At 36.2% G+C, this 71,586-nt stretch overlaps 1 protein-coding gene and 2 pseudogenes across 1 annotated transcript; 1 reads left to right on the forward strand and 2 right to left on the reverse strand.

Moving 5' to 3' along the window:
* Positions 1-14,371: 14,371 nt before the first annotated feature.
* On the reverse strand, positions 14,372-19,899 carry LOC109104085 (annotated as a pseudogene).
* A 2,222-nt stretch (positions 19,900-22,121) lies between these two features.
* Positions 22,122-59,541, forward strand: LOC109104084 (stromal interaction molecule 1-like). The gene is given in 13 exon segments (XM_042754905.1): positions 22,122-22,418; positions 23,846-23,976; positions 31,791-31,921; positions 35,610-35,724; positions 38,566-38,677; positions 39,498-39,613; positions 44,035-44,212; positions 50,540-50,717; positions 52,013-52,193; positions 52,617-52,704; positions 53,014-53,243; positions 54,888-54,951; positions 56,966-59,541. Coding segments are annotated over 12 exon segments (2,031 nt in total). The 5' UTR covers positions 22,122-22,418; positions 23,846-23,855; the 3' UTR covers positions 57,483-59,541.
* A 10,690-nt stretch (positions 59,542-70,231) lies between these two features.
* Positions 70,232-71,586, reverse strand: part of LOC122144175 — a 9,935-nt pseudogene continuing 8,580 nt past the window's right edge.

A 71,586-nucleotide genomic window follows, 5' to 3' on the forward strand; every position in this document is an offset into this window, starting at 1 on the left:
ACCTGAGTACAATGAAAATAAATAAATTTTTTTTTGGACAATATTTTTATGCTGCCAATGTGGTGTTGGTGAATTTAGTTTTACACTTTCTCTGTGTAAATGCTAAAAGTGTTTTAGCGTTGAGCACCAGAGTGGTTTACTGATTCAAACAGAATGTGTTTGTTTATAGGACAACAAAATAAGAATTTTTATAATACATTGTATAAGTTTTTTGACAAAAATGTTCCATTTTTGCCAATTCCTCTGAGGTGTTGTTGTGCTAATTGTGTGAAGGGGTTGAAAAACTGGGCCCAAGTTTTCTTTTCTTTTCTAATGCTTTTTACGTTTGTGCTTTCCATCGACTGTAAGATCTCTTTACAGTAGGGCATTTGAAAGTAAACTTCCTACTTAAAGTTTATTGCTGAATTTTACTGGTATCTGCACCCTTTCTATGTTATGCCGCATACTGTCAACAGACATAGACTAGCAAAAGGATTCCTTTTTCCCAAAAGGAGGTTTCTGTAACTGTTTTGAATTGATCTCACTAGAGTTTCCTTCTAGGCAGGAAAACAGTCTGTGGTATCTGACAGTTTGTTGTGTTTCATCTGAGGCCAAAGTTTGAGTCTGACAAATGAGTAAAATGTTTTTGACTAAACTATTTGATTTTGAACTGGAAAGTTTGAAGTTTGCACAAGTTGGTGTGTAGTTTTGAGACTGTGTTTATCGTTGTGAGAAAATACTTACAACATAGTGTTGTTTAAAAATGAAGTAAAGTTTTTACTGAGCTTTATTTACACATTTTGTACATTTTATTCTTGCACTAGGGGAAGTTGTGGCCTAGTGTTTAAAGAGTTTGACTCCTAGTCCTAAGGTTGTGGGTTGAGTCTCAATACCACGGCTGAGGTGCCCTTAAGCAAGGCACCGAACACCCAAACTGCTTCCCCGGCGCCGCAGCATAAAATGGCTGCCTACCTGCTCCGGGGGTGTGTGTGTGTGTGTGTGTTCACTGCTGTGTGTGTGCACTTTGGATGGTTTTAAATGCAGAGCACAAATTCTGAGTATGGGTCACCATTATTGGCTGTATGTCACGTCACTTTTCACTTTAAAATACATGTCTTAATTTCTGTTCAGGAGTCCCTATGACAGTTTAAATTGTGTTGCTTTCAAATAAATGATAAAAAGGCAGTTTGTAAACATTTTATAAAATACATATATCATCTCTGCACCAATTAAATGTTCAACACTTAATTATATTAATTATATGTAATATCTAATTTCATTTATTTGCACTGCAAAGTTTTCCTCAACATCTTGATTTCAGGGCACGTTTGGATTTAGTGTGTGTTACAGGGGTCCATATGATGCTGCTAAAAAGAAAATTATTTTGTGAATTTGGTGTAATGCAATGTGTTTGTGCAGTTAAAGGTTTTAAAAAAAACACATTATTTTTCCATATAATGTACATTATAGTTTCTCCTCTATGCCCCCCCTTTCTGAAACGCCGTCGATTTTTGCAAGGCTCATCACTCTGAAAAGCGAGGTGTGCTCTGATTGGCCAGCTATTCAGTGCATTGTGATTGGCCAAATGCCTCAAGCGTGTTAAGAAATGTTACGCCCCTTAACATACTATGCTGTCTCCCAGGCCAGCAGCACGAGACTCAGTCCAGCTGCTCTGGTTGTGCACATCCCATCATCGGTTCTCTTTTAGCAGTTCAGCCAATGTACTGTAAGGAGTAACTGAATAACTCTGTATATTGGTTTATTTCACGTCAGAGGTAGTGTAAGGCACGATTATAAACTGAATAATTTAAGTAATTTGTGGATTAGTGTTTACTGGAGACGCGAACCGTTTCAAATGATTCAGTTCGATTTAGTTAACTGGTTCGACCGGTTCACTAAGAAAATCCGGTTTAAATAGATTCGTTCGCAATCCGGACATCATTAGACAAGACAAAACCAATAAAACACATTACAAATGAGGCATTTGTTTGCATTTGTAGTGCATTGCATAAACATAAAACCATGTCTTAAACTGTCATCTTACGTGTTGCATTGCATAAACATAAAACCATGTCTGCATTTGTGATCGGAGAAACAACTAACAACAAGCCATACTCTACTGCTCCAAACCTCACGTTTGAATCATCATTACAATTAATTTAAGATTAAAAAAAATTTAACTTAACACAGCTGTAGTCAGAAACCCACACTGTCCTTGCAAAATTGAACTGCCCAACTTTATAGAAACAGCCATTTGTGCCACCGAATGCTTTGCGCTACTATTTTAGGAACATCCTCATCCTCCCAGAAATTGCGCAGCACTCCTCGGATCTTTGGTTAACTGTTCTGGAACAGTGTTTGAATACAACTTAACCACTGAATTTCCTATTTGTGGTCCTCTTTTGGAAGCCAAACCAAGTAGTTTCGCTTTCACACGCAACACACGGAGCAGCGACTCATTACATGGCAGTGGCGGCAAAAGATATACAAAGCGGTACGCCAACATATTTCTTTGCATGAACATTTGGGCGGTGCTATGGAAATCTTCCACAACCCAGTCCCAGTGAGTGGATGGGTAACCGCGTGTATAGAGCGGCAAGGCCATTTTAGGGGGGTGTGGTTGATCGCTTAACTTCTTTAAGAGCAACTATACAATACTTCTGGATCTTCGACAGCACTGATCAGCCTCTATTATGTCCAACTTCTAACACCCTAATCTTCTTTTATGCATCGCGAAGAGCTTGTAACACTCCAAAGAGAAGGAAAATTTAAATCGCTATGCTGAATGACGCCCCTTTTAGAGGCACGCACGCTTTGCCCATTTTTCAGACCTGGGACACTTCTCTGTCTGCAACTTACTACTTCCTGATCATGATGACACACACTCTCAAAGTGGCCAAGACCACTAGATGCAGGTATTGGTACAGGTGCACCAGACGCTGCTTGAAACGGAACCACTCGATCCGTCTCACTAAATTTGTCTGTGGAACGCAGTGAAGCTCCGCTCCACTGCTTCACCGTCATGATTCTGGTCATCGGCATCAAAATTTAACATGTACTGGTCCTTTTCATTAAACTATTTAAAACGGGGAGTAAATGAACCTCAACGACACAAAGAAAAAATGGATAATTAACTACAATTTATTGTAAAGTATATGCATTTAAAAATCTTTATTTTACATAAAAGCGTCTCTCTCAGGAATGTCAATAAACCAACATTTATTTTACATCCATTCACATTCTGCAACACAGTTCATACTTAATCTTTTACCTGATATAAAAACCTAAATATAATTAACTCATCTATGGTTATCAAATGTAAAACCTATACATTTTCCATGTTCTTACCAGCGTCATACATGTGCAGCTTGTGACTGTGCAGTTACAGCGGAAGTGGTCTAAAATTCACATTAGTCCTACTAACCGCCCTCTACAAACACAGAAAGGATTCAATTTAAAGACTTGGAATTCATTCACAAACTGTGTCTCACATTTCCTTTAAAATGACATCTAAACCAGACGAAACCATTCAGAAGGTGCAAAGAATACGGTTTTGGATCTGTGACAAGGCAGTGACTTAACATCATATTTGACACAATCTTCAGAATCATCAAAAACCAAGGCAGTATCTACACCAAAAATGTATTCCTTAAATCAAATGATTAAGTTTCACGTCTTTTCAACAATTTTTTTTTAATATTTGACATGAACGGCTTTCAGTCAAACCATTCACATTGGTCTCAGAAGCTTTAATTTTTCAAGTAACTAGCAAAAGCAGCTCATCGAGATGTACACGATGCATCCGATCCTCTGTTGGAGAACTTCCCTCATTTTATGGACTTGCACACACAATGTTGGTGAGTGGTCGTGACAAATGGCAACGTTTAATATGCAACTCAAACAGCATAGTATATAGAAACAAAATTGCCATAATTTTATACTAATGTATCATTAGCCAGAAAAAAAAATCAGATATAGTTTCTTTTTTTTTTTTTAAAGAGCTCGAAACACGAAATGACAACAAAGAAATAAATTAGTTGTGATTAAGAATCCTCTCCTCTTTGACAAAGATGACTTAGACTGTATTAACTCTTGCAGAGGAGGCCCTATATTTGATGTGCACAGACCAAAAAGAGATCCACACTGCTTGTGTTAATGACATAGTTCCAGTCTGTGAGTGCATAAGGAGAAATCAAGATGAATAAAGCTCCGGGAAACATGTAGAAAAAATCCATACAAACCAACAAAGAACCCACACACAGCGTCCTCAGGATGGCCTTCTCTAATGCTTCTGTGTGTTCAGGCATTTTGATCCGAGGAGAGGCCTGGATTGTGCTTAGCTTTACTAATAGGCATACATCTTACTTCCAAATTATGTTTGTAAACTACAGCAAAAAAAATAAAAATCCAGTTTATCAGTCAAAACTGGCATGCTATTCTAAATATGTTTTATTGGATAAGTTCAATGATAATATTAAACTGTCTTATTTCTGGGAATGCCTTTTTCTAATTGGGTCTCATACCGCTGATAATTATATGCCTACACGGATTTTTTGCATATTGACCTCTCATATGTGGTACTTGTCCCTCGTGTCCACTCCGAGTCATCTTTTCTCTAGCATAACTAGAAAAATAAGTGTAACGATAATAACTAATTTTTTTGTACCAATTTTTGTCCTCAATACCTTTTTACTGTAAGTGAGGATTAAGGTAATAGCTAAGCTGATATGTAATTATTGTAAAATAATCTGTAATCTTGTGTTTGATGACTATTGCCACTGTATTTTTATTTTTCTTTTGTGGTTGTTGTGTGTTGGTGGCCTCTGGCATCCTTTTATATAATCATGTTAGATCGTAACATTTCAGCCTCGATCTTTTATTTGCATGTCATTGCTTTGTCCCCATTCTAGAGCAGTGTCTCATGTAAGCATACCATAATGAAACACCACCTACACCCTGAAGAATCGGAATCAGACAACCCTATGCTGACCTTTTTCCAACGCTCCGGATGCTATCTCGCTTTTAAGCTCAGACTGCTCAAGCGAAAGGTAACAGTAATATGCGACATATTCAATATTCACCTCATGATATGCGGCTGCCTCACACTATGCACTCGCACTTCTAATGAAGCGCCCACCATTCATGCATCTCTGTATTCCATCCTCTCCATCTTCCGTATCCAATGTGGCTTTCCCCCTGCTCTATCGCACTCCACCAGCACGCGCAATCCATAGCTCAGGAACACGCCCTCCTTCCACAATGCCATAGGTGACAGTTGGGTGTGGTTTCCCAGTGAGCATCAGTGCCTGGACATTCAGTACACTCCATGAGACAGGTCTTCTGTGTCACCTGGGAGCTATTGGATCCATGGCAATCCTGAGTCTTCTCTTCAAATTTGAAGCTACAATAGTCAATCTGTCCCAGCCTTGGCTCTGTTCAAGTTGCAGTTGGATTACAGGCAGTTTAGTTGAGTTACAAGGGTCTAGAGTACTCTCTAGGCTGTGGAGGTCATACAAGTTCTCACACAACTTCAATAGACCATCAAATGTCCGGGCCCAGATACTGCAGGATGATTTCTTGCAACCAGGCCTGGGAACGGGTCTGGCCTCAGGCCACAGTGATGTATGTTTCATAATAAAGATGGTGAGGGCAGTGGATGCAGTGATCATGGTCATTGTGGCTATGTAATACTTTCCTTGTAAAAACATAAGAGAAAGTTCAGAAACCTTTTGACTCAATGATATTGCCAATAAAAGATTATATTAAATTTTGACACACATTTATGCGATTTTAAAAGTGAGTGAGTGACACTAAGTATGGTGGCTAAGTTGTGATGTTCCATTTCTCATGGATTTCCCAAACTGCATACTAAGGGTTCAGTGCCTTGCTTAAGGGCACCTCAGTCGTGGTATTGAAGGTGGAATAGAGCGTAGTAGTCATTCACTCCCCCCACTTACAATCACTGCTAGAAAACCGAGATTTAAATTCGCAACCTTTGGGTTTACAACTCTCTAACCATTAGGCCAAAACTTCCCCTTTATCACGTTAATGTTGCATTATATGTAGGCTCAGCTATTTTAGTAGTTACAATAGTCAAGAAAACATAAATCCCATTGGCAAATAGTGAGATGGTTTAAAAAATTAATTGTGCCAAATGGTATGTTTACAAAGACTTTTTAGAGTCTTTTTGTTAGAAGCCAATACTATTCCATTCGGTATTAACTAACCAGAAATGTGGTTATGTATTTAATATTTTATAACAAAATAGCAACTGACATAACGTGAACCTTTAAACTTTGCCATATGAACAACCAGTCAGTATCACACAGATAGCTGCACTATGTAAGCTGTATGATTTTAATTTATTAAAAATAACTGAATCAGAGTCATTAGTACTCCCACAATGTCACAGCAATAACGAGTGTACAACTGATGTATGCTCAAAGGCTAGTTTAACCCTCGGAGTCGATTAACGCGTATACGCGTTTTGGTGTATTTTCTCCTGATAACCCCGAAAAATAGAACTTAATTACACTTTCAGTTTTTGATCGTACAGATAATCACTGTGAAAGTCACGTGCCGAATAAAAAAAAAAGAAAAATTGGTGTCTCACCAGAAGACGGCACCCACAGCTGAATACATATGCTTTCCAGTGCACTCAGTGTCCAAATTCACTCACTCATGTTTATTTACTCATTCAGTATTTACTCGCTCCTTCCAGTGAACTAGGGGTATTAGTGGCCTAATGTGGGGAATAGTGAATGAGGGGTGTAGGGAGCGGTGGTGGACTATTTTTCGGATTTCGGATCTACATAAGAGCAAAACAAAAACGAAAATATTTAGCTTAATATAAAAAAAAAAAAAAAAAAAAAAAAAAAAAACAAAAAAAAAATGCATATGCTCACTATTTATGCTATATAGTTTTTGCTTTAAGGCTGAACTTTATATTAACGCTTTGTATTTACACAAACTTTAATCATATCTACTGTATATGTTTTTCAGCAGTTATGATTCACCTATAAAGGTACATTCTCTGAGGGAGGCATGATCTCGGCTACCAACAGCTGAAACACGGTGAGTGCTACCATCACAGTGACCCCCAGTGACACCTTCTCTCCAGAGTCTGCAGGTAGATAGAAGCCCAGCGGAGCCAAGAAAGAGATCATCACACAGGGAATGAGCAAGTTGAACACATAAAACGAGGCCCTTCTCTTCAGTTTCAGAGTGTACGTCACGTCCGGATAAGGGTCTGCACAGCAGTCGTACAGAATGACATTCCTCTCGGCCGGCATTCCCAGCACCTCCCATTCCACGTTGTCCACCAAGTCTGCGAGATCTGCGCTCTCCATGGCGTTCAGAATGTCAAGCTGGTTGCCGTTGTAGGTCCATGACCCATAGGTCAGACGACACTGCTGGGCGTCAAAGGGGAAAAACGAGACGTCAACTTTACAGGAGCTTTTAGTGATGGCTGGAGCATCCCACATGATCTGGCCATCATGACGGACCACGACGTTAGTGTCCATGGTGCTGGTGAAGTGATCATCAGCGCTACAAGACATAGAATATTCTACAGTAAACGGTAGAGAAATTAGGGTCATTTTACAGTGGCCATAAAAAGTCCACACCCCTGTTAAAATTCCAGCTTTGTAAGCATCATCTAATCAATCCAAGTAAAAAAGATTCAAAATTCAAGTAACAAACAAATAAAAAAGAAGAATAGAAATTTAACCTGGTAGAACAAGTGTACATGTCTCTAAACTAAAGCATTCAGTATTTTGATTAAGAGTTCTATCAACTTAGCCCATCTTGATTAATCAATATTTTCCACTCTTCCTTACAAAAGATTAGCAGATTGATCATATTTCAGGGGGATCTTTTGTATACAGTCCTCTTCAAGTCATTTCACAGGTTTTTTCAATTAAATTTAATTCTGGAATTGGAACTGGTCCATTTTAAAACCTTCTTCTCCTGTTTGAGGTCATTATTGTGCTGAAAAGATGCAGGCCTTCATCTTCAGATATTTCATGAACACCCACAGTTATTATTTTCCCCCAAAGCACAACATCTAACATTTTACACCCTCAAAAAGCTGCTGTTTTAACAGGATTGTGTGGTTTTTGTTTTGTTTTGTTTTTATAGCCACTGTAGAGTCATTAGGTTCCACTAAAATGGCAAAGAAAGTGGTTTGAGAAAGAAATCTAGATTAACATTTGCTTAAAGATTCATTTGATTCAAATCACCGAACTGGTCTGAATGGTTTATTCATTCATTTGTCTAATTGAATCTAACTTAATGACTTTCTGATCTGGTCATAGCAGTCAACAATTCAGTGAAAAAATACTTAAATTTGGATTTGTTAGTGAGTAAATATTGACAGTATTTTTATTTTTGAGTTAACTATTAACTGACATGACAAAAACTATTCTGTTCTTGTCGTTCATTGGATTTAATTGAAATAGATGCCACAATAAAATACTAACATGGACAAATTTATTCAAATGATAGAGTGGTAGTCTGTTTGAGGCCAGGACTAATACAATATTGACTAATATATTCGAATAAGAGTGTACAATATCCTCCATATTCAGTGCAGGGGCAGCTATAGAATTATACTTAAATATCGCTCCATTTGATGTTTTATCATTTTATTTTATTTATTTATTTATTTTTTCAATTTGAAATAAATTAATTGCCTAACAATATTACTTAGAGCCTTAAAAACAGTTGCATATGTTGTCTCTGAACATTCATCATAAATGCTTTAAGTGTTAAGTTTGTGCCTCCATGAGGGGAAAAAAAGAAAGAAAGAGCAAGCAAAAAAAAAGGCAATCTCAATACCAGTCCCTGACCTGTTATATAGGACTATATCAGGTCTCCATACATAACTACCAGGTATACGGAGGGTATCAAGCCCGTCATAGTTATCCTTATTCAAGGTGAGATATTTATCAATCCAGACTTGACGGATCTAATACGCCGTCAGAATCTGGTTACGTCGTCCTGTAAACAGAAGGGTACACAGACTCAGCAATTTATACTGCTTGCCTTAGAGAGAAAATAAAACATCTTTTAGGTGCATGGTTTTAATATACAAGCAAATAAATTCAAATAAAGCTTTTTTTGTTTGGGCCAGTTTACAGAAAGATTCATTTGAATGGCAGGCATCATTAACGACATTCAAAAAATCTTCACTTCAACACTAAACTAGTTAGCCTCCTTAACTCGTCCAAATGGCTATTAAACTTTTTTTTTATTATTATTATTGCATTTTTTCACAAGATATAACAAACCTTTTTTTTATCCAACCATACTCCAAAAAAAAAATCATGTAAAATGCATTTTTTTTAGACACTATTTCTTTCCTTACTGACTTTTCCTAACTTATAACACAGTATTTGCGTTGCTTGCACATCTATCTGTGTTTGTTATCCAACAGAACAACAACATGTTTCTCTACAGTGTCCTCATTGGAGCTCATTTTCTGGTAGGCTGTGGTTTTGTGTATCCTGTGGGAGATACCATGTCAATGATTTGGGGAGAGGGTGATCTGTAGTGTGACGTTCAGAATGTCTTCTGTGTCCTCCACTGGCCTCAGCGCACTTGTGTAGTTTCTAAATAAATCATTGAGCAGTTTCTGGGCATAGATCCCATTGGCCCCCCAGCAAACTGGGAAAAAAATGAAAAAAAGAAACAAACTCTTTTCTTGTTTGAATATTTTTAAAATTGAAAATTTTGTTTCCTGTGATGGTGAAGCGAAATAACTTTTATTCAGCAAGGATGCAAATCTGTCGAAAGGGACAGTAAAAACATTTATATTTTTTTAAAAAACAATGGTTTTTTTCTTTTCAAATTAAAACCTTTTGGAACTTTTATTCATCAATTCAAATCAGTAAATAAATAAAACAAAAATAAGTTGCAAATCAGCACGGTTGTTTCTAACGCTGATAATCATAATAAATGTTTCTTGAGCAGCAAATCATTACATTATCATGTGACAATGAAGACTGGAGTAATGATGCTGAAAATTCAGCTTTTTATATCACAGGAATAAATTATTTTTAATGTGTATTTAAATATAAAACAGTTCTTCTAACTTGTAATATTTTTTCACAAGATTAATGATTTTACTGTATTTTTTTTTTTATAAAATAAATGCAGCCCCTTGATGAACATAAGAGACTTCTTAAAAAAAAACAAAAAAAAAAACATTTAAAATTAGTCTTAATGTGAGTGGCGAGTTATTTGCATTTATTCATTTAACAGATGATGACTTACAAATGTTGGAATATAACAAAGCAAAGACAAGGCAAGATTCATCCTATGGTAAACCAAATCATAACTTTTCAGTTTTATTAAATATTTTAGTTTTAATTATGTGGTTTTCTATTACTGAACAGCAATAGATCAGAGCAACCTGTCAATTAGAGCCACATGACAGCACATGTGTGATGGATAAAAACATGTCCACATGACAGCACATGTATGATGGATAACACACGTCCACATGACAGATGGCTTAATCGGGAGGAGTGGAGGGATGAGATTTTGTGCTAGATTACCCATTTGAAGCTATACAACACAAGAGATTGAGTATATCTACCATTAAGCAGCTGGTCAGTATACCAATATTGAATATTCCCACTGTTATTGTCCATAATATACATATATCTATCTATCTATATTATATATATATATATATATATATATATATATATATATATATATATATATATATATAATAGATAGATACAGTTCATGAAACACACTGACACTTTGTGACAACATACAGAACATAGTGTCTCACTATACAGGGTACCCCAGTGCAGTGCATAAGAGGAAAATTATTATTTAAATAGGTACTGAAAACTATCTATCTGAAATTGAGTGATATAGACACGGGTCTAGACTTTGCCAGATGTACTGCTTTGTCATGTCAGTAAAGCTTTAAAAGAGATTTACAGAAAGGATTATCATGTTGGGACTGACAATGTGATGTCAATACTCAGAAATAGATATATAGATGGAAATCATTGCATAAATGGCAAATAATGCACTTTCACTTCAATGCCACTTTTTACAGTTTGTTATACTTTTGACTAATTAGACTGTTTAAAATGAATATGCTTAGAATGTAAAGAAGGTTTAAGACCTATTACGGTCTAAAAATCAAACAATTGTGAACAGAAACTAATAACAGCACAGTGCCACATTGATATGTAATAAAGAAGAAAGCATTACCTGGCACAAACATCAAGCAGAAGGTAAAAAAGGCAAAATATTGCACATTCTTGGCAGTCATCTCGCAGTTCAGTTTATTGAAGCTCTGCTATGGGGAATTAAATGACAAGTGAATAGATGTTCGATTCATTGAAGATCTAGTCTCTCAACTCCAGAGGACAGCTGCTATATTGAAAAAAGTCAATAAAACACAGAGACACTAAACCTTTTAATCCCTCCAAACAGAGCATGTGTGTAATTCCAGCCTCTGTGCCTCACTCTATCTATTTGACATAGTATTTATGTTTTTGCTGCCATTGAGTTCACATTTATTTCTTATTATTAATATTATTTATTCATAAAAAGGCAGTTCATAAATGTTAAAATAGTACATATTGATTAAAAAAAATAATAATTAACAAAACATATATTTGACTATATATTACTAGTAATATTATGTCCGTCCATCTATTTTTTTTTTTTTTATGGATCTTTTTTATAGCTATGTTATTATAATACAAACTTGTGTTTTAAAAGCAGCTTCACAGAAACAAACTGAAAAATAAGTGATGCAAAATTGTACTATGACATATTTTTGCTGTCAAAATGCTCTTAAGAAGACAAAAGTGTCATTATTTGGCAAATAAATAAATAAATAAATAGATAAAGCTTCAAAACCCTGGCAATAGATTAATAATATATTTAATGCAATTGTCATACAAAAATTGATGAACATAAGCTGACCTCACAGAAATTCACCAATTTCCACATTATTTTGATTGCAAATACTGTTAGGGAAAGGCCTGAATAAAACCAACAGCTCATGTTTAGCAAGTTTAAATGAGGTGCTTTCAATCTTTGTCCACAGGCTGGCAGTATTCACACATAATTTATATATATTTTACATGATCAAAGAAATAGAACTGTATTTGTAAATAGGTTTGCAAACTGGAGCTCATATTTGTATAATTAAATTAATGAGAAAGCAAATGTTAAAACATAATGAAAGCCAGCAAGGTCCAAACGAAAGACAAAGCGTGTTGTTTTAGGGTTTGCCAGAGGCCATAACACTGATTTCACTGTCAAATTCTCTGGCTTGTGGTCAGGATTTAAGTGAATGAACAGCAGTGTTTGCCTCATCATACAACTGCAGCAGTCTCATGTTAGTCTACTTCATTTACTTTCAAATCACACTGAGGCAAATGCAACACCATGCAACTCTGTGAGATGAGACGGATGAGATCAGATCTGGTTCAATGTCTCACTCACCGTAATATTTATTTTTCTAGAGCTTTTCTAAGAGCTAGTTTTTATTTTTTATTCACAACCCTGAGATTCATTTTATTTTATTTTATTTTCCAGCTAAAAAGCGACTAATTCTGTTGTTCTGTTCTCTTGTGACTCCAGACATACAACAAAACCAAGACTGCTGCAAACTGTGCCAGAAATAGCTGAGGATTTGAGGAGGGAACTGAATGTTTCTCATTTCTTCTGCTCTCACTAACAAGAGACTTGAAAATCAATACAAAAGAAAGTACATGAAAGCATGAAAATTGCTTCATAAGCAGCCAAAAACTCATCTCCCCCCAAAAAACTGAACCTGAAACTAATGAGTTTCATGTTTTGTAATCGTGAGGTAAGTGTGTAAAGCACAGATTTGCATAAACGGTTCCTCCTTTTTATTAACGTGTGCAGAAAAGTACAAAGTCAGCATTTTATAGAAAACCTATAATACTGTGACAGTAGTTGTGTGAAACTTATTCACACAGAAGTGGCACAGAATTTCTTTCTTGTGTTCAACAGTACATGATTTTTAATACTATTTGCTGCAGTGAGATTAAATATGCCACTGAACATCATAGTGAAAACAGGCTTTGCTTTACATGCAAAGTCAGACTCTTTTATTCATGCTTTATATCTGCAGATTATTTGGAATATCATGAATTAAACTCATAGTTTAATATACTGTAGTTTGAATCAGTGACAGCTTTGCTTACATTTGTTGGTTATATTTACCTTTGAGTAACAAAGAAAAACACAATTTAATAGTCGGGAGCATTCACAAATAGGACTCAGTGATTTGAAACTTAAAGGGTTAGTTCACCCCAAAATGAAAATTCTGTCATTAATTGCTCACCCTCATGTCATTCAAATCCCGTAAGACCTTCGTTCATCTTCGGAACACAAATTAAGATATTTTTGATGGAATCTGAGGGCTATCTGACCCTCCATAGACAGCAATGCAACTGAAATGTTCCCAGACACAGAAACGTAGCAAGGACATCGGTAAAACAGTTCATGTGACATTAAAATTAAAATTAAAAATTATGCTAGAGCTTTTCTCAGAGCCAGAACCTGAAATTGCTAGATAATTTCACAAATAATTACAAAGAAACTGCAAGTAACAAATTTTCAAGTAGAAATGTTCAAGTAGAAAAAAATGAAATAGGATTTTCTCGAAAAATGTACCCCACACATCTTTATTTTAGTTACAACTTCGAAAATATTTGTCACTGTGCTCATCACGTCAATTGTAAACATAATATAAGATAATCAGTTACTTCAAAATTTTAAGTTAAAGTTTAAGAAGAACTGTCAGATTGTTATTTTGTACTCATGCATGCTAATTGCTCGTAACTTGAAATATTTGAGTAAACTACTGTAACTCATACATTTTGATTATCACTAAAAATGATCATGTAATCTCAACATTTTAGTAGTGCCCTTTTGAGTGCCATGACAAAGCATGCTGGGAAATAGAAATCCCCAGCCCAGTCTCCCAGTTTTTGTAAAAGTTCCTCAGAATTAAAAACAAACAAAAACAAGTTCATTAAATTCGAAACAATGAAAAAACTCAGATGCCTTTGTTGTGTCAGTTTTGTGACCCCCCCCCCCCCCCCCCCCCCCCCCTCCAAAAAAAAAAAAAAAAAAAGAGAGAGAAAGTTCCAAGCGCTTATAAAAGTTAATTTGTGTGATCTTGTTTAAGTATGGCCTACTCAAACCAATTAATTATTTGAAACATTTATAGTGTATTTCTATTTTTGATTATTTGAAACCTAACATTATTTATATTAATATTCTTTAAAAAAATTATATATTTAATTTCTCTTTGAAATAAATACCACTTGGTATGATTTTTTGTTATATAATGTAAAAACTTTTATACTTTTTAAGATTTTATTTAAAAGATTTCCATTTATTTGTACATGTGATAAAACAAATACCCCATATAAAAATACATATGTTCAGGTCCTATCCCATTTAAAGTATTACACATGATTTCTTGGGGGATCGTGATTTGGGGTTGAGGAAAGCGTGAACAGCTTCTGTAAACACTTCCTTCACCCCATCCTGGTTGAGCGCTGAACACTCCATGTACTTGCTGGCCTGGATTTGTCGGGCCAGTGCCACCCCCTGCTGCTGGGACACCACAGACAGGTTTCTTTTTGAGCTTCTTCAGCACCTCTGGATCATCCCTCAGATCCTTTTTAGTTCCCACAAGCAGGATGGGCACATTAGGACAGTGTTCTGACACCTCGGGGTACCACTTTAGCTTGACGTTCTCATAGGATGAGGGGCTGGCGATGGAGAAACAGATGATGAAGACATTGGTCTGTGGGTAGGAGAGGGTCCGTAGACGGTCGTACTCCTCCTGTCCCGCAGTGTCCCACAGGTTCAGACTGACGACTTTAGAGTTTACAGCGAGCTGTGCGCTGTAGTTGTCAAAAACCGTGGGGACGTATTCTTTAGGAAAGGCGTTGGTGGTGAAGGAAATCAGGAGGCAGGTCTTCCCAACGGCACCATCTCCAACCACAACACACTTGATGTTCTGCATTGTTGTTCTTCCTTCAACTTTCAATAACTGAAAGATACACAAGGACCAAATGTTGTTCTGTGACTTACATGCAGTACATGAGATATTAAGCAGAAACTAAATTCTAGATACACTATAAAAGTTTGGAATAATTACATATTTTAAAGAAGTCTGCTCACCAAGGCTACATTTATTGGATAAAAAATATAGTACAACAGTAATATTGCAAAATATCCCCCAGATCATTTTGCTGCTAAAATATGATCAGTTATTACTAGTGTTCCATTATTAGGGCCAAGCACCGAAGGTGGCAGCCCATAGAACCACTTGTGGGAAAGTTGTGAAAAATTTGGGACACTGATAGAGGACAGTGTCAACATTAACCATAGCAAATTTGGAGTCTCTAACTCCAACTGTCTAGCGCCACCACTTGTCCAAAGTTTCAATTTCTTTATGCTAATAACTTTTGAACCGTAAACCACAAAATTAAAATTCTTTAAAATTTTTCCTTTGATTCCTTGGCTCATGCCGAGTCGAAAAGACACCAAAATTAAAAAATCGTAAGGTTTAGTTTTTTTCGCTATTTTCAATTGTTTGTATAAACTACTTTTTCGAACTCATCCGAGGCCGTTGAACCGATTGTTACGAAAATTGAACCAGATCATCCTTAGACCACGCTGGCAAAAATTTATGGAATTAAAGTTGATTATTCATATTGTTTCCGAATAGCACGTGAACAAATTCTACGAAAAGCACGCAAACGTGAACGTGAGGCTATATCTCCGCAACGGTTTGGCCTATTGAGACCAATCTTGGTGGGTCTTATAACAACCATTCCCTGGGACTACCTGCAGTGTTTCGGCGCTGTGCCCCCTAGTGGTCAGAAGATATGAAAAATGCATATTTTTGCTCATAACTTCTGAATGCTTTGGCCAAAATTCACATAACTGGTCTCGTTAGATTCGGTGCATCATGCCGAATTAAATTGAAACCCAATTTTCCAATGTCAGCCATTTTGGGCATCAGCAATTTTGAATTATTTTCTAAAACGCTGTATTTTACGAATGCATTAGCGTATCTTTACGAAACTAATTACAAAAATCTTCAGCGCCATACCCTCATGGTACTCAAAAATTTGGGGGGCAGCGACACCTTGTGGTCAAAAGTTATGATGAAATTTAGAAAAATGCTAATAACTTTTGCTTACATTAACCTATTGTAATCCGACTGATGTTGATAGATTCCTTGGATCATGATGAGAACACTGATACCAATTTTCGAGAACACTGATACCAATTTTATCAATATTTGCTGAACTTCCTGTCCACCATTTTGATTCATGTTGACAACCTACTTTTTGAAACTCCTCCTAGATCGTTGGTCCGATTTTCACCAAATTTGGCTCGGGTCATCTTCAGACAAAGCTGGCAAAAAGCTATGGATTTCGTGTTGATACACGAAATGGTTTTCGTTTAGCGCATGAACGAATTTGCTAGAAAGATGCCAAACTGCATCTGAGGGCTGTATCTCTGCAAATGTTTGACATATTTAAACCAAACTTTGTATGTGCCATTGTCACCTCACACTAACCACGGCACATCAATTTGGTAACAGCGCCACCTATTGGCAAAGAGTAATAAATCATTCATTAACCTTTAATTATGAAATTTCCAAAATCGCTAATAACTTTTGATTGCATTAGGCTATTGTAATGAAACTGGTCTCAAAATATTCCTTGGGTCATGCCGACAACAGACATATCAATTTTTTAGTAGGAAATCTGAACTACCTGTCCGCCATTTTGATTTATGTTAAAATCCTACTTTTTCTAACTCCTCCTCAACTGTTGGTCCGATTTTCACCAAAATCAAGTCAAGATCATCTTCAGACTGTGCTGATAAAAAGTTATGCATTTCTTGTCGATTGACAAAACCGGTTTCGTACAGCACCGTAACAAATTTTAGGCACGGTGCCAAAATGATTCTGAGGCTATATCTCTGCAAAGCTTTGACGTATTTGCACCAAACTTTGTATGTTTCATTGTCACCTCACACTGACCATGCCACATCAATTTGGTAACAGCGCCACCTATTGGTCAACAGTAATAAACCATTCATTAATCATTAATAATTACATTTATAAAAATGCTAATAACTTTTTATTGCATTAGCCTATTGGAATGAAACTGGTCTCAAAATATCCAGTGGCTTATGCCGACAACATAGATACCAAATATGCCAGAGTAAGCTGAACTTCCTGTCCGCCATTTTGATTTATGTTGAAAACCTACTTTTTAGAACTCCTCATCAACCGTTGGTTGGATTTTCACCAAAATCAAGTCAAGATCATCTTCAGACTGTGCTGACAAAAAGTTCTGGATTTTGTGTTGATAGACAAAACCGTTTTCGCATACCACAGCAACAAATTTGAAGCATGATGCCAAAATGGCACTTGTAGCTGTATCTCTGCAATGCTTTGGTACATTGACACCAAACTTTGTGTGTGTCATTGTCAACTCACACAGAACACACCACATCGATTTGATAACAGCGCCACCTATTGGTCACACTTGATAAGTATATCATATATCAAGTATATCATAAGTATATCAATATATCATGCTACTAGAGGTTGTATTTATGATTTTTCAGCCATTTCAATTACAATCATCCTAAAATTGCTTTTATTGCTCATTGTTGCATTTGATCTGATGCTCCATGCCATGCTTAGCTCCTCAACTTGCCGCTGGAGTGCTTGGCCCCGCAATTGCTGCTTGCAGCTATATTTAATAATGCTTCTTATCGTTATCAATATTGAAAACAGCTTTTGCTGCTTAATATTTAAGATTTTTTTAAAGAATTTTTTTTTTTTGTGTGTGTGTGTGTGTGTGTGTGTGTGTGTGTGTGTGTGGAAACTGTGATACTTTTTTCCTGGATTCTTTGATGAATATAAAGATTTATTTCAAATTGAATTATTATTATTATTATTTTAATATTATAAATGTCTTTTGCCACTTTTGATCAATTTAATGTGTTGTTGCTCAGTAAAAGTGTAAATTTCTTATCTTTTAATATCTTTTGAACGGTAGTGTATCAGTTTCTACAAAAATATGAAGCAGAACACACTTTTTTCAACATTTGCTAATAAAAAAGTAATGTTTTCTTGAGCAGCAAATCGGCATATTAGAATGATTTCTGAAGGATGATGTGATATTGAAGACCGGATGATGCTGAAAATTTAGCTTTGCATCACTAAATTACATTTTAAAATTTATTAAAATAGAAAACAGTTATTTTAAACAGGTATCTTTTTGAAACAACATGCAAAATACTGAATATATCAATCTTGAATCTTTAATATTAGACAAAAAACAGTCCTTCCAATACTGATTTAACAAAATAAATTAACATATTCATGCTAGAAGTCCATTATGGTTGAGTAAGTCATATTTATGTCAGATTATCACATGCATTTAAGCTAAAAATGACCGCCTTTAACGCCCACAAAGCATTAGTGTTGTCAGTGACCTTTATTTATATCTTTCTGAGAAGAACAGTTGCACAGAGCTGGAAGGGAAGTAATTCATCTCACATGGGTGTCTGTTAACATCTGAAACGATGCAATAATGTAATAATCTTGCAATATTTATTAGAACATATTATTGTTCATTCTCCTCATCATAGAAAAATCAAATGAAGAGGCTGTCGATTCTTTTTACATCTGTTGAAGGCCTAGTTATGCACATCTGAGTTTGAAATGTGACTTCAGTACAGTATTTATAGGTTTAGGGTCTGACATGACTTTGCTGACAAAAAGACCAGTTCCTTTTTTATTTTTCAAAGAAACTAGAACTTGAAGCTGCATTGTTTTAGGGGTCAAGAACCGCAAACAGTCCATTCACTTACTGTATGATTCATATTGTGCAGGAAAGTATTTGTGTAAAAAATCTTAAGCTCCAATCAAAAGGAGTACACTGCAAATTCCAGTAGTAGGAATGCATGTTTTATAATTAATAGGCATGTCAAAAAAAAAAAAAAAAAAAAAAAAAAAAAATATATATATATATATATATATATATATATATATATATATATATATATATATATATATATATATATATATTTTTTTTCTTTTTTTTTTTTTTTTTTTTTTTGTTAATAGCAGTTTTAGATATTCACAAGGATATTTTCTGAATTGCACATTGGTTGGTTATTTTACTGACAGTTTCTTTCTGTCTCTAGGCTGTCCGAATAAACTACAAAGTGAGTCAGACTCGCCAGAGTCATCAAATCAATGTATGTGCATCTCACATATTTCAGATTATGAAACTTTTCTCCATCAAACCCTCTGATCTTGTATATTTTTCAATTTATTATCTAATAAATACAATATTGTCTGTGTTCTTGTATATCCAAATGCTACCAATACTATGTAGGCTTCACATACTGTAACTTGCACTGTATTTTTTAGTAGAAAAGTAAAGGTTTTCTTTCTTTATTTTATATAATACATATAAAATTAAAAATACCATTACATTAACTTTTATTATTATTTGGTCAGATATATAAACCACAACAGAGCTCCATTTAACTATAGCAGAATAAAATAAAAAAAAAAAAAAAAAAATGTAACTGCTCTAATGACATCAATGCATTCTTATCAGTTTACAAATGATCAAACCAGAGATGCGAATTAAATCTGACCTAGAATAAAAGCTAATAGGAAGGAGAGTTTGGGACAGAGAATCAAATGCAAATAAGAGATAAACTCACCGTGCATGATACAAAAGAGCGTCCAGGAAATTATCAATAGTGGTATGAATAAAACTCCCTAAACACAGTGACACAGGGGACTGAAGGAGGAAGTGAGCACAGCCTAATGCGCTGAGAGGAAGTCAGTGAAAACAAAAAGGCAAAAAGCTGGTGGAGATGTTTAAAGATGATATAGGCCATACATTAATGGCCTAAAATGTATATACATTTTCTAAAAAATGTACTCATTCTCAGGCAATCCAATCATTCACATGCTCACCAATGGATCTTCTGCAGTGAATGGGTGCTATCAGAATGAATCAGAATCAGAATTAGCTTTATTTGCCAAGTGTGTGCAAACACACAAGGAATTTGTTGTGTTTTTTAGGTGCTCTTGGTATACATACATACATACATACATATATGACATGAGAACAAAAAGAATAATTAAATAAGTAAATCTTATAATAATAATGTGGTAAAATCTGGTACAGATTTGTGCATTATTTGCTGTACAGTTGTATAAATAAAATATGCTTGTGTATTTACATAATACTTGAAAGACAGCCAATTGCAGGAAATGGATAAATGAATTACATAAAACAGGTAATAATCATTTCTGTTTTAGCTGTTTAAGATGGAGAAGGCATGGGGAAAAACTTTTTATGCCTAGATGTTCTTGTGCACAGAGATCTATAGAGTCTGCCAGAGGGGAGAAGTGCAAACAGGATGGGGCCGGGGTGAGAGGGGTCTGTGATGATATTGTCTGCCCGTTTCTTCACTCTGGAGTTGTACAAGTCCTGAAGGTTGGGCAGGTGCACACCAATAAGTCCAAACAGCTGATAAAAACATCACAATAATCCACAAATAATCAACAAGACTCCAGTCCATCAGTTAACATCTCATAAAGAAGAAAGCTGTATGTTTGTAATAAACAGTCCATCAATATGATGTTTTTAACTTCAAATCATTGCTTCCAAATAATATGCAAGTCCTCTATCTGCAATATTGCTCTGACAAAGTCATATTGTATCAATCAGGAATGAAATATGCTAGATCAAGGAGCTGTTTACAAGCACAAACAGTTCTAAACAAATATGTTGGTGGATTTTCATGTGAGAGGACAAGAGTGGATGGACTTTTTCACTGGAGGAAACGTTATTATGGATTATGGACTGGTATTTTGGCTATAGTTTTAAAGTTAAAACGCCTTGAAGGATTTGTTCCCATGAAGAAACAAACTCATCTTCATCTTTGATGGCCTGAAGGTGAGCACATTTTCATCAGATTTTCATTTTTGGGTGAACTATTCCTTCAAAATGCATGATCCAAGGGTCCGGGATGCCTCAAACTGAAACTGTAAAATGTTAACATCAGTTAGTAACATTTTTCAGTGTCATCACGAGGCCACTCGGAGGCACTGTAATCTTTTCACAGACACGAGCACACTCTGCAGTTCCTTCACATGAACTGTTTAGTAAAAAAAAAAAAAAATAGTAAAAAAAACACACAAAAAAAAGATGTGGGTGGCCAACCAAACAGTGAATGCACTTTCTTTTTTTCACCAGTCAAAAGGCCACTTCCTAAGGAATTCCTAAGGAATGCATCCTCTGATAAAATTTATACTTTGAATGTAATGTAAGTCACTTTGGATAAAAGTGCATAAATTAAGAAAAAATTATGATATGAATAAAAAGTATAATAATATAAGGGAATATAAAGTACTATGTGCAAATATTTGATAAAAAAATAAAATAAAAAATTAGCCTTATAATAATTATTAAAATGAATGTAATATTATATAATTATATTAGATATTATAATAATTATTATTAATATGATTATCATAAAACACACCCTTCATTGTGGTAAAAGAATAAACAAACTAAATACTGACCTAATGAAAAACTAAAATTGCAAAAAGGTTTTTGTGAAGTTCACAAGTGGGTCAGGAGATATCAATTAACTATAAAATCATTAACTAAACATAAAAACTACATTGTAGCATATATGCATTTTTAAAATGATATTAATAAAAAGTATAATACTATAAGGGGAATATAAAGTACATGCAAATATTAAAAAAATAACAGTAGATTAATATTAAATGTTATATTATATAATAATATTATATATTATAAACAGTAATGCCAAATTATATAATTTTTTAAAATATAAAACACCCTTAATTGTGGTAAACATAATAAACACACTAATCATTAATAAACATACTAGAAAATATCATTACTTAAATATAAAAACTAAGTAAGTGCATTTAAAGTCGACACCATTAAATAACAAGCAGCATGTGTGTGTTTGTTGTAACCATAGACTGTATAAAGGTTGTAACAGAGGCCGTTCGATATTAGGCATAGTGTGTGACTGCGCATGCGTCGCGCCGCAGACTGCCAGCCCGGCGTGAGTCGAGGAGGAAGCACAGCTCGTTCGGCCTCCTATGCTTCCGTCCCTGACCGAGGACGAGCGAACCAACGTCCACCTGCCGTATTCTCTTATCGGCGGCACGGGAAACCGCACAGAACCGTGTGCTCGTGTGTTTTAGGAGTGTTTCAGTACAAAGCCTCCATGGAGTCTGATGGAAGGAGAGAGCAGCTGAAGACGAACCTCGAACACTGAGACGGTCTACGCGAGGATCCGAGGTAACGCAGCTCATTTTAAACCGTTTAACATTTGCTTTCGCTGTGTTTTACATCACACGACTGTTTAGAGATGGATTTGGGTGTTTAGAAAGAGGGAAAGGTGGAAACCAGTGGCCTCGTGTCGCTACAAAGCCAGCTGCGCATTCAACCGCATGAAAACAAATATAATACTGAGTCGTTGATTATGAATCAGCTGTTTATGACTGATATTGTTAAGCAAATGCGTGTGAAGGAACTCTTACTAGTTATGAACTGCTCCTTAGCCATATCTGGAGATATGATACGTAGGTTAATGTCAGTGTTAATTATTAAGATTATTAATGTGCAAAGTCTGTGCCCTTCATATGGTACAGCTAAACCTTTAAGACTGTAAACCTTTCAAATGGTAAGTATAGTTACACTAACGTTACATGGTTTCCACTTAGAAATGTTAACTAGTTGGCAGGTGAGTAGGGGAGTAACTCGATAACATTCATCACAGGTCATGCGTACAAAAAACCGTCGCATTCGTTTTGTAAACACAAAACAGTTTGTAACATTTCTTGTTTGGTGTTTTTGCACATTTATTTATTTGTTTGTCTGTTTGTGTTTTTCAACAGTGTTTTACTGGGGGTCATTTTTCCGTCTAATATTTTAATGTCAAAAGTTTTTGAAAGCATGAATAAATAATTAAATAAATTAATGCAAAAAAAAAGTAATAGTAATAATTTTCAGGTCAATTACAGGAAGTAAATTTCAGCACAGCATGAGTTCAAATGTTTAACCCACTGTATCTTAATTACTTCAAATAACTAACATTGATTTAACACTTTTTATATTCTGCTTACTGAGTGGGTTTTACCTTTATATTGTTATAATTCTTTAATTTTTACCTGTTAGAAATGATGCATTTAAAGAAATAGTGTAACTGGTGTGGTGCCCACATTATTAATATTTCACAATATATTACTACTTTTAAATACTTTTAATATTTATTATTGAGTTTAAATAGAAAACTTTAAGTTCAGAGGCACTGTAAGTTCATACAGTAGAAGAAAAATACTGAGCATAAAAAACAAACAAACATATACTTCAAAATATAGTCTTTTATCTATTACCTTTACTTTCAGCATGTGCAGAATAAGTGTCATAATTAAAGACATTAATGCTCTGTCCAAAAGTATGTACTATTGTGTTTGAATGAAACTTACTTTGCCATCGTTAAAGAAGTATGTTCTGTATAGTATGAATATGGGTGGTATGATTGAATTTTGGACATGCTGTTTTCCACCTACTATATAGTGAGGAAGTAGACTTATTCAGAGTGTGTTTCAGTTGTCTGCATTCTTCCTTATATCATCTCAGGATTACTTTAACACACGACTTGACATGCAGGGTTGGATTGTTGGTTTGCTCACATGATCTGTCTCTCTCGTATCCCAAACCAGCTGTCCCACTATGGATCTCAGCAGATTGGTGCCTTTCTGGATTGTATGTATATTCTTCTTGTTGGAATGTCGAGCGGACAAATCCAACCATGTAAACCCAGACCCCTTACCATCGGACAACGGTGTCTCAGGTGAGTTTGAACTGTCTGAATTATTATTTTACATTGGATAAAAAGTAGCTGTGTCATCATAGCTGACGGCCTTATCAACAAACAAAATGTACTTTAGAGTGCTCTGTGCTTTGCAGCCCCCTGTGCCAGTGCTGTAGTCTTATTTAGAAATTGTATGGGGGTCTAAATGTGGCCCGGCTGAGAATAGTCAGGGAATGCAATCTCTGTTAAGCACTGTCCTTACTTGTGGCAGCATGTCAAATAAAGGTGCCTAGAGCATCATAGCGCGTACAATTGCTTCTGAAATGTGTTTTATGCCCATATAAAGGGTGGCTTGTCCTTAGAGTTCATACAAGTTGACTTATAAGTGATGATTGGGATCTGTTGCTTCTTGCCCGGATGCTTGCTCTACGAAACAAACCAGTTTCAGTCAAAAGTGTGTGCGTTGTGGGGGTGTGTGCGGGGCTTTTCTGTTTTAATTCAGATTTTCTGTTGTAATTTGAATCAGTTCTGATTTTGGCAATGGGTTTATTTTAAAAGTCATAAAAAAGTGATGTCCAGGCCTAGAAAATTATGCAATAATGTGAACATTTTTGTATAAAGTTACACTCAAAGAACAAAGAAAAATTATAGACAACAAAAAATTTATAAATAGTATTCTAAATCAAAATACATAGTATTCTAAATTACACTAGGCATGGGCCAGTATGAGATTTTGACCTTATGTGTTATTTTTAAATGACTGGGTAAAAAAAATAAAAATAAAATTCCCGCTGGACACAATATATTTTGATTTTGAGCAGCATACAGAATATTAAAAACAGTAGAATTAGTTTTTTTTTCTTTGATTTTTTCCTAAAAATAAAAATTTAAAGACTGACATCTTTATTTAACCTTAATCTGTAATTAGTTATTTAATTTTAGTTATATATTCATATACATTTCATTTATATCATTTCATATCATTTAGTTATATAATAATAATCATACACATAATCTGATTCAATAATAACCCAATTTGAAGCAAAAACAGAATGTTCTGACAAGCTTTGGGAAATTATACGACGTAAACTGTTCAAAAGACAGTCAGCTCCCCTCAGAAACACGTTCATATAAACCCCCAAATCAATATTGAGGATTTTCTTTCAATAGTTCGTGCATCATGAACAGTGAGTGATCTGCCTGCTACAGTATTTTCTCTTTGTGTCCGTCTTCAGTGTCTCTGGCCTGTGTTAACGGGCATTAGCAGACTTCATATTTTCACATAAATGACATTTTGGAAAATGATTGCATTGCAAAGCAGTTTGTGCAAGTCCAGAACAGAGTTGCAATAAGGCAAAAAACGGTCGTTTGTCGATTGCGTAAAGGCCAAAGTATATTTCGTCCGTCCGTGCACCGTTGGCATTACGTTATTTTCGTCATCAAGAAGGGCTCACGGACAGCTGCGCACCCTGTGGTACTGCGCATGTGTCAATCTCATCCGTCCGCGCTCATCTGCGGTAGACTTTTGAAAGCGGTGCGGAAGCGGCTGTGCACGAGACTGAAAGGAAAGCTGAATGTGAAGTATACGCGGGCCTTAAGTTCGACCATCCTACACACATGTGACTGACCGCTCGCTTGCACCAACAGGAGGAGGAAGGGTCAGTGTTACTCTCTACACTGCACTCAGCCTGAGGGATTCCTTCTCTTTCAGTCATTGAGGAGACATGGAAAAGTACATATAGTATAATGTAATTTATAAGCGTATAATTATAAATAATGCAGAAGTGTATAATTTATTAAATAATCATGCAATAATGAAAATATGTTTATGTTCAGCCTTAAAAATGCAAATATATTAATTAATTAAAAATAAATTGTAGGTAAGGGAAGTGAATTACCAGTGATCTCTCTTCCACCCTCAGTACCACGACTGAGGTGAGACCCATGAGCAAGGCACAGAACCCCCAACTGCTCCCTGGGAACTGTGGCAAAAATGGTTGCCCACTGCTCTGGGGGTGTGTTCACGGTGTTTGTGTGTTTGTTCACCACTCACCGATGTGTGTGTGTGCACATGGATGGCTTAAATGCAGGGCACAAATTCCAAGTATGGGACATGTCACATCACTTTCACTTTGTTTTTCCATGTCATTGTTCAGATAACCCTGGGAACCCTGGAAGTGCATTATTGGCTTGTAACCAGTATGATGATTTTTTGAGTTTTAGATTTAATCTTATTTTCTTCCTTCCATATCTTATTTATGAAGCTCAACGCAAATGTTAAGTGGACAATTTTCTTAATGCAGTTGCTTTTTACATAGTATTATTACATGTGAACCTGACTGATGTTTAAGTTATATTTGTCTGTCATCAATCACGTTATGCCTCAATGGCTTTTGTGTAGTACAACTTAAAGACGTAAAAAAAAAAAAGTTGTCTTTTACAATGAATAGCTATGGCCTTCTAGTGTTCTGGCTTTTCTGTGTTATGTTAGTGAATCAAACCGTCTGATCTTGATTGCAGTGTAATGACTTAAGAGCCCTTTGGGAAAACTGCCTAAAGTCCAGAGTGTATTTCAAAGCTTTTGTAGAACTGGAATAGAGCCCAGTCATTAAGTGATAAAACACCGTCCAGCTACTGGTTGAATGACCTGTAGTGTATGTGTCACTGTCCACCATATTTCACACTAAATTTTGCACTGATCTGACCTGTAGAAAGTCACCTGTAACTTTGCAAATCGATCCAGGTCTACTATTCCAATCAATAGTATGCTATTCTTGGTATTTGTAGTAGTAACACATGATTATTTTGCATCTTTAATGCATATTTGTGTACGAGACAAGTAGTGTACGTTTAGCATACCATAGTGATAAAAACATTACTTCCACCACATTCATAACACTGGAAATGAAGTTTATACTACACGTTTAAGTAAATGTAGCAGATAACCTGGATATCTTGTGCATGCAGAGAATTTGCATACTTTACACACAAACACACACACACACACACACACACACACACACACACACACACACACACACACACACATATATACTGCAAAGATAAAGTAGCATGCTATTCTGAATCTAAACATAACATTGTTCTCTCTCTGACTGTGGAAATAACATACCATAGGTTGTTATTTTGCATCTGAAACAGGTTAATGTAAATATTTTTTTAAGAGTAAGAAGTTTGCAAAGCAAATTATCATGCTGTACACTGTATGCTACTGGTGTGTTCTATCTTTTCTGAGCAGGTTGGGCTCGTTGCTTTAAATTTCAGTAGCTGTGGGTATGTGTATATCATGTATGGGTGTCTTACAATGCTTATATTTCTTTAAGATATTTTATTCTTTGCATCAGGCACAATGTGTGTGTGTTCACAGTGTGCATGTGTGCACTTGGATGGGTAAATGCAGAACACAAATTCTGAGTATGGTTCACCAAACTTGGCCACATGTCACTTCACTTCACTTTAAAAAAATAACATGCCAAGTCACTTATATAGACAGCATAAAGAGACATTAAGACACAGAAATTAGTCTTAGATAATGGAGTTTTCCTGGCTTTCCCAGCACTTAGATTAACCGGCACATGGGAAATGTGGCAACTTTGGCCTTTATCGAATTCAGTCACAAGCGTTCAAGGAAGTTTGGGGTTTCCGTTTTTTTTTTTCCTGTTTTTTTTTTCCTCTTCCCCGTTCTAACCATGATGTTGTTACAAACTCATTACAAAATGACAAGAAAACGGTTTATGAATTAATGTTAATCTTCCAACACCTCTATGATAGTGTCCCTTTATTCAGTAAGAACACGTTAACTTGATCAAAAGTGACAGTAAAGACATTTCTAATGTTAAAAACAATTTAAATTTTAAATTATTGCAAATCATCAAAATGTATCACGGTTTCCAAAAAAGCAGCACAACTGCTTTCAACATTGATAATAGTAAGAATATTTCTTGATCACCAGGGTTATAATAGTTTACTAAAACCATAAAAAAAAAAAAAATATTTGAAATAAAATAAACTTTACAACATGTAACAGTTTTGCCATCACAGGAATAAATAACATTTTAAAATATATTCAAATAGAAAAGTTATTTTGAATTGTAGTAATGTTTCACAACATTACTGTTTTTACCATATTCTTTATCAAAAAAATGCAGTCTTGCTGAGCATAAGAGACTTTTTTTGAAAAGGTCCAAAAAGTCTTACCGACGTCAAACTTTTGAACAGTAGTGTATGTCCTAAAACGTCAGCTCTTATCCCATTTTATTAAATATTTCTTGACCACATCAGCCTCTCTGTGACCAAAAACTCTTTCAAGCTTCAGCAGAGAGGATCATTACCCATCATGCCTCCACAGGCCTTGATCTTTGGAACTTGCTGTACGTGTAAGGTCTGAGAACCGCACCGATGGAGCTCAGCGTCTCCTGAGGCTGATGGTCAGGGTTCAGACAGTACAAAACTCATGCCACTGGTCTGGATTTGTTTCCAGTCCTGTTGGAGAAGACAATGTCCCACAGTTGGTGTGCTAGTTTTCAGCCTCCCCAAAAATGCAGCTGGCCCCTCATCTCCTTAGTCCTGTCTGTTATATAACCGCAGATTGACAGAAAATAACTAGTGGCTTGTTGTCCTCTTTCTTTCTAGATAAAATCCATTATATCAAGTTTATTTGATGATTTACTTTTTCTTGTCTAGCTAGACTATTATAATTGTTGTAAGGGGACTTTTGCATTACATAACTGTATTCCCTGAACTCTAATTAGATACAGAGAATCATGTTTCTTACAAAGGCAGTGTTCGTGGCTTTGACCAGTGGTTTTGATCTTAGGCCTGTTTAGGTTATATAAAGCACTTTATATGGGACAACAGCAGGTAACCAAAAGCCAGAAAGATACTCTATGCAAGTATGCAAATGCGTTGCAAGTGTGTCGTCCTATTCTTAATCATTCTTCTCACTATTATCAGGGGGTCAATAGCGTTTCCTTGCTGTTATTTTGGTAGGTAACTTTAAATGTTGAACTAACTAGCTGAGTTTTCTCCAAACTGTTGCTCACCATGACCACTAAAAGAGAACTGATGGGTTATGCAACATGTTTGATGTGGCAGTTTTGCGAAATGTGTGTTGGTCAATGAATTTCTTTCTGATAAATCATAACGAAATGCAATCAAGCTTTTGTAGCATTGTAAATCTGTACAAGGGAAATGTAAGTTTTGGACCTAAAAGTCACAATAATGCAGTGTAATTTTCTTTGTTTGTTGTTTTGATGCAATCTGGTTGAAACATCTAATTTGTGCTTGGATTAAAATTATATATAAATGTAATATGAATTATTATTATTTTGAATATTTATTTATTCACATATTTTGTGTATATACACTACCATTCACAAGTATTTTTTGGAAGAAAATACTTTTATTCTGCAAGGATGCATTAAATACTCAAGTTACTTTAAAGACATTTGAAATGTTATAAAAGATTTCTGTTTTAAATAAATGCTGTTCTTTTGAACTTTTTAATCACTGAAAAAAGTATCACACAACATTAAGCAGCACAACTGTTATACATTGATAATAATAAGAAATGCTTCTTGAGCAGTAAATCAGCATATAAGAATGATTTCTGAAGGCTCATGTGACACTGAAGACTGAAGTAATGATGTTGAAAATTCAGCTTTGCATCAAAGGAATTGATCACATTTTAAAATATATTACAATAGAGAGAGGTATTTTAAACTGTACCAAGCCTCGGTGAGCGACTACTTTCAAAAACAAACTTTAGAATGGTAGTTTGTGCAGACTCTAAAAGTATATATTTGGGGAAAAATAATGTAACACTTTTTTATTTTTTTTTTTTTTGGGAAGTGGGCTTATTTGCTACATTAACATGCAGTAACAGTGACACATTTAACAAGAGTCCCAAAAGAGACCCTCCTCTTGAAATCCGATCACAGGATGTCACAGGATGTCACAGGAGATGTAACTAGGCAGGAGACTAGCATGTTACTAACGGGTGTAAAGCAGCAATCTGTCCTTGCTGATCACTTGTGATTACATAGCCCAAGACAAGTATTTCAGCAACAAATAGATATTGCTCAGTTTCTTCAGGTTTGCTCAATTTGTTTTGAGCACAGCCTGGTATTCAAGACGATACATCTAACATAAAGGTTGTAGTTCATTCTACTTGGTAAGTGATACATTTCAGAAACCAGATATGCTTCTCTTCATTTCCATTTACCAGCCCCCAACTTGGTTTCCAATCATCTATCAAGCCTTCAAGGTGACTTTAAAAGGCTTAGATAGACTTCTGTCTCTGTTCAGGGAGAGCTTTAAGAGACGTCTCCTCTTAAGTTTCTAAATGCCTTGTGTTATGAAAAAACAGATGGCAAGGTGTATTTCTGCAGCTCATGAAGCTCTTGGACCGGTTTCTTTGTGTTATAACACTCTGATATACATAAACACGACTGGATACATCACAGCCAGTTTCTCTAGTACCACACGCCCTGACCCACTTGTGAACGTTCATACAAGCTACTCCAGGTTCGCTCCGCACAAACCAGAGCTTTCCTGGCCCTCAGAACCTTGAATGTGGTAACACAACAGCTGTGCAGATTTGCGGCCTAAAAATAGTTGTTTGCTAGTTTTAGTTAATACCACAGCCGGGTCTATTTTTAGCTCCCCTCACAGTTTGAGCTGGAAACCTCCACGGACACAGTGGGATTTGGAGAAGGTTGTTTAGAAGCATCTCTGAATTCTGGAATTGGATACGGTGCTCTCATTTTATGTCTTCATTAGCACGCAATGTTCTCATCTAAGAGTGCTTTGTGGCCCCTGAAAATTAAGTTAACTTTTGCTAAGGCAACAGGCCATATTGGGTTTTTATCTCACCTTTATTTCCAAAGAGGCTCTCTTTTATTGTTTGATGTGGTCCTGTTTAATGTGCTAGTTCTCAATTAAAAACCAACAATGCTTCAATAGGATGGTGTAATGGTTAAAGATCTTGGCTGGTAAACGAAAGACTACATGTTTGAAACTCAAAAGGATCTTTCATCATTGTGATATTAAGCAAGGCACTTGATCCCAGGTTGCACTAGTGATGTGGAACATAACGTAAGTGATAAAAGCATCTGCAAAATGAGTACTTACAAGTAATCGTGAATTGCCTTTTGCATCTCTACTTCCATAACTTTACTTGTATTAATTTGTTGTATGGTTGTGTGAAACAGGATAATAAACTAGAAAAATTATATGACCAGGCTTTATTTTATCCATCAGGATTTATAAAAAGTGGATGTTTGATACAAGGAAGGACCTAGTCCTAATAATACTTTGCCAGAACATTTAGTGTTTGAACAATAAATCGCCAAAACTAGTATATAGCAACCCATATTTGGCATTAAAAAAAAAATAAAAAAAAAAAATAATAATAATAATAATAATAATAATGCGAAAACATCTGTCAGCAGCATTTTTAATTTTAAAAATTCCCATATCAATTTATTTTTTTATCTAATATATTATTTAACAGAACTGTTAAAGAAAATAATTGATGTATGGAAAAAAAAGTAATATAGCATTTTGATTCTTTATGTAAAATATAAGGTTCATTGCAGCAATTGTTGTGCATGTTATCTGCTGTCTTTAAATTATATAGTGTGAAATCATATTTCAGTTTTGTCAGCCATTGGCCTAGTCTGTAAGATATTGGCTTTGGCATTTCATTTAAAGATTACAAGGATCCAGAACATGAATTATAAATATAATAAATAAGTGGTAATTTAAGAATTTGAATTGTATGCAGCTTGGTTTGTTTCAGTATCTCAGTAACTGTGTCTGTCTCTTTTCTTCAGAGCTTTGCCGCATTGATGAGCTGCTCTGCCAGGATGAGAACGCCATCCTCAGTTTTGAGGCCATTCGCAACATCCACAAGCAAATGGACGACGATGACAATGGGAATGTGGATGTTTTGGAAACCGATGGGGTCAGTGAATTACTTCTAAAGCTGCTTTTGAGTGGCCAACTTTTGGTTAATTAGGCAGCTGCTTGACCTTTGTTCTTTTCTAACCTCACTCTCAGTGTAGCTGATTAAGCAGCTGATTAATTTTTCTCATAGCATTAATGTTCAACTCAGCATGATGGTGAATGAGTAAACTGCAGCAGGCTAATAGGTATCCTGATGCTTGTTGATATTAGGTTTATGTTTTTCATTTTACTAGCTATCTGTTCATTTACTCTATGGAGTACAATAGACTGCCATGGTTTTGGAAGTATTTTTCAAATTTATTTTCTGCAAAAATTCACGATCCAATACAGCTATCTCAGAGATTATTTTAAAAAATTACAAACTCCTGCAGAAAGAGTGCTCATCTAGGATCAGCCTGACCTGTCACTTAATAAATCCACTGATTACAAAAGAATAAAAGATAGAGGCTTTACTAGTCTACACTTGTGCATGTCATTTGTCATGTGTTTTTGACCTTCATCTTAAAGACTTTTGCCCAACTGGTTATGAGATGATGAATCTGTCAACAGCATTCTATCGCTCAAGGATATGGCATGCAGACTAGTCTTGTGAAAGGACATATTTTTGCTCGTTTTCTCAGCAGTTATCCCTAGTCACATCTCAGATGTCTGTGAGCTCCAGAAACTTCTCAGGAATAAGAATAAGTCAAGGTAGTTATGATACTAACTATCCATAAACCAACTTGTCAGTTGGTTTATCCAGATGCTTTAATGCAGTGGTTTTCAGTAGAAGTAGTAAATGTTTTTAGTGGCATATCCTGTTTATTTTTATTGTATGTGCGCAGCTATTTTTAGCTTGAATGTTGAAGGCTTCCAGTGTCAGCTGTTATTTTAGGTTTTACAAATCAGTATTTGTTATAATTTTATTTTAATTCATTATCAAAGTCATAATCACACTAGTTTATAGTGCACGTTTTACTGTTTACCTACATTTGATATCTTTTAAGTAATTTATCTCAACTGGCCAATGAATTAGGCGTCTTGTACATTTACAGGAAATAGCTTGTTTCGCATTGAAAAATAAGATGCATAACCTTCTCGGCATGTTTGCGTTTTATGTACTTTTCTTTTAAGTAACATTGTTACAGCCGTGCACTTTCAAGCAGACATCTTTAGGCGTTGCATTGCATCTTATGTTGTTTTGGAGGTTCCCGCCTTTAGCATTTTGTTAAGTCTATAAATACTTTTTAATACATGATTTTTAGGATTCGAAATAATCAACACAATCAAAATATTGCTGAAAAGCCTGTTGTACACAATCCTCCACATCCCTTTTTTCATTCAAATCTCAAAAATCATTCAAATATAAGTATCATATGTGATACTTCAGGCTTTTTATGAATGTTTATTTGTTCATCTCTCAAGCATCGCTTTTGCATTGCAATATGTTTTGCACCCTACAATAAAAACTACAGAGATTTGATAATAAAACTATTTAAAAGTTATCTTAAGTTAGAATTAGTCTTATAAGTTTTAAATGTTTTTCAGTGAACCTGCATTGTTTCATTTTAATGCAATCTGTTTTTCTCTTTCACCCACATGAAGTTAGCCTAGCTGCTACCAAATGTGAAATGGCCCACTAGCTAACATTAAGCAACATTAACCCACTCAAAGCTGCAATGAAAGACAAGTCCCGACAGACTAGGGCTGTTCATTCTTTCAGCAATATGTTTCTAAGCAATAAACTCACACATATGCCTCTTGTACCACAACTCTTTTATGAATGGTATCCAAAATCTCTGATGCTGCTTTTGAACCGGTGGCCGTTTGCCCAAGAAAAGCCAGTCATCGTTTTCGTTGGGTGTCGTTTTGGAAGCATACGCAGGGCCTGCCCCTCCCTGGCATCCTTCAGTCGCACGATATGTTGTGTAGGCGTGCTGTCCTGCTGCCTCCAGCCTCCTCGAAGCAGCATCAAGGCAAATCTGACGGAATGGCAACCATAGATTTGCAAGCATCCTGATATTCTTGTGAGAGTTGGTGTTCCAAAATCTCAAAATGATGATTTGAAGGCATGTAGTGCATTTTACAATCACAAAATGTAGCTGATAGAAACGGTTACGCTATGTTCAGTGTTGGTTTCCACACAGCAGTCTTGCTCATCTTGCTCAGCACTTGTCTTTGAGTGGGCAAGTCGATGAATGTCTTGGCCTTTATCTGAAAACCATGACTCATTTCTTTTTTTATGCCTTGGTGACAGCATTTCCAGTGAAATTGTGGATTTGAATTGCCACTGTGGGAAAAAGTCAAGCATCTCTACATGTTTTTGATATGTCAGTCATAAGCCATTTTGAATGCTGTTAAAACAACAAATTTGATTTCAAGAGAGCAGGTTTGGTTTGTCAGGTGTATCTAAGTCTATACACATTTATGACAAATCTCCCACAGTGGTTGCAGTTTAACCACAGTTTGAAGCTCTTTACCGTATTAAATATTCTGTGACTTGCACTCTGACCTTCTGTTGTGTTATGTTGTGTAATCATTTTTAGGGGTGCACAATAAATATCGGCCGATAATTAACTGACAAGCTTTGCAAATCCACACTGATAATGAACGTGGATTTGCGCAGCTTGTTAGTTAACAACGGCTCTGTGTAGTAACAGCTGCTCTATGTGAAATCATGCACTTGATGGAATTTACCGCTGATTAGATAACCGGCTTTACTGACGAGATGCGCATAAATTATTGGCCGATATTTATCGTGCAACCCTAATCATTTTTGCCGTCTGCTGTGTCTGAGCAAACAGAGTCTTTGCTCTATATATGTTCAGAAAACCCAATGGTGTTAATAGACCCAGAATGTCTTAAAACATCATGCCGTCTACGTGTTAGAGAGTTTTTGTCCATTGAGTTGGCTGTTAAATGTTTCCTAGAGTAAACAGTTTATTGTCATTGAATTACGTTCTGGTCATTTGCTCATGATGGTCAAACAAACTGTATTTTTGCTCCAGTCAGTGTTTGGTGTGAGCAGGACTATGGGCTTGGAAACCAAGCGACTAACAAAATGTAGTATTGTGTGTCATAGCCGGGTTAAAATCTAAGTCCTTACATAGTGTCTGTTAAGACTGTAAAGGCTTCTGTTATCCATTAGCAAAAATATTTATCTATTTATTTATTTATTTGTTATATTTTTAATATTATTTTGTTTTATGGCATTTTAATATTTTTATTTTATCGCATTATTTGTATTTTTTATTTTTTATTTTATTTTTTTATAATATTGTTTTATGTATTTTTGGTATTATTTTTATTTAATTTTATTGTTTAATTATTATTTTATATATTTTATTTTATATATGGTTTTTACTTTTTTTTATTTTTACTTTTTAATTTTATTTTATCGTCAGCTGATATCTTCACTGTACCATGGTACCGCTATAGTAATTTTTAAGGAATGCATTCAGTGTCTGTTTACTTTTTTGCAGTTGTCTGCAAACAAATTATTCTACACATCTCCATCTCAAGGTCTTTATTGAGGAAATATAAAAATAAATATATCTCTGCTCTCAAGCTCTTTATAAAGGAAACATTTAAAAAAAAAAAAAAAAAATCTCTGCTAGTGGAGAATAAAGCGATCATATTCTGAATGCACTGGTATCATTGAGATGCCTATTGAAATAGATTTCATTTTGTTCCCTGTTATCCAACAGTTTTTAAGAGAGGACCTCAACTACAATGACCCCAAAGCAAAGCACAACACTTTCCACGGTGACGACCAGCTCATAAGCGTGGAGGACCTGTGGAATGCCTGGAAGAGTTCGAAAGGTGAGCACAACTCTTTCATAATGACCCATAAACGCAGAAAGCTGCATGTCATGCTTTTCTCACATGCAGTGGAATATGTTGTACCTTTTATTGAAAAACAACTCATTGGTTGACCTTTGCTAATGCAGACTCAGATTCTTAGAAGGTTTTTGCTGACCTGAATACATCAAAGTCAGATTATTATTTTTTTTACATCAAGGTTTTTTTTTTTTTTTTTTTTTTCAGTTGACTGCACAGTGTGCCTTAAACTGTACAGTTGGATAAAATGATGTGGAAAAAAATAGGTTGATTAATTAAAATACATCCCAGATTCATTCTGTGATACCAGATGGTTTTACCATGGCATTTCTGGAAATGTATTATAAATAACATGGTTTTCTTTTAAGTTACTTGGCCATGCTAATATGATGGTAAATCAATATTATATAATTATATTATTATTGTCATACCATTTATGTTATTTCACAGTCTGTAAACTGTAAACGTTCAATACAATATTTATTATTATTATTGTAATTAATAATTATATTTAATTATATTTATATAATTGTATTATATTTACTTTTTATTTTACGTTAAAATATTACAACATAAATATTTCAATTTTAGTAGTAGTAGTAGTAGTAATGAAAATTTAAATTCTAATGTAACATGGTACAATCATAATGCTAGGACATGGTTCTTTTATGTAGGGCATGTGTTGTGTTAAGTGTTAACTTAAATGGGCCTCTTAACTGCAGGAGTGTGAACACTTAGGGAGCCACTTTTCAGTGGTTTTCAACACCTCCTCCAAATCCAGATAAACTCCAGATCCGCTCCAGAACACTCAACATGTGCGTCCTGCCCATAAATGTGAATGAGGCCTTGGTAAAACTAAAGCTAAAGGGAATAAAAGGGTGTGCTGCTGGCTGCAGTTGATATACTGCTGCACAATGCAGTGATTGTGGACCGAAATGTCACAGGTTTGTTTCTGAAAGAAAAAGAAAACCTGCTGAATTAAATAACCATATATTAGTGTAAAGTTAGGACAACATAATAAATTGGCCTATTGGGTTTCAAAATGAAAGAGGAAACGCTTCCCATTTATTTTTTTGGTAAGGTAAGAGGCTGATATCAACATGAGCGGTTTGCATGACCTCATTCTCAAATCATGAACAAAACTTTGCAGGGTAACATAAAATACTAGTTATTCAGCAACCAACTTGTCAGTTAGAAATCTTTATTGTCTTCATTGGAAGAAATAAACATATTGTGACTGCGTCATTGATTATCCCTTTATAATTTATCCAGTGATAATTTAGTGCAATAAAATGTTATTTACACTACCACTGAAATTGAGTCAGTAAGATTTATTTGTTTATTTATTTATTTATTTTTATTTGGTTATTCATATTTTCCTTCAGCAAGTACTAACTAATTTGATCAAAAGTGACAGGAAGGACATTTGTTACAGAAGATTTTTATTTCAAAAAAATCCTGAAAAAAAAGTACATTTAAAATAAATGGTTGTATACTGTACATTTTGGCAAATATACTTGGATCTGACAATAAACCCTCCACATTGTCTGTTGCGGGTTCAGGCTTTCTCTTAGTGTTTCCCCTGGTCCTCTCTTTTTATTTCTGTCTCTGGTCAGTTTTATCCTGCATTGCAGCTCTTCCTCAAACCACAGCTGAAGAGCCAAGGCTATGAAAGCCAATCTGTCCCAGCCGAGCAGTGCACACACACACACACACTAAGCACAGTTTTGTGCTATGGTCAGGCGTGACGCGAGAGAGAGATATACTCTTACAGTGTTTTCATTGAGAGCTGGCAGTCAAATGTGTTTCAAATGTGGTGTGACAGTGATTATCTCTGTTATTTATGCCAGTGTAATATTTATACTCCTTTAAAATGTGATGGTACTGGATGGTTATGCCAGCTGTCCCTCTGCTGTGTATGCTTTATTTTTGGTGTCTTTTTCCCTTTTCATTCAAATATCATGGGCAGTTTTGATCGCTTAGTGTGTCATTGCCATTGACGGCTGATTAATTGCGATAAATCTTAGCCTCTGGCAAATATGTTTCTGTGTTTTTGCAAATTTCCTTTTGTTTCATCGTCAGAATGTGACACTGCAGATAACCCAGTCAATGCTAGCCATGTCCCAAAAAGTCAGCTGACATGTAGGAAAACAAATCACTTCAAATATGAAAACAAATAATATTTAATCTTTTTTAGTAAGTGTTTTAGTTAGATTTTTTTATTCACTATTTTTTATTTATTAAATTATTATTATTATTTTTTTAATATAGATTATATTTTATATGGATTTTTTATTTTATTATTTGAATTCATTATTAGCTTTTAATACCTCACAAATCCCTTTCAGTTTCCTCATAAACCCCAGTTTGAGAAAGCTTGTTCTAAAATACAGATAGTTCAGTCTGAAATGAAAGATTTGGCTTCTACCAAAGATCTCAGCAGGCTCATATTGTACAGTCAGAGTCGTACAAACAACAATTTTAAAGGCCAAAAATAAATTGCACCGTATGAATAGGATCATTTATCAATTAAGATGAATTTAGCATGAAAAAGAAGCTTCTTCAAAATCAGATATTGACGCTCTTAGTCACGCTCTATTCCCTGCAGACCTCTGATGATGTAACGATTTGTTTTTAAAAAACCGTCACGATTCTTACTAAATTAAAAACTCCATTAGGAGACTCATTTTAAGTCAAAACCACCCACTTTTGGTCACACGTTGTATTACACAGCATTTATCAGCTTGTTTTGATAAATGAATTCTGGCACGTTGCGATGTTTATGAATTTGGCCTGATTCTAGTTTGTGTTTCTGTTCTCCAGTGTACAACTGGACAGTGGATGAGGTTGTGGATTGGCTTATCGACTACCTCGAGCTGCCACAATATGCGGAAGCCTTCCGGAAGTTGAATTTCAATGGTACATCCATGCCTCGGTGAGTTTGAACAGCAGTAATTAACAAGAAGAGTGTTTCTTTAAAGCTGCTGTGTGTAATTATTATAATATTATGTAATATCATTTATTAATTGTGTTATTATAATATTGCATCGTATGTATATATAATTATATGTGCCTACACATGTACATACACACTACTGTTAAAAAATATTTTATGCACAACAAAAATAATAATGTGAAATATTACTCATAAATTTTATTTCTGTAATGGCAAATCTGAATTTTCAGAAGTCATTTGTCTTCAGAGTCACATGATCCTTCAGAATCACCTTTGTACAGTTTAATGTATCCTTGCTTAATAAAAGTATTAATTTCTTTTATTTTGTGAACATTAACTTTTGAATGGTAGTGTGTAAGTATATTCATAAAATTGATTATATCACAGTTTAATATGCACAGACAACTGGAATTTTGTAAATCTGTTTCTTTTCCCCAAAAATGGCCATCTGTGCCATTTGGTGGTACTAGTAGTGAAGAAATTAAACACAGCAGTTAAAAAAAAAAATAGTGCAGGATGTGTTAAACACATTTGAGACTGTGCTCTTAACTTCTGACATGCTGGTTGAATTAGTTTGGTCTGAGTGTAATGGGAAACACTTGACACTTATCCTAACTGAGCATTTATTCCACTTTTAGCGAGACAAGAATTACTTGAAACTCAAAACTTGACCGCTGAGAGCATCATTCATGGATTTAAAACTCTGAAACTCATTTTTCTATTTGACTCAATAAGTCTGACCTCTTACTCAGGGCGCATCTGCTGCACTTTTGTATTGATTTATTTTTCTCGTTTCTAGATTGGCGGTGAAGAACGTCACTCTGACGCAGACCGTCCTGAAGATTCTGGACCGGAGTCACTTTCAGAAACTACAGCTCAAGGCTCTGGATACAGTTCTGTTTGGAGCTCCTATGAGTGAGTGAGATTTCCCTCTGGTAGACCATCATAAACCAAACCAAAACATTCAACTCGTATGTATTTTCTAGAAATGTTTGAAGCGATCTGTACCTTGGGTCTGCTGAGGTGTGATTATTTCTGTTTCTGTTGTAATCTGTCTGTAACTTTAAACATGTTCAAACGCGAGGCAGCTGCTGAGGTGTCTTATCACATCTGACGGTCGATAGCCCACTTAAACATGCAAATAAGTTCAGAAGAACCTGCTTATCTACTTGGGCTTTAGACTACTTGTAGTGAATTGCCAGCAATTGCTGATCTATATATGGGAGGAGCAGTAGAAATTCAAACGTGGTGTTACTTTGGATTTAGGATTAGTATCTGAGAAACAGCCAACTGTTAGTTTGGACTTGCATTTATCTGGAAAACACTCTATCAACCAACAATGCTTTGGCATTTAGGATGTATCACTGATTAAAGTCTTTGTATGCAGGAAGGCCAAATAGTTTTGGTTTTTAATGAGTCAGAGTGTGAGTAGTTACACTATGTTCAAATGTTTGACATTGGTAAATTGTCTCAACAAGCTTGCATTTATTTGAAAAACAGTAATATTGTGAAATTGTATTACTATGTAAAATAATTAAATATATGTAATTCATTCCTGTAGTGAATTTTCAACATCATAACTTCAGCATCACATGATTCTTCAGAAATCATTCTAATATGCTGATTTGTTGCTCAAGTGTTACATTTTCATCAGTATTCTTTGGTAATTAGAAAGTTGAAAAGAACAGCATTTATTTTAAATCTGTTTTTTAGAATGTCTTAACTGTTGGTCAGTTTAATGCTAAATAAAACTGTTGATTTCTTAAAAAAAAAACAAAAAAAAGAAACTCTAACTCCAAACTTTTGAACAGTAGTTTATTATAGAGACCTAAAACAGGCTAACAATAGCACTTTTAAGTTGGTCCCAGACCAAAAAGTCCAGAGCCCTTTGTCATATTCTGCCATATTGATCAATGCAATCCTCTTCCATTTATTTTTCTACGGTGGTCCATTTTTCCTCTTTAAATGTTCTCTGAGACCAATTAGCCAGTATCCACAGGTCTTGTGAGGCTCGTAGTCATCTGCTGTAGGCCGATAAGGGAAGGCTTGAGGGGTTGGATAGGGAGGGTGTAGACAATCACTCTGTATTCTGAGCACACGTCTTTGGCGCACTGAAACGGATGCGGCCCATCATGTCTATCCTTCCAGAATGCTGGTGTACTGGTTTGACAGGTTTAGAGTTATTTGTAAAAGAGAGAGCGTATTTGATCCATTCCCTTTCTTTTGTTTCATCAATGCCTTATGTGTTTACAAAAAAGCTTGTTCCCAGGAGCACATTCTTGCACAGTCTGTTACATTCCTGGGAGTGTTATCTAAAGAATCTGACTTGAAATGGAAACGGGATCAGTCTGTGCCATGCACTATTTGCTCTTTCTGTTTGCTAACCATCCATCAGCTCGGATTGCACGTCACAGATTAGACAGTAACACTGCAATGTGATTTGATTTATGCCACACCCCAGAATACACCAGGGCTGACATAACCATGCGCTACACATGCCTTTTGTTATGATCAAGAATTTCCTTTTTTTTATATATATAAAAGTTTATAGTTTGTTGTACTATGTAGACATACTCTACCACAACACTCTCGGTGTGTGAAATTCAGGGAAAAAATATATATATATCTTCAATAACTACAGATGCATTAGTTATTTATATATATATATATTATATATATATATATATATATATATATATATATATATATATATTCATTTAAATTATAATTATTTCACAGTGTAACTGAACAAAGGTAATTTCTTTCAGAAACATTAAATAAATCTTACCCAACCCCGAACCTTTGAACAGTACTGTATATTTTTTTAACAGTTTGATGTCAGTTAACCTTTTTTTTAAATTATTATTATTGTCTCGCCAAGTTTTATTAATTTAAGATTTTTGTCTCTCTATTAGATCAAGGATGGAAAATTGCCAAGTTGTTGTTGTACTAACGTTAACTAGAAAACCAAAATGCTATAAAAGTCTGCAATCTCGCCCCTTCAGATCCAGCAACCTTAATTTAAGCATTTGCATTTGACATTCCCTACTCTGGTTCCATTTAGAAGAAATATCTGCTGGCAGCCATCATCAAGACCGTCCTCTCAGAGGTCTGAACAGGGAGTCACAGACAGAGGGTCTGTATGTGGCAGATCTCATTGTGGAAGTTGACCCTGAAGAGGTCCGGCTCCAGGGATACAAGGGAGATGGTGCAGCCTGCATGTGACGGCTCAACACCACCCTACTGATTCCAGCTGCCCTGGTACCTCGGGACAATACTTCCATCAGAAACACGACTCCTTTACCCCTCGTTTTTTGTTCATTCGCTGACACAGTTGACAGGCTTTAAAAGCCTACGCCTCAACGTTTAACAACACCATTTGTATAATTTGTCTCCAGAGAGTGTCCCATCACAGCCTTCTGCTTGTGAGATTTGTTTTTAATGTTAGAGCCACGGTGCTGCAGCTGTTAGTGCAGATGTTCCAGATTCATTGAGCTGTGGTCCTCATGTGGGTCATGCAGGTTTAAGTTTGGCCTTCCTTTGCATTTCCTGTTACTGTACACTACTGGTCTTTTTTTATGTTTTTGAAGAAGTCTCTTATGCTTACCAAACCCCCCCCCTTTTTTTTTTTATAAGTAGGAATACAGTAAAAACAGTAATATCGAATATGTTTTAATAAAATGAAATTTATTCCTGTGATACAAAGCTGAATTTTCAGCATCATTACTCCACTCTTCAGTGTCACATGAGCCTTCAGAAATCATTCTAATGTGCTGATTTGCTATTCAGTTATTATCAGTTATTACTGATGCTTAATTATTAATGGTTCTTATTATCTGTGTTGTACAGTTTTTGCTGCTTAATATTTTTGTGGAAACTGTCATGCAGTTTTTTTCTGGATTTTTTGTTGAATAGAAAGCATTGATTTAAAATGGCAGTCTTTTGTAATCTTATGCTGTCAGTTTTGAAGAACTTTGTCATTTTTGGATGAATTTCAATGCAACCTCGCTAAATAAAACTATTATTATTTTAAATCTTACTTAACTTTTGAATGGTAGCGTATCAGGGTTTCAACAACAATATTAAGCAGCCCAACTCTTTTCAGCATTGAAAATAAGAAAAGTTTCTTGAGCAGCAGATCAGCATATTAGAATGATTTCTGAAGGATCACGTAACTGTAATGATGCTGAAAATTCAGCATTGCATTACAGAAATAAATTGCAAAATATATTAAGATAGAAAGCAGTTCTTTTAAATTATTATAATATTTCACAAAAATACAAACTTTATGAGCAAAATAAACTAAAATATTCAGCCTTGGAGAGTTTTTTTTTTTTTTTTTTTTTTTTTTTTTTTTTTTCAAAAACAGTAAAAATCCTTTGGCCGGTAGATTTTTATCCTTACAATCAAATGCAAAAGCTCTGTAAATAGTATTTTAGTATGTTAGGTTGTTTATTAAAGCTATCAAGCTGATGCAGACCAACTATTTTTCGTGCGAGACAACCGTTCGTGCTCCCTAGAGGATGAGGAGTTGAGAAGAGTGTTATTTTCCATCTCTTAATGCAGACATTTATATTTAATCATGATTATGTACAGATAGAGTAAGAAATTGAGTCATCCAGGGTCAGGACGGTGTGCTGTCCCTGGGGCTGTTGTTAGGTTAACTGTCTTGCCCAGTGGCACAGCAGTGGGAAGTGTTGCAGGACTGTAACTGCAGAAGCCCATGTATCCCTACAGTAAATGTAAATGAACGCTTTAACCTTTACGAGATGAAAGCACTGCAGCTACACTATGTGTACCAGCACAATATTTGCAAGAAAATTGCATTAAACAGCTTTTGTGGGAAGCATTTGGACAGCTTGCAGAGAAAGCCAATGTTTTACGTGTATCAATTTGCAAACTGAATTTAGATGTTCTACCTCATTGTTCAGAATGCAGATTGACTTCTACTACTACAACCTACACCTACACCTCAGCTTTGCACTCTTAAACTAGTCATGGGATGTGTTCCAAAACCTTTTGAGCTGCCTACATGTGCAGCGTATTAAAGCATCCTCGACACACTCCTGATGTGAAAGCTATTGTCTTTTTTTTTATCTATTTGTCTTTATTTCATTCAGTACTGAAGTATCAGTTCAAAAATTCATTCTTAGCACAAGGACTGTGAACCCTGGTAAAGACGAATGTAAAGAAAAGTAATTTTACTGGAAGTGACTTATTAGAAATGTTGCAAATATGAGTTCATTTGTGTCTTTAAGCACTTAACCCCAGGTTACTCCCTGGGTTTGCTAAATGATTACTTGTTTAAAGTATATGCTGGTTTCTGTCTCTCACAGTGAACAGACATAACCATCTGAAGGACTTCATGCTGGTGGTGTCAATAGTCATCGGAATGGGAGGCTGCTGGTTCGCATACATCCAGAACCGGCACTCTAAAGACCACATGAAGAAGATGATGAAAGACCTGGAGAGCCTCCAGCGGGCAGAGCAGAGCCTTCACGACCTACAGCAGAAGTGAGAACCTGTTCTGCTTTGTCTCTATTTTTAGATCCTTGAACGAGTGTGAGAAACTATTGACTCTTGAAGCACTTGGCGCTGGTGTAAGGCTTTCCTTTGCCCTATTTTTAAATTGTTTTTGTGCATGAACATGCGTTAGACAGGCGTCTTTGTCCAATGCTATGTGTCTAATGCCATATTAACCACAAAAATAACATGGGCCCCAAAAATAAAACTTTACCCATAAATAAAACTAAAAGTATAATTAATCATAAAAGCTAAAAAGATCAGGGGCCCCATTCATAAAACTTTACGTAGAATTCATCCTAAAAGTGTACGTATGCACGAAAGCTATGGAAGTTTTCAGATTTATAAAACCATTCTTTCACCAGAACCTGCGCAAAAATCCCAGTGAGAGAAAGATTGTGCGTACGTGCATTTCCCCCCATCTCCTCCCCAAAATAACCATATATGGAGCTTACAACGCCTAGTTTTACTATGCATAACCTCATCTACATATAATTTCCATGCATACTCGGCGCGTCACTGACAAAAAAAATAAAATAAACGTGCAAATCTTGCCGTTTAAATTCTATCCTTCAAATGTGTGACTATCACAGAAGGAGTCTGCCTGCACACATCAATATCTCTGTGCAGCAGTAGTTGTACAGTATTGTGATTGGACCTATTCAAACCTGCCGATGGATGCAGTCTCCCATAATATCAACGTGCGCATCATTTCCTTGTTTTCACTAAAAATATTTTCTCATAACGTGAGATCTGCAGTTTAGTTTAATGAGGAATTATTGTGCGCCTTGCACTCCTCCCTGTCATTAAAAAATAGCATGCCACAGGAAAAGTCATCAAAAATATAGTGCATCCACTACTACTTATATAGATATATTCATTTCATATTTTTAACTTCTGCACAATGACTTTCTCAGTGCTCATCTCCATTAATGAGTGTCATTTTTAATCTAATTGTTTATATCCAAATGAAAACCGAGTTTAAAATACATCGTTTTGCTCACTGTAGTAAAAGTGTGTGTACACATGGGTCATGAGTTTGCGTGCAGGTGTGCAAAATTTCCTATCAAGTTTGTTTTTATAAATCCCATATTTTGTGTAGGAAGTAGCATATGCCTCTTTCAGAGCATGTTTTGTGCATAAGCAACGGTTCTAGATGAGGCCCCAGGTTATGAAATAACCTTGACCTCCAGGTGAGCCTTGTACTCCTGTTTATTGTGAATTAAACTACTGATATATGACTTACGCTCAGGAGCTCATTAAGGGTTTTTTTTAGTGAGCCTGGGATTCCCTTCTGAGGGAACAGGATATGGAGCCTCATGGGAATTAACTGCTGTAGAGAACATCCGTTTTGGTCAGAGAAAGAGGAATGACTAGAAAATAAGTATCTATCATTCTATCTGTCTGTCTGTCTGTCTATCATTCTATATACCATTCTGTCTGCCATCCTTCCAACCACCCTACCAACTGTCCAACATACTACTATCATACCATCCTATCATCCTACCTACTATCCATACCTTCCTCCCATCTGTCTATCAGTCTATTATTCTATCATTCTATCCATTGTCCCTATCTGTCGTTTTGTCTGTCATTCTATCATTTTATCATTGTATCCTTCTAGCTACTATTCTTTAAAGTTTAAACTTTAAAGTTCTGTCTTCATGCTATGAGGATTTCATGATTTTATATGGTATGACAAATGAAAACTGCATATTTGATAAAATAGTACCTTGTGGTACTTGTAATGTCACATGAAACTAAACATGAAAAAAATTTAAAATTCATAAAACGCACTAATACCAAAATACAAACAAACATCCCATATATCCCTGTAAAAATGCAGATAACGCTCTGATCCCGCAATACCAACCATCATCCGCTAGCTTCCTGTAGAAGTCCTCATGCAGACTCATAGTCTGTCACCTTTTGAGAGAAAGGCACAGGAGCGTGAGTGTCCGGAAGAGTTCCTGTATTCTTTTAACATGTGAATGAAGTGTGAGAGCGTGTGTGAAGGGGACAGGGCAGTGGAAACTATGCAGAGTGTGTTTGTTACAGTGGAGAGCGTCCAGAATGTTGTGTTTTGACACAGCCGGCCGAGTCACTGGGTCTCGTCTCCGGGGTTTGGTGGGTGAGAGGCCTACAGTGCTTCGGTCGCCCCAGAGGGAGGTGATTAATCCCAGATACTTCAGATCATCTCAGCTTAAACTCAAGGATAAAAATAAAATAAATGACTCGGCCATTTATCTCATACATGAACGCAGGTCCTTGTGGGCTGTCCTTTCCTAAAAGTATATTTAATTTGATGTAGGCTTGATTTAGGAACATTTTGAGATGAAACGAAATGTCGTTTTATCCTTAAAACAAGCTGCAGTGGCCGTTTGTATGTAGGCATTTTTTTTCTCCATTTGAGACATTGTGAAGGCTTATCAGAGCCGTGGCAATTGAGTCGGTCTTTCCAGCAGTTTCCTGTGTAGGTGTGTTGATGCATTTCACACCAGAGAAACCTCTTCTCGAACGCTGCCAAATTACCAACCGCGTGATGAGGTTGCTAGGTTTTTCTGGGTTGTTGCAGTGGTATTGGTAGGACGTTTAGATTACATTACCAGCCAAAGTCTAAAGAACACAAGTTTAAAATTATACACTTTCTGTTTTCACATTTTCATATTATTACTCATTTGAGAGCAGGACATAGTATTTATACTGCTACTACTACTACTATTTTATGTAATAAATTATATATGCATACACTACCAGGTAATTAGTTTTTTTTTTTTTTTTTTTTTTTTTTCTCTCAACAAGGCTACATTTATGGTAAAACAGCAATATTGTGAAATAATTACCATATAAAATAATGGTTTGATCGAATAATTACTGCCTTGGTGAGCATTGTAGACTTCAAAAACATTTGCAAAATTAATTATTTTGAAATTGTATTTATTTTTATTCATACAAGTAGTATATAATTTTATAAATAAATACATTAATTTCATGAGCTTTCACAAACTTCATTTAAAATATTTCTAATAACCATTGCAAACTTAATTGAAAAGCTGTATTCACTTCTGTCTTTACTGTAACTGGCACTCTGGGACAAACTGCTTTGAAAATGTATTACTTGCCATTTAGGTTTTTATTTTTTATTTTTTTAAGTTTAGTTTTTAGTTTATATATATGTGTGTGTGTGTGTATATGTGTGTGTGTGTATATATATATATATATATATATATATATATATATTATATATATATATATATATGTGTATATATATATGTGTGTGTGTATATGTGTTTATATATTCTTAGAGAATCGTGTGTATATATATATGTGTGTGTGTATGTGTATATATAGAGAGAGAGAGAGACAGACAAACTTGTCATTTTAGCTTTCTCTCATTGTATTTGAGATTAGCTTACATGACTCTTATTCTTAGAGAATCCTCATTCTCTCCCTCAACTCTCACATGCTTGTTTGACCCTCATAAAATCAGACGTGAGAGAATGTTATTCACATACGTGCAACAGTGAACCATGCTTATCTAAGCTTGAAGGTGCATGTTTGTGGGAGAGGAATAAAAGAAGACTTTAATTAATCATTGCATGCATAGTCTAGTCTATTGTTTGTAGTGTCTTTTGTTTTCATAACTGTACTTTCACCAGCACAAAAGAATGTTCTGTTTGAATGTGAGAGTAAAACAAACAATCGTCGTTCCAGTTCGAGCAAAGATGGGAGGTCAGACGAAATGTTTTGTTTGAATATAGAAAAACTGGGAATTGAAAGATTAGAAAACAAATAAAACTTTAGCTCCCTGATGACATAAAATAGTAATTCATTCATAAAGAGTTTAAGATTGTAAATGAGATGACTTGTCTTGCTAGATAGTTGTTGTTGGCTTGTAACACAGAGGTATGATTACTTGATTTGGAGGATGGTGAATGGCAGAGGTCAGGATTGAGTGCTGTAGACTTTCAGTCTTGGCTGTAAATTCAGATCACCTTACACTAGTCCTTCACTCAATGACCACTTCTCCCCCCATCCACCTGTTTCTCTTTCCATCAGGCCTCTGAAGCCTTCGGTCTGCCATCTTCTGGATATCATTGACACTGCATGAGCCATACAGCAACCATATTCACTGAGTCCAATTCCAAAATCGCGTTCATTTTCTCCATGGAGAAACTGATTTTTAACATTAACATAAAACTTTCAACACAGACCTGACAGGAGTTCAAACAGGTGATGTATACTGCTGCAAAAGCTGAAATCAATCCGATTTAAGCTTCATTTGAAAAGTTCAATTCCCTGTGAAGAATAATGCTACTAAGAATCCTGGAGCGATTGATATCGTGTCTTCTGAGGCAGTCCAGTGTCTCCTAAACTTTTGTTATTGGAAATGCCTCAAGCGAAACCCCCAGACAGATAAAGCCTTTTCCTTTAAGGGAAGATTGATCTGAGGTCTTATACAGACGCGACTGAGTAAATCAGGGGCTCCGCTGTTCCTCTCTCTGTCGCCAGGAAAAGTGGTTAATCCTGTCGTAGCTCAGGGAAGCCTAGAGTTGGCAGTGTTGCTCCTACTCCTCTTTCTTGCTCGATATGACATCATCATCTTGTTTTTATTCTTTTCTTTTTAAAAGCCGCACCCTAGTTTTGCGTCCAGAGTTTCCTGTTTTTGTTTGAAGGTGCTGGAGTTGTGTGTGAAAACTCCATGTGAAATTGGCTGCTCATATATATGTACACACAGACGACAAACCCAGGCAAACAGCAAGGATTATGTTTTCATTATGTGGGTTCATATACATTTAGAGCTTGTATCCTGCTAATGTGCTGATTATAATGGATTTTTATGATGACCCAACATGACCTGTTTGAGTGTGCATGAATATTTTTTTTTTTTTACAAAATCTTGTTAAATCATTTTTTCCCCATAACTTATCATCAAAATGAGTATTTTCAGTTAGTGACAGGCCAGTATACTGTATAAGCCATTGCCAATTAATTGGCCAATAGTTGACCTTTTGGAGATTAAAAATGACTACAATTTTGCTCCAGAACGTTTTCAGATATTTTAATTTTATTTTATCAGTTATTTATTGCTCTAGAATTGTGTTTTTTTTTTCCCAGATATTTTTCTCTCAACTGAATATTTATTTAAATTAATTTGTTTGTTTGTTTTTTTGTTTGCTTGTTTGTTTGTTTTTTTTACATAATAAATAAATAAATAAACAAACATACATACAAACACATTTTCAGTGTGGTTTCAGATGTTTGGACCCCAGTGTACATATTGGTATAATATATCATTTTTTTTTTTTTTTTTTTTTTTTTTTATGAATTGTCCTTCTGTGGCGCTTTGAACCTCTTTGAACCTTAAGCCCCTCTACTCCTTGGCCCTGAAGCTAAAAAGAGCACAGCTGGGTTTAAGGAGCTGCTGAGATTTAACTGCTGAAAGCTTATCTGTGGTGTTCGTCTGACAGAAATTTTATCAAGCATGCCTTAGTTTCCTGTCATCAGTCACATTTTTACTTTAGCGTCTTTATCCTTGCAACAACTTTATTGGTCTTGTTGCACAGCTATCTGTTTGCTGAACTGTTGCAAACACAAAATCTCGTTGGTTCATAACAAGTGAGATATCATGTAATTGGCTAAGAGCTTAGATCTCCAATTACTGATGCCTGTGAAATCACACGTGCAGAAGTTTTTCACAGTCTACTGGTTTTGAATAAAATGACTGAGAGTCACATAGTTTAAGAACCTGTTTTTTTTTTTTGGTTTTTTTTTTTTTCAGTCTTAAAGTATTTAATTCCTTAAAAAAAATATTACTGACCCTAGATAGATAGGAGTTTTGTATTTTTACTCAAATTCCCAGCAGGATCAGTGAAATCAAGGGTGTTGCTAACGGAATGTTCTACTGTTTGATCTGCAGGAATGCATCTTGAAAATGAAAATGCACATTTTAATGACTTGTATTGTTCATGTCTTTTCTCCTCTGAAAGTTTAGTGTACAAACTTTGCCAGGCGTGGCTTGGTTCATGAATATTAATTGCAAAGTTTAACTTTTCACCCTAAGGCGAGCCTTGTTAGGTGAGCTCCTAGCATTAGTAGAAATGCTTTGCCACCTGTATTTCATTCAGCCCAATGCTAAAACAAACATTTGACTTCTGCTTGATCATTAAGTTGTTGATTTTACCCTGCTGGCTAAGTTTTCTTGACTTTTGCACTGCGGTCAAGCATAATAAATCTCTTGAAAACATTTTGTACTAGCAGAATGTAACAACAGTTTTCTGCGACTTATTCTGTGTGGTTTACTTTGCCTTCTCGCAGGCTACAGATTGCTCAGGAGGAACACCGTTCAGTGGAGGTGGAGAAGGTAAACCTGGAGCAGAAGCTGAGGGATGAGATCAATGATGCCAAACAGGAAGCGCAGAGACTGAAGGGGCTCCGAGAGGGAACTGAGAACGAGCTGAGTCGACAGAAATATGCAGAGGAGGAGCTGGAGCAGGTGAAAGTCCCCTAATAAATATGCAAGATGTTCAAGCGTGGTTAGATTTGGATCTAGCTGCTCTAAGTGTGTAGAACTTAAATTTGCAGGTTCTGCAATACTGCCCATATCTTGATTCTGATTTGGTCAGGAAGTGGGTGGAAATGCTTGCAAGATGATCTGAAAGGTTATCAACAAAATGATTTCCTGTACTGATGAAGTTTGAGTATCTTCCCAGTGCAGTATCCAGTGTACCACCACGCTGTGGCCTACTTTACTCAGAAATTACCGCTGTGCTGTTGCATAAGGGGCAGTTTAATACTTCAGATCTGGTGAAAATTTTTTGCAGAAGCTGATCACAGAATTGTAACAAGCTCCAATATTTCAAGGACCTTCTGTGACCGTATAATGTTGTTAATCAACCTGTATTTGTGGCAGCTCTGGATGTTATTGGATGAATTGTTTGTTTTCATGTTGGCCTATTAAAACCCTGGCGCTAAGTGGGTATTCTGGGTCAGAGGGCGGTACAAATCTCTGTGGGTTTGAAGCTCATTAGCGCTGTTCTATAAGAAAAGGGGTCTGGCCCACTCAGCCCCCTAGGCCCTTATTGGATGAGATCTGTTTATTTACTGCTATAACGCAGGAGTTGATTAATTGCGTTTATCCTAGTAAGGTTAGGTTGGAGTGTAAAGCTTATCTGTGACTAATTAATTTGCATCTTGTTGTTGCAAAATGTTTCAGGCGGTGAAATTTATGCTGTTTATTCTCATTAGTTTGCCAAATTAGTCATTCATGAGTCATGCAAATTAGCTAATTGTCCTAATTACATATGCAAATTATGGGATAAATAGAAGAAGTTAAAAGGTTAAATACTATGTTGCAATTTCAGTATCCAAGTGTTTGGGTTGTTATTTTGCTGCATTTACCGATTTCGTATTCTGTGTGGTAAGGTTATTGTTAACCAAACTAAAACCATTAAAAAAATGTATAAAAAAAATAATACAACTTAAGCTAACTGCCAAGACAATATTTCTCAGTATTGTTTAGCTTAACCTGAAGTAATAAAATGACTAAAACAAATAAAAATGACCAAAAAACTATATAGACATAAAAAAAACCTGCGACAAAATTAAAACTTTAACGAAAAATATAACGAAAACAGAAATCAAATATAAATAAAAACTGTAATGTTTTTTTTATTAATGAGCTGATAAGAGCGATTTCTTAATTGATTAAAAAGTGCCCACATCTGAAAGTAGCCTTGTGAGGTTTTTGCTTTGTACTCTGATCTGATGTGTCTCTGGCGCCCCCTGCAGGTGCGTATGGCCCTGAAGAAGGCAGAGAAGGAGCTGGAGTCTCGCAGAAGCTGGTTTCCTCCTAATGCCCTGCAGAAATGGCTGCAGCTCACTCATGAGGTTGAGGTGCAGTACTACAACATCAAAAAACAGAGCGCAGAGAGACAGCTGCAGGTGGCCAAAGAGGGGGTGAGCAGCATTTGTCGCAGTCATTCATTTAACTAAGATGGAACAATGGTAAACACATTTAGATTATTAATGACAGTGCAACTTTGTTGTAGGACAACCCCAGAATGTGATGATAAAAACTTTACTAGGTCTTTTTAGAAATGTTTAATGTTTTAAGATGATAATAGAATGCTACTAATAATGATAGTCCAATAAGTATATATTTTAATATCAGAAAATATATATACTTTTTTTGTAATGTAAGGTTTGACTAGGATGCTAGACTCTTATTAAAAAATTAACAAAAATCTTATAATTTGGTGAGACAAAACCTTTAATAGATTTGTGTGATAAGTAAATGTTTTATAATACAATAAAATATAAATACTATATGAATAATAATTTTCTTTTAAAAATTTGAAACTACTTTTTTTTTTTTTAGGCAGAAAAGATTAAGAAGAGAAGAGAAATACTTTATTTGGGACGTTCCAAGTGGCACATAGTTCTTCACTGGATGATGTGGATCACAAAATACTTGCAGCCAAGTAAGTCTCACAAACATTTCTCAATATTTCTGAATGCTAATTTAAAATTTAAAATAAAATACAAAAAAAATAAATATTAGAACATTTACTTATACATTTATGCATTTAGCAGACGGTTTTATCCAAATCGACTTAACAGTGCATTCAGGCTATACATTTTTTTTTTTACCAGTGTGTGTGTTCCCTGGGAATTGAACCCACAACCTTTTGCGCTGCTAACACACTGCTCTACCACTGAGCCACAGGAACACTATATCGGGAAAAAAAATTACCTTTTAACACGTATTGCCTTTAATCTCTTTCTGTCAAGCAAGCTCTGGGTGAGGTAACAGCAGCTCTGAGAGAGAGACTCCATCGTTGGCAGCAGATTGAGATCTTAACAGGCTTCATGCTGGTCAATAACCCAGGCCTGCCCTCTCTGGCCTCTGCCCTCAACCTGGACCCCAGCTTCATGGGCGGCCGCGGCACACCCCAGCACTTCATGTCTGACGACATGGATGACATGGACGAGGACATAGTGGCACCAGGAACACTCCAATGTAAGGACTTGCCGGACAGCGATGGGGATAAACCCCTGTCAGCCAAAGGCCAGCAAAGACCTCGTGGTCTTTTGACCAAATCTAAAAATCCCTAGTTTTGAGCTATTTAGATTGTCTGTGCGCAAGCTCTGTCAGAAATGGTTGTATGCAGCGATCGTGTTTGCACACTTCTTATATATGCTTTCTGCTGGAGTGTTTTCCCCCATCTACAGATCTGTATTACACAGATGGGAGTACTTCAAGATCTGCACCACACATTGCTGTCATATGTTTTTGGTAAAGCAACTATGCACGCTTTGTACGTATCTCTTTTTTTTTTTAGTTTATCATATTGAATTTGATGGAGGGTTACTGAGTAGGCCAGAAGAAACGGGTCCATATGCGAGTTAAGATTAGAGGTCCAGTACAAGTCTGAAGTCGAAGTCTGAAGTTGTTGTTGTGGATTGTAATAATTGTAATGTGTGAAATAATGTTTATCAAACAAGCTCGTAGAAAATAGCTGTTTTCCCAGGTACAAAACATTAAATAAAATTGGTGTTTATTGGGCAAAATGTATTCATTTTGAAATTTGTATTGATGATCTGTCATTCCACAATATACCTTATTTACTGTTTTAACAAATAGTTAATTTTTCATATAACAGTTACAAACTTGTTGGCTCAAGATTTGTACAAACCCTTTAAGTGTTTTAATTGATTGAGCAAATCATTGCCAAAAAGAAGAGGTCTGTTCTTGTAGCACTGTGTTAGTAGTACAGTTATTAACAGTTGCACCCCTACCCTTGCCCTTACCCCCTTCAGATGCAGTGTGGCTAATGGGCTGCCGAGCAAGTGATCTCTGGTCATTGAATTCGGATTGCCAGTCATTTTGGAAGTACTCTGGTGGGCTAAACCACTATGCCCTTCACTCCAGCAACTCCTCTTACTCCCTCTTGTTTTCCTGAACCTCTCTCCTTTAAAAAGATATGCTGCCCAGAACCCTAGCTACTACAAAGGGAAACTGGACCGAAAGAAACACTCTGAGTCTACGCATCTCAATCTTGTTCTTGTCCACAGCCGTGAAATGATTTACTCTAAAATGCATGACCTGTCTTAGCTTGTTTTGTTTTCTAATCTGTTTATCACATATCACTAAGTTCAGACTTGCAAGTCGATCCTTACATGATACTGTTTTACGTTTTGTGCATCTTAATAATCTTGGAGTCAATATGAAATTAAAATAGACCTTTTTACTTCCTTAGCACACATTCCTGGTCTTATCACAAACAATTAGAGTTAAGTGTAAAGTATAAAGATATTTAATCAAAATATAGTAATCACCTGATATGTTTTTCTTTATCAAGTGACATCACCAATCCCTTTTGTTTTTCATGATTCTATCAATTCCTGATGGATAGAAACAGGAAATGCGATATGAATAAATGTATTAAAGGGATGGTCAGGGTCCAAACTTGTCCACAACTTAGTTATTGTGTCTATTTCTGAGAAAAGCCATTGACTGTACACATCTGTACACTTCGCACTTTATTCTCAAAGTTTCTTGTTTCACCTTTTCCAGCTTGCCACCCATCACCCAATGTTATCACAGTGTCTGCATGCTTTGAGTCATTTCTCTGAGTGACCTTATTGTTTTGTGCCCCTACAGCTCCCAGTATGATGTCACTCCGGCAACGACACATTGACCCGCAGCTGGCCCTGGGTTCGCAGAGGTTGGTAGAGAGTTGTCTCACACTTGGTGGGCAGGAAGGGGAGGGTAGCTTGTACTCACCCAGGTCTAGGACGGCGATGCGCCAGGCACGCAGCCAATCTTTCGGGCACTTTGACTCTGTGGGACTGCCTCCTCTTTCCTCAGCAGTGTCTCATCCTGCTATCTACTCCGCTGCCTCATCCCACGCTCCCCAGTGCTCTTCTGTCGCTACTGCCCCTCATGCGTCCCACTATCACTCTTCACATTTCCAGCCTATGGACACCATCCCAGACCTCCCCTATGATGCCAGCCCAGAGCCCCCCCGCCATTACGGCAGCTATGGGTATCACTTCATTCTGTTGTGCTTGATTTGTGCTTCTCACCTGGCATGATCCTGGGACTTCGTCCAAAACATTTAACAGGGCTCTTTTACCACACATTTCACACTTTCTGGTGAACCACTACTTGTGGGGTTTGTTGATGTATTTTGCTATACTCACTACAGTTCATGACACTGCGGCTTGCAACTTGTCTGGGCAACTTCCTGTGACGTTCTACCTACTTGCTTAATCTGTTCTTGTAATATTTGTCACATACTTTGAACTAATTCTCACACCTGCATGCCTGAATTGATCATGTTGTGCAGGGGTGGGTAACATCCGGCAGAGTGTAGCTCAGGGCTCTTCAACTCCAGTCCTGGAGGGCCAGGGTCCTGCAGACTTAAGTTTTAACTTTAATTAAACTGGGACTGGATTTGGACTTGAAGAGTCTTAGTTAGCTCGAACTTACCCCAGTGCACCTGCCTGGAAGTTACTAAAAGTGCTGATGACCTTGATTAGCTTGTTCACGTGTGCTTATTTGGGATTGGTGCTAAACTCTGCAGGACAGTGGCCTTCCAGGAGCAGGACTGGACACCCTTGTTGTTGGGTGTCTCCATGTCAGGGTTGGAGCTAAAAGGGATAAAGCTATGGGCACCAGGGTTTACTGGGCATGCGCACATCAATATTGCATCATTTTTGTCATGCTGAACAACAATAATAGCTTTATTTGCACTGTTGTTATAGTACGTTTAGGGTTTGGGTAGGTGTAGGTGTTAATAAAACACAATGTGATAGGTTGCAAATTTAATTTGTTGTTATATTATGGTGAGATATTGCATCACTTCCGGCCGTAGCTGTATCCCTTCTAGCCACAACCCTGTCAGAGCTATCCAGTCCTGTTCCTGGAGGGCCGCCACCTTGTAGAGTTCAGGTCCAGCGTGCAGTTCATCTGCTTGAAAGCAGGAGCAGACTTCTGCTCTGTTAGCTTGTACTTTTCTAGTGCTGGGTAGTTAAGCCTTGGCATGTTGTGCTTCAGCTTAGACAACTTTGGAGATTGGAAATATTATTGCTGTCTTAATTCTAAAGGGTTCAGGTAGCTGTAAATGCAGTGTTACCTTTTGGTGCTTTCCCACTGCCCGGCACGGTTCACTTTGGGGGGGGGTCTCCACCATGTACAGTACCTGGTACTTTTTTCAGTACCACCTCGGCTGAGGTTCCAAGCAAGCCGTACCATTACCAAAATGTGACGTGTAAACCCTGCTGATCACTGATTTGCCAGAGAGAATCTTCAATACGTGTTATTAAACTTTCGACACATGACACTAGACCCACTAGATTAAATCAGCACAGCCAGCGAGGTTCGAACACAACTTTTTTTTGAATGAACGCGACCGTTTCGACCCGAGCGCAACTTTTTTTTAAACAACAGAATAATGGCTGTTTTGTGGTCTGTTTTAGGAATCACAGACGTTCCTCTCGTTGATAGCAGAGGAGCGGATTCAGCGAGAGCTTGATGGGACGACACAGAATGAAAAAGTTTTTCAGGCAGCGCAACTTTGACAACATGTCTATAATCTCGCAGTGGAAACACAAACTCAGCTGAGCCATACCATGCAGTGGAAAAGCGCCATTACATATAGCCAGCAAGTTTTTTTTTAGGATAAGTCTGATATCTCACTCATTTCTTGATGTTAATTTCATTATTTTCATTCACAGGGACTTGAATCGCTCCGACTCTGATTCCTCCTTGTGTATATCCCAGACAGGCGAGCAGCTTCGCCTATCCTACAGTTCCCAAGGCTTCCCTGTGAAGCCCACTTCGCTCCTGCATGGCCCCGTTTCACGCTCTGAAGAGGGAGCTCACTCCCACACCCATAACGGAGGCAACAGAGTTCAAGATGGGGGGGCATCTCCCGATGGAGATTCTGATAGTCCCATATTAATGAAGGAGGTGTATTGCATGGAGAAATCCGCCAGTATAAGCGAGATCCACGGCTCCCAAGCGGTGATGTCCGTGTCGGAATCCTCACACTCCTTGAGCCCAAACTCCACTGAACCTGATACCCCGTCCCCCGCTGGACTGACTGAGGGGAAGGCCGGAAACCGCATACCCCAGATTTCCTTGAAAAAGAGCCCCCTAGAGGAGGACAGTGGCTCCACAGGTGAAGACACTGACTCTGCTGCCAGTCGCAAGAAACATACCTTCAAGATCTTCAAAAAACAGAAGAAATAAGACAACTGGACAACTGTTTTGTTTTTCCCTTAAAGTCCTTTTTGTCCTATTGTTAATATAAATGTTTTGATTTTTTTCCCCCTTCTGGTCAGAAGTTACGGCACCACTAGACACCTTTCCGAGGTCTTTATAGAAATGTTTGCTTTTTCAGAGGAACACTTGAGAACAAGCATGATTTTGGGGGAGGGTGGGAATGACACACCAGTGGGTATGGGATGGACTATTTTTTGAGAATGTAACGCATTATTTATTCAGCAGGAGACAGTGCCAGACTTTCAAAGGAATCTTCCCTCTGATGGACTTTTCTTTCCTTGTATAATCCGTATCAGTTTGCATGTCTTCGCCTTTGTTTGATTGAACTTTGAATGCTCCTAGATGTTTGCTTGGTTCTTGCTCCCCTTTGCTTAAAACGCGAAACAGCCTGGTTCTTTTGTTTCTATCAGCACACTCCTTTGTATTTCAAGTTCAAATGAATTGTCAGCTTAGCGTTTAATGGTACTCTTTGATAAGTGTTTGTCAATGGTCAGAGAAACTGTAAAAGGGCTGAACTATCAGTGTGAAACTCCCCTAAAATATGTTGCACTATTTCTGAATGTTGATGTGTCGGTTTTGTAAAGAAAATTTAGAATATGCTGGAATACGCACTAAAACCTTTACACAAACCAAGACACTGGACATATCTCTAAGGCTTCAGGGATTTCTAGTACAGTATGTTGAAGAATTACGCGATTAGAATAATTGACCATTGTCGATCATTCCAAATCATTTAGAAAATACAAGGAGGATTATGAACATACACATTAATGTTTTTTGAGCATTTACTCTTAACCATGCCCAGTTTGCTGACTGTTTCTAATGGCATCATCCAAAATCCAAGTTCCCATGAAAACATGTCTTTAAAAAAGACAAAGAAAGAAAATGTATGGTGAATGCATACCTTAATTTGTTCAAATTACAAAGCGTAATTAAAGCTTTAGCAGATCTTGCCATCTTGTATTCAAAGTGCCAAACTAAAGCCACCATCTAGGAAATGTATACACTTCCCGAAGGTTATATTTCAGTTTTGTTAGACCACTGATCTGAGGTCTGATATTAAATAGGTTTTCTATAGAGGTGCAGATAGTCCAAATCGTGGTGGAAGAGTGGGTTTCTACATTTACTACTTTTAACATGTTTGAAAGAGAGCTTGGATATTATTTTGTTTTGCTGAATTAGGTCATATTTCTTTGACCCACAAAAAGTTGAATCTTTGATTTCAGGTGCTCTGTTATGTAATTTTAAAGCTAGGCAACATGCAATTGCTGTTAAAATGAAGTGACTTGCCTTTAAATGGTCAGATGTTCGGGCAGATGGATTTTACCACTGTGCATTTTCAGAGGAAGTGGAGACCAGTCTCTGCTCTTCTTGTGGCTTATGATGTTCACTAAGATACGTCTTTTATCCCAGAGCAGTTAAAATTACAAGCACACTTTCTGAAAAGAGAGGAGGTTAAGAATCAGTAGACTTGGTGAGGGATGTCAGTATGCATTTTTATAGTTTTTACCCACAGGCTTTGAAGGTCCAACATATCCACTAACCTGGAGGCACACCAAAGCAGCGCTGCATGGAACATCCTGTTTCTTCAGTCATTACTTTTGTGAAAGATGGTACAAGACCACATCCAAATGTATATCAACCAATCAGTCTTTAACAGGTATACAACGGTGCAGATGTATTTGTTTCGTCTGTGCCTCTTTTGCACGAAGAAGCTCTTTTGTCAGTGAGTATGTCAGTGTGCGCGCATCAGTCCGGTCCAGTGAACTGCACTTCACCGTGTTGATGCATGTTCTCAACACCAGTTCTCAAACATGGACAGGAGAGAGATGGGAGGTGTTTTAGACTGTTCCCCATTTAGATATTCCTGTTCAATTTTCCATTTGAGCTATTTATGCCTATACTATACAGAGGTGGGGAAACAAAGTAAAAAAGATAATTTTGCATCTTCTGTAATGTTCAAAACTGTAATCTTCAAATTTTATGGCACTCCTGCATGAAAGCAATAAAAATGGTTTTAAAACAACTGAGATTTCCATTATTCCATATTGGGTTTTTTCTCTATTAATATATACAGTAGCCCCCCAAAAAAGGTATCTAACTACCTATCTGTGGCTAATTTAATTAAAATAACTTAAAATGGAACTCATTCTGAAATTCGCAACATCCGTTGACATATGTCAATAATTTTAAAACTGCATTGGGTGTTTATTAATATATTACACATGGACTTGAAGCCTCACTTGTACATTCCAATGCTAATTACAGTTTTCCAGTGTCTTATACAGCACTTAACCTGAGAGTAATTATTCATGAGCTATACAAGAGAGAGTGGAACTTCAGTAAGTGTTGCTTAAACTTACTGCAGCTCAAACAGGATGTCATTCCGGGCCTGTTGGTGTGCTTGGGTACCTGTTTTGGCATTTGATCACGTGAAATCCTCTACTGCAACGGTCCTTGTTGCGGATATGGTGCAACCAGCCAAATAACACAACATGCGCGACTGCACCATGAACACAGCAAAAAGAGAGTGGAGAGTCAGGAGAGATGGCATGCCACAGTGCATGGAGGGAAAATTGTATTAATATGCATAAATGGCACAATAATTGCCTTTTATTTTGTAAGTTTAATCATGAAAAGTGCATGCAATGGGTCAGTTTTTCTCACAAGTTTTCACTCTGTTCTTTTAAGAGGTGGCATCGCTTCTTTCCACAATTTATGCTTCTACTGGTGAACCTTATGGCATCATCAAAACCCTCCAGCCATTCAGAAATTTTGGAAGAAGTTTTGGAAGGGCTAAGAATCAAATCCATCTATTATTCTTGGTGAGAGCTTCTGCATTTGTACTTATTTGGCAACAAAGCTTATTTAAATCATGGAATAACTTATGATAAATATGATTCAAGGTTTGGACTCTAGGTTTGCTGTTTCATTTTGGGTTTTGGTGGAGAAACCTTGCAGTAACCATTTATGTGGACTTCTGCTCCACATTGATGCTGAAAATAATTATGCCACTACTTCATTGTTTCTCACTGACACTCGTAAGGCTGTGAACCACTCAGACCACTTTCACTCATTTCTGTTTTGTATCACTTACAGAATTCACTTTTGTCTGATTTGTTCACATCCAGGTGCATGGAGACACTGGCCACTCATCAGCGTTCCTTTCACCTTTTAAGGTTCCTCTTCATCAGTGGTGTCATCATAGCCTGGAGATTCTGGGGCGTGTGGTGAGATTATATTAGGACACATACATGTGTAATGATCTCATAGTATTTCATGATGGGTTGGTGCACAAAGGCCAGAGGTTTGGTTCTCAGATTGGGAGTTTTAGAAATAGCTTATTTTGAAAGAATCTTACAGTATGAGACATCCCATAATCTCCAGTTGATTTATAATGTGGATATGTGTGAGAAATAAATAAATGAAGTTGCATTTACAATAAAAAATTGTGGAAAGCAACTTGAGACTGGAGTCAAACGTTTTATTTAGCCTATTTATTTTTGAAGAATTTTGAAATCCAAATGGGTAGTCTATTTGGTAAAAGTAATCTTATTTTATGCATATGAAAAGAATATAGCCACACATTCAAACATTCATACACTTCTCTACTGTAGTTTGATTCAATGTTCTAGTTCAAACTGATCCAGTTTTGACACATTTGAAACTCATGTTCTCATATTTCCCTCTCCTGTAGGTGAAAAGTTCTATTGCATGTATGGAAGGACAGCAGAAATTTGTTAGCACAGCTGAGCACATGTAAGAAACTTCATTTAAAGCAGTACAACTTAAATGTCACTATCATTGCTATAAGAAAGCACTGCTGTTTTGGGCAGATTTGGCAAGAATGTCAACACACATGGCTATTTTGTGATTGGGGGAGGGAAATTCATACGAGGCATTGGAGGATATTATGGACCAGCTACATACTATCATATACAGGGGCTCCCAGCTGATCAGGTAGGATACGGTAGCATTTTTTAATATTCAATTTTATTATAAATTTAGATTTAGTATATGCATTCACTGGGAATCAATCCTATGATTTTGGCATTGCTCAATATAAATTTGGACTGAGCATAATGATATTTTACGTCTTCACAGGTGGAGATTCACCTTCCTCCTGTAAACATCAAAAGTGAATATAACCAGATGGTTCCAGTCTGGTGAAAATTTTAAATCAGGGCTTTTTCTGTCTGCAGCAGATCACTAGCTCACTGTGAAGAGACTGTCAGGTCAGTATCACAGGTGTCCACTAGCTGGCACTAGAGATTAAATTATGTATTTTTACCATTATCTACTGATACTTAAAAACATCAATGTTGACACCCAGACAGCTGTTTGTACACAAAGCTGCTACTGAATCACAGTACAGTCAGCTCAACTGAGCAGTGTATGTTCTTCGAATCGCCGACAAATCCTTACAGACACCGAGTTGCACAGTTGACCAAACTACTGGCACAGAAATATGGTAAGATTGTATTTAAATGGTGTTTCATGGGTGTTTGCATTATGTAGAGTCGACTATACTATTTAAAAGTTTGGGGTCAGTAAGTTTTTATGTATGCATGTGTGTGTATATATGTACTGCATGTGTGTGTGTGTACGTATATATATATATATATTATATATATATATATATATATATATATATATCATATATATATACACCTGTTTTGAAGGCAGGGTGAATGGTATGAATCTAGCTCTACATAAGATCAGTACAGCTCGCAGTCTGGATGTTATAATCAGGATGATACCTTTCCTGCTCCAGTCTGGCTGTATGGGAGACAATAGAGCAATACATCTGGCCTCTGTGCTGTGCAGCATTGGATTCGGAGTCAAGAGACAGCTGTACAAGGTGTGTGTGTGTTTGGGTTATAGGGATAGTTCACCCAAAAATGAAAATCCTGTCATTAATTACTTACCCTCAAGTCAAGACCTTCATTTATCTTCAGAACACAAATTAAGATATTTTTGATGCATTCCGAGATCTCTTTGACCCTCCCATAGACAGCAAGGGTACTACCACGAAGCTCCAGAAACGTAGAACTGTTGAACAAAGTAATTTTTGTTTTCTTTGTGCACAAAAAGTATTCTTGTAGCTTTGTAAAATACGGTTTTGAACTACTGATGTCACATGGGACTATTTTACTGATGTCCTTACTACGTTTCTGACCCTTCGTGGTAGTACACTTGCTGTCTATGGCAGGGTCAAAGAGCTCTCAGAATCTTTTGTGTCTTTGCTCTATATAGTCAATGCTGAATCCATTGATTCTGATGTTTCATTGTGCCATTGATCATAAAGAATATCTGATTTTGCCAGCAAAGGGCAGTCTTGCAAAGGATTTGAAAGTGAATATTGCTTAAGAGAAAGGTTATGATCTTCAGAGAGCTCTGATATTCCAGAAGAAAGCAATAGATCAGGTACATCTAGCAAGAGTTTCATAAATATTTGTTTAAAACCAGGGCTTTTTAAACTGGGGTAAGGGCTGGAACAATGTGCTAGGGGGTTTGTGGAAACATTTTAAGGAAAGAATGTGGAACAAATGTTTTACATAATAATTCCACATAATTTACAAAATAAAATTTTTAAAAAGTAAATAATAAAAAAAAAACATTAAAATAAAATTAAATGAACTAAATATTTTTCAAATGTTTTACATAATAATTTTACATAATTTACATTATAAAATCTATAAACTATAGATTTTTACATCTATAGTTCACTTTTAAATTTTTATGACTAGTTATCTCATATGTGAATGGTAAGATTGAAAATCTCTAGTTCAGTCCTCATTGTGTATATGATTGTTTATTGTTTTATTTTTTGTCAATAACATCATATCTTGAAAGTATTTTGGCTTTAAAGGGTTACTCCACCCCAAAATGAAAATTTTTGTCATTAATCACTTACCCCCCGTGTCATTCCAAACCCGTAAAAGCTTTGTTTGTCTTTGGAACACAATTTAAGATATTTTGGATGAAACCCCCAAGAGGCTTGTGACTGTCCCATTAACTGCCAAGTAACTGTCAAGGTCCAGAAAAGGATGAAAGACATAGTCAGAATACGCTATCTGCCATCAGTACTTCTTGTATGCGAAGAAAACAAAACGAGAATACTTCTTGTATGCGAAGAAAACAAAAATAATGACTTTATTCAACAATTTGTCTCCTCTGTGTCTCTCTGCATCACCGAAGTGCCATTTTGGAGAACATCCACTGAATGCAGGCAGCGTATGCTCTTCTGTGTCAGCCGCACTGCACAGATGCGCTATTTTCGTTCAAATCAAAGTGTAAATACACACAGAAAATGTATCCTTGTGGCGCGGCTGACACAGAAGAGCGGACCTATCTTACAACATATTGACTGCTTTCCACTCAATCCATGACCTGTAAGTGATTTTTTTACATCCCGCAGGGGTCCACTCCCACTGTCACTGCTCTGGGCTGGTACTATGAGCAGTTATGAGAAGGATTACGAGAAGGCCGCACATCTGTGGGAAAAGAAGCTGATGCCAAATGTCACCCTGAAGCTGCCATGAATTTGCGAGTTTTCTACTCTCAGGGCCTCTATCCTGGACAACTTGCCGACCAAGTAAACACTCTGCTCAACATGCTTATGTGCTTCAAACCTCTAATTAATCTAATAAAGAGTTTCTTTAAGTATGACTTAAGCTTGCTCATCAGTTCATCATGTATGTATGTGTGTGTGTGCGTGTGGTGTGTGTGTGTGTGGTGTGTGTATATATATATAATATTTTTTTTTTTTTAACCAAGCTTTATCAACCCTTCACAAGCATTATGGAACTTAATCATAATGGGCCTTAAAAAGATTCAGTCTGTCTTCTGTGGCTCAAAGCTATTTCTTATTGACATTTTGCTATTGGATTTTTTGGGAATATTTTTTTTTCTTTTTCTCTTTGAACTTTAGTTGGGTTAAATGGGCATTTGAACAGAATGGATATCTGGGACTGAATTTCAAAGGAGACTGGAAACTTTTCATTTTGAGTGGCCACAGAGTTATATTAATCTATAATTCTCATAATATTAAATTACAACATGAATGTCCTTTTTAGATTTCATTTACATTATAAAAGGAGATGCAAAGGCCACTTTCTATTGTTTATTTCGTCCTCTCTCTCTCTCTCTCTCTCTCTCTCTCTCTCTCTCTCTCTCTCCTCTCTCTCTCTCACTCTCTCCTCTCTCTCTCATTGTTTGCAGGATCATGTCTTTGATTTTATTATCTGAGTGCAGCAGAGAGAGGGGATTTGAAGCAGCTCAGTTTAATGTGGCGTACCTGTGTGAACTCAACTCAGTGAGTCCATTCTAAACACTTGCTTAGATTCAGATTAACATGTTCACTCGATTGGCTTTGACAGATATTTTATATCTTTATATTGCAGGGCTCTTTGGATCCAGCGCTGGTGACTCAGTGCATGTTAAGATATTATAACATGTCGATACAGACTCAAGATCCGGCTCCGTACGGTAGTTGTAACAAATCCAAGACTAAAAATACAAATTAAAATGATTTTAAATAAAAAAGTTATAACAAATATAAAATGTAAAGAACTTTACTGGAAAGTATTATTTTTTTTCAAATACATATTTTTATGGGAAAAGCTAATAATTAAAAAAGAATAATGTTTTTATTTGTCATTTTTTTATTTTATGTATTTATAGTTAAAAATTTTCCCATTTTCATGTTTAGGGTCTAATCTTTTATATTTCATCTGAAAGGTTGACAAACTGCTGCAGTAGAATATAAAATGAATGTAATTTAGTGTGGATACAGAGTGGCAGTCATTTATCTTTGGTGAACTGAAACGCTCGTCATGAAGGACACCTGAGGTTTGACTCGATGTCCTGCGTCAGTGCATCAGTACATGTGTGCTCTTTCTCAAGCTCCCTGTTGCTTAAACTGGAGTCTCTGCATGTGGTGATGGATGTCTGTTTCCCTCTCAGCTTTGATCAGAATGGGAGATCTGTTTCTATGGTGAACAGGCTTTGGGCAGAAAAGAGGTTTCTGATGCAGCAGAGATGTACAAGCAAGCAGTACTCAAGAAAAAACCACAGGTACCCATGACAACAAATGATCAGGAATCGTAATTATTTAATAAATGATTATTTAATGATTATTGTATGATTATTTAGTCATTATTTGGAAAAATAATAATAAGTAGTTTATGTTTGTTTGTTTGTTTGTTTGTTCGAACAAGGTATGTTTTATTTATTGGTTTTATTTAGTTAGTTATTCTTACAAGCTATATTTATTAGATTTTTTTGGTTTTTGTTTTTAAGAGGCTGTATTTGTTCTAACAAGTATTATTTATGTCTTAGTTTGTTTGTTCATTTATTTGTTCTAACATGTGATATTTTCGTTTTTTTAAAAAAACTATGCACGTTGATCATTTGGGGGTCCAAGAAGCTCTGTTTTGTTTGCTCTAACAAACTTTGTTTCTTCTAACAAGCTATTTTGTTTGTTTTGATTTGTTCTAACAAGTATTTCTGTGTTTGATGTTGTGATTTTTCTACAAGCAATATTTTTATTTTAACAGCAAAATTATTTATTAATTTGCTTTAATGCACAATTTTTATTTGTTCTAATAGGATTTTCATTTATTTCTTTTTTTCCAAGTTGTTTTGTTTGGTTTGTTTTTTCAATGAATTGAGATTTGATTTCCTGTCTCCTCAGCGTTGGTATAATCTTGGCCCGCTTGTCCAAAATGGAGAGTCTCTGCCGTTCGGTGTGCTTTCTGAGCTTAATTTGCTCCATCTTCACTTAACAGACAGACAGAAGCTTCTCAGCACCCTTAACCAAAGGTAAGACAACCCCACAATCATGAAACATTCAGACTGCCATTAGTCACTTCAGATGGCTCAGTTGTACTGTTTCTAACAACCTATTACAAACATGGCCCTTTTTCTCCACCTTTTCCATAGATGTCAAGAGACCAATAGCACTGATCCCTACCTGCCCTACACACTGGCACTGTTCAGCACACACCTGCAATCTATACAGCTACATCAGGATACATAAAGGTCAGTTTATTTTTGTCTTTAAAGTAGAAATATTGACTTTTGGATGTCTGGAACCAAAAGCATACTGTAACCAAGCAAGTCAGTCAACAACAAAAAAGAAAAGAAAAAAACAGCCTAAATGAACTCCTTGTTGTTTAATCTGTTTAATAGTTTATAATTGCATGATCGCCTCATGGGGCAGCTCCTGTGGTTACTGTGTTAATGGTGAATTATGATTATTCTCTGAGATTGTCTAATGATGAAGGACTAATTTTCACAAGTAGATGTTTTCTCTGTTCCTGTAGCTCATTGCTCATTGTCTTTTGTATTTGGACTAATTAAATGGAGGACAAACACACTCCACCAAACATCTGCTTCCAGCCAAATCCAAGGGGAGGAAGAGGAGGAATCATAAAGGAAATCCACTACATTAATTTTAACTACTACACAACTTAATATTTTTTTTTAAACAAGTCTCGATATTGTATATGGTTTTCCTCCATGTAAAGACAATGTTTACTGTTTTTAACAGGAATCATTTTTTAACCCTCATTTTTGTTTTATTAAGAGAAAAAAAAATGCAGTATAACTTGAAATTTTGTTGTAAAAGAAGCACAGTCTAACAGTCTACACAATTCTGTTTAAATAAAGCAATATACATTCAGCTTGTATTCAGGTGGAAGGGATAGATCACCCAAAAATGAAAATCCTGTCACTGATTCACCCTCAAGTTGTTCCAAAACTGTATGAGTTTCTTTCTCCGCTTTTGAACATATAAAGGTGTTTCGAAGAATGTTACCCAAGGTAACAAATCAGTTGATGGTAGCCACTGACTACCATAGTATGGAAAAAAATACAGTCAATCTCAATTGTCAACTGCTGTTACTGAAATCCTTAAAATATGTTAGTTTGTATTTTATATCAAATTTATGGTGAGCAAATGCATGACGGCGAAACTATCCCTTTAACTAGTGGATATAATGTAAATAGAATTTTTAAAGTACTTTTCTTAAAAATATTTACATTTTAAGATACCTTTCTCCCTCATTTTTTGTCACTTAATAATCCGATTTCAAAAAATGATAAGTAATAAGTAATATAAAGTATATAAATAGTTCTTCTGAATAAAAGTTATATATGATATATATATATATATATATATATATATATATATAGTATATATATATATACTATATTTTAATTCCTGTTGTTTCTGATGTATAATTTCTTCTGAGAGTTCTGGCTGTACCACTTTGATGTCTCAAGATTAACTCATTTTTCCCTTTCTTGGAGTCGGGCCACTCTGCCTGTGTCTAATGAAAGAGTGCAAGGACTCCCCAGGCTTCTTTTGCAGACTGATGCGACAGCAGGTGTGCAGGCAGGCTGTGATGTGCCTACGGCCACACGGTGGGCCCCGGGAAACACACAGCCGCAGCTCACACTTAATTAAACAACCCAAAAGCTGACTAATCCCTCAGAGAGAGGGAGTGCACCCACATTGTGTCAAGTATCCAATCATCAAGGGATGGTAATCTTATTGCGTTTACATGCAAATAATGTGATGGCTTACTGTGAGACCCATTCTGGTGCCTCGTCCTGATTTATGCATTTTGTTTGTGCTCTTGGGCTTCCTGTACAATATACCTAATATAAAGATATTTTATGAAAAAAGTTTTTCTAAATTGTTCAGGGAATATTGTTGGATTCGCCCCACCATTCAATCACTGTTATAGCTAAAGAACATGTTTTTAAAGTCCTCAATCATCATAAAAAATTGCGTCTGAGCTGTCTTTCTTTCTCCCCGGCTGGGCTTTTATATATAATTGCTATGCTAAAAGGCCCAAGAGGATGTGTTAGATATTGCCACTTTTGGTACAAAAATAGGGCTTGCAAATCTGATGTGTAAGTCAAAGTAATGAAAGGAGGTGCTTATAGTCTTTCAAATATGTTTTTCATCCATACCAGGAATTCAAACTAAATGTTAGCTTTATTATTATTATTATTATTTTGCATTACCAAATGTTGCTTTGCATGGTAGTTATGATTAACTTTTCCAAACCGTTTTAAAAAAATATATATTAATTTGATCCAATTAAAAACCGATAATTTAACTTGTTATAATATTTCACAATATTAACTTTTCAAAACAAACAAAAAAATTATGCCATTCATAGAAAGTTGTTTTATTTTATTTTATTTATTTTTCTTTAATTAATAATAATAATAAATACAGTGCCTTACTTCATCAAAGAGTATGTGCTTTGGTTAACTTGGGGGGAGGATGGTTTAAGTTTATGAAAATAAGTTATATATATGTATATTTTTGTGAGAGTGTGTATGGTCATTTTCATTTAAGTTATTATCTTTCACATTCATTGTGAAAATGTCCACAAGTAAAGAGAGCACCATCAGCAAATATGTTTATGGCATCATCTAAAGCTCATTAAATGGATTTATCTTTAGTAAATTAAAAGATAATTTAGATATCAGTTATGATACAAAACACATATTAAAACAACTACTGTATGTCAAAATGTATTTCTCAGTAATTCAAAGTGCTATAATTGTATCTAGAAACTTGTGACTAGATATTTTTCAGGGAATGTCTGTGGCGCCATGCGACACTGCAGTGTTTGTTTCTCACACATCAGGAGTGCTAGCAGTCTCAAACCGAAGTTTCTTCCTCCTGGGACGGGCTCCCTCCCTCTCCTCTGCTGAGACGATCCCTCCTGCTTTGATCTCTCCTTCCTTCCTCATCGTCCTCCTCCTCCTCCTCAGCGGGATGCGTACTGATGGGGCAGACCTGTGTTTTCGTGCCCCATGGCCTCATTCTTATTAAAGTCATCGGAATTGTTCCTTGCGCCCATGATGTATTTTGCCCAGGATGTTGGCCTGGTCCGGCTCACTTTTAACTTCGCCACTGCAGCTTCTGGGGTGGAACTCCTGCATCTCGTAGTGCAGTCGGGCCGACAGCTTTATTCAGCTCAGTAATTCTTGTTTCCAACATCTGAACATCACAACAGCAGCAGCAGTTAGTAGCTTGCGAAAACAATGCCAATGTTTAGAACAGCATATTATCAATACTACTCATACTATTGCTGCAGTATGAATAGTATGCACATTTCTGGTATAGATACAATTCTGGATAACAAACTACATTGGTCAAAAGGATTTATTTTCTTCACACACTTTTTCTCATTATTTGATTAGACTGGACACAAATTGGATTTAAAATGCGAAATTGCCATTTATATTCCTAAGATACACTGATATTCAATTGTAGGCAATATAAGGTTGTATACTTAAGCTGAATTATGATAGTGTGCCATTCCAAGCACTGAAGCTAATCTCAAAATGGTCATAAGTAACTGTCTTAAAACAAGTAAGTATTCATTTTTCAGACACTTATTGTTTTGCAGTGCACATATTATATTATTTCATTAAAAGGAATATCCCTCTGGAGAAACTTTTGTGATTAAATGTCCTTCTAAAGGATTATCTCTTCCGGGATTGTACCTGAACCTACAGCCATTGTGGTTACCAGCACTGATCTTTGATCGCTAGGCCACAGCACTCTGAACAGCTTATTTTTAGGTACGTGTAGTTCGTGTCACCTATTATGGCTTTTTTTTTAATAACTGAAAGACTGCATGCTTTTTTGGATCATTACTTGATGACCTACCTTTAACGCTTTAGCTCTCTTCAAACTCTCTGCGCAGCTTCGATGTAGCGGTGGGCACTAGAGCTTTGGTCACCTGCAGGCGGCATGGCACTCTGCCCTCACCTTGACCTCCGCTGTCTATTCATGGGTATTGCTAGACTAAAAAAAAATATGAAAAAACTATCCTCAAAAAAATCTCAAACACCTCATCAGCCAAACTAAAAGAAGATTTAGGGATGATCATCAGATAAAAACCCCTCACATACTCACCAAAGATGCGATGGGAGGATATTCTGGGGCTTTGATTTTGCAACAGCAATCTTAAGTAGATGCTTCCTACACAAAACAAGGGAGGAACAGGAAGGTTACATCTGGTCATATATGATCGTCAGTTCACATAGTCCGCATAAGAGATAATGGAGGTTTGGAAGTTCCTAGCATTACTTGTCAGGTTATCTTACCTCAAGGTATAGAAGAGAGCCTTTGGAGATGGGATGATATTAAAGGGAACTGGCATAGTGAGACCCTCCCTGAAGTAACTGAGAGGTGAGAGCTTAGAACGAAGCAAACTTCCACTCGACACATCTAGTCATCCTGAGAGGAAGAGACAGAGTATGAACATCACGTAATGTGTTCAAAATGTAATGTTTTTTTGAAAGTAGTGTCTTATGCTCATGAAGGCTGCATTTATTTCCATTCAAAAATAAAAATAAAAAACAGTAAAACAATAATATTGTGAAATGTTGATACAATTTTAAAATAATAAGTCTTCTGTTTGAATGTAAATTAAAATGTAATTTATTTCTGAAATGCAAAGCTGAATTTTCAGTGCATCATTATTCTAATATTCAGTGTTATACACCGACTTGGTTGCCCAAGAAAACATTTATTATTATTATTACTGTCAATGTTAAAAACAGTACTGCATAAAAATATTTTGTGCAGTAAAATATTTTACCAATATAATGCATCTTTGCTTAGTGTAATATATTAATTTATGACTGTAGTATTAAGACTGTATTGAGCCCAAACTTTGGAACAGTAGTGTAGATTTCAATCTAATCCTCACATAATAAAGCAATTCTACTGTATGTCTTCACAAATCTGGGAATATAGTGCTTAGGCCATATGGACTTCGCTTAAGGTGCTTTTATGTACCGCGGTGGTTTTTAGGTTTTGTTTCTGTTTAGGTTTTCTGGTCTTTTTATTTTGTTCCTGACCCTGCTCGCGATCCTGCCATTTGTTCATGTGTTTTGTTCTCATTGGTTCCTTTGTTCTATGTGCCATGTTCTGATTGGTTGTGTAGTTTATGTTTTGTCGAAGCCATGCTCGGTTTATTGTGTTTCTGCTCACTTTCGATTTTCTTTATCAAACCTACATTATTTG

The sequence above is a fragment of the Cyprinus carpio genome, unplaced genomic scaffold (assembly GCF_018340385.1).
Source record: "Cyprinus carpio isolate SPL01 unplaced genomic scaffold, ASM1834038v1 S000006613, whole genome shotgun sequence".
Taxonomy (NCBI): domain Eukaryota; kingdom Metazoa; phylum Chordata; class Actinopteri; order Cypriniformes; family Cyprinidae; genus Cyprinus; species Cyprinus carpio.